General features: G+C 36.6%; 3 protein-coding genes and 2 pseudogenes across 3 annotated transcripts in view; all 5 read left to right on the forward strand.

The window, feature by feature from the left end:
- The window catches only part of LOC114684283 (olfactory receptor 5B12-like), a 945-nt gene extending 44 nt beyond the window's left edge, over window positions 1-901 (forward strand). Inside the window, exon 1 of the mRNA XM_028858791.1 lies at window positions 1-901. This exon is cut by the window's left edge and continues 44 nt beyond it. Coding sequence (XP_028714624.1) covers window positions 1-901 — 901 coding nt within the window.
- Window positions 902-15,686: 14,785 nt separating this feature from the next.
- LOC114684273 lies at window positions 15,687-16,276 on the forward strand (annotated as a pseudogene).
- A 9,433-nt stretch (window positions 16,277-25,709) lies between these two features.
- LOC114684285 (olfactory receptor 5B12-like) lies at window positions 25,710-26,654 on the forward strand. The gene has a single exon (XM_028858792.1). It carries the CDS (start codon window positions 25,713-25,715, stop codon window positions 26,652-26,654), a length of 942 nt encoding a protein of 313 aa, XP_028714625.1. The 5' UTR covers window positions 25,710-25,712.
- Window positions 26,655-47,927: 21,273 nt separating this feature from the next.
- Window positions 47,928-48,872, forward strand: LOC114684282 (olfactory receptor 5B12-like). The gene has a single exon (XM_028858789.1). The coding sequence runs from the start codon at window positions 47,931-47,933 to the stop codon at window positions 48,870-48,872; it is 942 nt and encodes a 313-aa protein (XP_028714622.1). The 5' UTR covers window positions 47,928-47,930.
- A 5,186-nt stretch (window positions 48,873-54,058) lies between these two features.
- Window positions 54,059-62,806, forward strand: LOC114684275 (annotated as a pseudogene).
- Window positions 62,807-72,089: the final 9,283 nt, after the last annotated feature.

The following is a 72,089-nucleotide window of genomic DNA, read 5'->3' on the forward strand; positions in this document are numbered from 1 at the left end:
GTTGACAGATGCCCCAGAGTTGCAAGTCCCTTTATTTATCATCTTCACTGTTATTTATTTGACCACACTGCTCTGGAACCTTGGGATGATTATGTTGATTCTCCTGGACTCCCGACTTCACACTCCCATGTACATTTTTCTCAGTAACCTCTCACTGGTAGACTGTGTTTATGCCTCAGCTGTCACTCCCAAGGTAATAGAAGGATTTCTATCAGAACACAAGATTATGTACAATGAATGTGCTGCCCAAATGTTCTTCTTCATAGCCTTTGCAATTATTGAAGGTTTCCTGCTTGCCTCAATGGCTTTTGACCGTTATGTAGCAGTATGTAAACCTATGCATTACTCTACCATCATGACAACTACAAAATGTACCCTGCTTGTTGCTGGTTGTTACATCAGTGGACTCTTACAATCTTCCATACATGTTGTCTTCACTTTCCACCTCTCCTTCTGTCATTCCAGTGTGATTAACCACTTTTTCTGTGATATTCCCCCATTGCTGGCTATTTCTTGTTCTGATATATATAATAATGAAATTATTCTTTTTATGCTGGCAGGGTTCAATACTGCTTTAACTCTATTGGTTATCTTAAGCTCCTACCTACTTATCTTTGTTGCAATACTGAGGATGCATTCTGCTGAGGGCCGGAAGAAGGCCATTTCCACCTGTGCATCTCACCTCACCACTGTATCCATCTTCTATGGTACAATAATCTTCATGTACTTACAACCCAGTACTAGTCACTCCATGGACACTGACAAGGTAGCCTCTGTGTTCTACACAATGATCATTCCCATGCTAAACCCTCTTGTCTACAGCCTGAGAAACAAAGAGGTCAAGAATGCCTTTAAGAAGGTTTTGGTAAAAGCACTGTCTTTGCTACAGTTAGTCAATTAAGTATAAGTCCTTGAAAATTATATAAAAATTCAAACAGATATTTACATATATATATTTGTTAAAATTATTTTTTACTTTAATTTCTCTTAATAGATATTTAATATATTAAAATTTTCTATTCATTCTTTTTTTATTCTGACTAGGCACAGATAATTTTGGATATCTTTTTACTGAAATAAAGCACTTTAATTTTAAAAATCAAAGATTCTAAACCTATATATTACAGTACCCCACATAACACCACACTGTATATGTGAATTGCTTTTCCTATAACTATTTCCCCTGAATTGAAACCCTGGTCCTTGAAAGAGGAGAGAGGATATAAGACAAAGAAATAAAAAAAAATTAAAAGCTCATATGTCTCAAAAAAAAAACCTTAAAAGACCTACCATGACAATGAATCTTGCAGATCTTTTTTTTTAATTTTATTTTATAATTTAATTTAATTTTACATATCAGCCACAGATTCCCTTGTTCTTCCTCTCACCCCCTCTGCTTTCACCCTAGCAAATCCCCCATTATCATCTCCTTCAGGGCAAAGAATCCGCTGAGGATTGAGTTCAACTTCGTAGACTCAGTCCAGGCAGGTTCAGTCCCCTTCTCCCAGGCTGAGCCAAGTGTCCCTGTATAAGCCCCAGGTTGCAAACAGCCAGCATATGTACTGAGGGCAGGTCCTGGTCCCACTGCCTGGATGCCTCCCAGACAGATGAAGCTAATCAACTATCTCACTTATCCAGAGGGCCTGATCCAGTTGGGGGCTCCTCAGCTATTGGTTTATATATAGTTCATGTGTTTCCATTCATTTGGCTATTTGTCCCTGTGCTTTTTCCAACCTTGGTCTCAACAGTTCCCACTCCTACAAACCCTCCTTTTTCTAGCCAATTGGACTCCTGGAGCTCCACCTGGGGTGTGGCCATGGATTTCTGCATAAGGTTCCCTCAGTCATTTGATGATGTTTCTAGCCATCCTATCACCAGAGAAGGTCAGTTCGGGCTGTCTCTTGACCATTGCCAGTAGTCTATTGTGGAGGTATCTTTGTGTATTTCTGTGGACCTCTCTAGCACTTTGCTTCTTCCTATTCTCATGTGGTCTTCATTCATCATGGTCTCTTATTCTTTGTTCTCCCTCTCTGTTCTTGATCCAGCTAGGATCTCCCACTCCCCTAAGCTCTCTTTCCCTCAACCCTTGACCTTTATTACACCCCACCCATGTCCAGGTTGTTCATGTAGATCTCATCCATTTCTCTGTCATTGGGCAATCCCCGTGTCTTTCTTGGGGTCCTGTTTTCTAGGTAGACTACCTGGATTTGTGAGTAGAAGTCTAGTCATCTTTGTTTTACATCTAGTATCCTCCTATGAGTGAGTACATACCTTATAAAGATACAATACTAACAAAACAGGTCCTTAGAATTCTAACAGTTACAAAATGCTAGCAAGAAGAGACTCTCAATCCAAGCTTTTTGTAAGTTGTTTATTGAGTTCTAGAAATTCAGATTTCCTTCTGAGTTATTGCCCATGTTGGGTGGGCTTTCTAAAAGTGAATCTATTCTAGCAACACCCATGTTACTTTAGACAAATCCTCACACATGTGTGTGTAATCACAGTTACCACTAAACTCATGGGTTCAGCAAGCTCTACTTGGAATTGCATCTTCAGTCTTTCACTAGGGCTCTGTCTGGTTGAATAAACATTTTTTACCTCTCAGAATAGCCATCAAATAGAGCTGTGTTGATGGTAAACCATAGATAGATAAGTAGATAGACAAGACAGATGATGATGATGATGAAGATAGATAGATAGATAGATAGATAGATAGATGATAGATGATAAATAGATAAATGGATAGATATCACAGTTAAATTCTGAAATATTCTATAAAAATTTTATTAATTCCTTGACTGTTTCATACAATGTATTGAGATAATATTCACCACTGCTTTTTCAACATTTCTTCTTCCCTACCCATCCAATTATGTGTCATTTGTTTTTTCTTCACTTCAATACCAAATTTGTGTATTCCATATAATCTTGAATAAATGGCTTAAACTGGGATGTGGTAAAGATAAAGGTGTGGTAAACTTATCTGTGGTTACATTTTAGAGAGAACTGTCTCTCTCTCTCTCCCAGTAGGTAGGTATTCCCAAAAATTTCATGATGACTATGTACTCAACTCCGAGGTTTCCATTGAGTTTTTTTTTTTACTCCATCTTCATTTCAGCTATACTTTTCTTCAATAGTTCTATATGTTTAATGAAAATCAGATTTCAAACCCCCATGTTGTCTTTGTTATCTTACTCAAGCATATGTTAGGGGTTTTTGGGAGATCAATGAAGTATTTATTGCTTTTTGTTGATAAGTTCATTAAACTGTTTGTTGACGTCTTATTTAAATGCTTTGAACCATTTCACAAGTTTTATGATTTTTCTTTAAATTTCATTGTCCTGGTGTTCATCTAGACAAATTTCATAGAATACAATTCTACAGGACAAAAAATTTTAGGGGACATAGATGGTTTTGGTCTTACACATTGTCTGTGTTTTTATGATGAGTTCTGAGCATGTGGACTTCTTTTGTTGGTTGTGTGTCTAATCTGAGAGATTCTAGGATGCCTCAGACTATGTTGCCTGGATAAAGCAAGAGGACTGGGGATGGCATGTGCAAATACGGTTCCAGGGAATCATCAAGTTGTATCTGCATACAGATGTGAAGACAGGGGTTGGCCTGGAATTTGGATATAGTACAACTGATCTAGAGTCAAGAAGACTCATCAAACTGTGTAGAGGATGTAGGATTTTTCTAAATATTGAAGGTTGTATGTGGCTTGAGTAGCTGGAATGAAAATGGGGAGATAGTGCAAAAGCACTTATGTTGGCTAAAGTATCCCTGGAAGCAAGTAGGCCTGGGAAATGGTGAGTTTCAAAGGAATTTTAAAAGGCTGAAGGAAGAGTGTTCTCTCTGACAAACAGCTGTCAGATTAGGGGAACTGGAGTGGAAGAGAGTGGGAGGGAGGACAAGGTAGCCTACCTGTGTGTGACACATGTCCTTTTTTTAACCTCTGGTTCTTTTTGTCAAATATGAGTAAATTTTATTTATGTTTCTTTGAGAATTTCATAAATGACTTCTGTCTTTATATTATTTTTATTCCCTTTTTTCCAGGTTAGCTTCTTCCTTGCTCCCAACTTCCTCTCAAATTCATGACGTCTTCCTCTTTTATGCATGTACTACTGAGCCATATATATAATCAAGTGGGATTGGATAGTCTATTTGGTGGTTTGTCCCAGGTATAAACTGATTGTTCTCTCAGTATCCATTTCCATTTTTTCTTTATATATATATTCTTAATATATATATATTTTTTTCTTATATATATATAAATAAATTGTTACTATAAACTTTAGGAATAAGTAATACTTCTGATTATTTAAATAAAATACAAAATAAAAACCCCAGATTATTCCTCACTCAGGAAACATTTCTCTGAAGTTTTTCTTGATATCTTCTTGTTCTATCAAGGTTCCTGTTATAACTGACTTCCAATTGTATATATACATACATGTATTCTAGGTTTCCTGTTTTCTAAATTTACTTTAATCATGCTTCATGATGTATATTTTGTAGGCACTTTCTTCTTATTCAGTTTATTCAAAGTATTTTATTATTTTATTGTTATTATAATTGAGATTAATTTCTTAATTTCATATGTGAATTGTACATTGTTAATAAAAAGAAACCCAACTGAGCTTGTGTTCATCATTGTATCATACACATCTTCTGCATTTATTAGCTGTAACAAATTTCATTAGTGGAATTTCTAGTATTTACTGCTTATATGCAACGCATAAGAATCTTCATTTTCCCTTTTGTTTTGGGTAATAGGCAAGGAACAAATGTATCAAAATATCACATTGTAACCAATGAATTTGTACAACTATTATAACCATATCTTTTTTTAAGAAAATAAGAGGAGTTTGTGAGCTGGCCAGGAATTATAAGTAGTTGTTACTTTATAGAAGACCAGGGTTTTGTTCTCAACACATGGCAGCTCACAACTGCTTGGAACTCCAGTTCAAGAGAATTCAGCAATTTTTATGTCCTATGATTGAACCAGATACAAACATCATGCATTGAAATATGTGTGGGCAAGCCTGAAAATGATCGAAAAAAGATAAATATTTTAAAATACAATATTAAAAAAAGAAAAGAAAGGGTTATTACATCAAGGTTACATTGGTAAGGTAAGTAGAATTTTTTCATAGAAGGAAAAATATTTTCAGATAATTTATATCATTTACACAAAGTAAAAATGTGCGAGGAAGATGTAAAGTTGCTTTATCCAGAGAACTTAGTAGGACTTTTTTTTCTTTTTTTGCTGCATGACTTAGATGTGCCACTGAGGGCCTAATAATCCGAGGTTCTCCCACCAAAGTTTTATTTCTCCATGTCTCATAAGCTACCTCAGGAAAAATACTAACCACCCTTGCCATCTCCACCAAAGTGAGGTGGAAGAACCAATATACAATCATAAGCACACAGAGACATCTGACCTTGTGGCACTGCTATTCTAGAGATAAGGAGAAAGCTTGCTGTCCCTGCCTTGATATTTGATAGAGCTAAGCCACATTCTGTCCCACAAGATAGCTCTACTACATGTAGCAAAGGAAATGATTTCCTGATTCTGTACATTGAACTGATGTTCTTCACATGAACTGACTCATGTCACTCATTTGTGTCACTACTTGCATATCCCTAGAACACTAAGTATCACAACATTGTGCCACCATGATCAGTCAGAACTGTAAAAGTGTATGGAACACCTGATAATTTTATTTTACAGATGAAACAAAAATGCAAAAAGAAAGCCAAGAAATGGAAAATAGTTGTAATACAGACAATGCTTCTATCCATCTTATCATCTTTATTCTTCTATTTTATCTGCTCTACAGCACCACTCAACAGCTTCCACATTGTATTCACATAAACAACAGATTATGGAGTAAATGTTGTTATAAAGATGTGGAATTCCAAATTATATTGTGTTTAAAATTTTTTATAAGATTCAAAATACAAAAATTATTGTTCCCTTTTTGGAATTAAGAGGACATGGCTCTTTCTACATCCATTTGACATGTGAACAGTTTGGGTATTATATTTAGGATTACTTTACACTAAAACATAATTTCAATGTTAGTCAGTATCCATGAAGTGATCAGATGGTATATGGACAGTAATGACTCTAATGGGTTTAATTTTAATACTAAAACATTTTCTATTGTTTTGAAAAAGAATTCAAAATTACGGCCATAATGTAACAAGAATAATCTAACCTTAGCTATTGGTCAAGATAAGGTATGAACCATCTCTCACAATGAATATGAAGAGAGAAAAATTCAGAGAAATGAGTAATCTTCGAAATTCTCAATTCAAGATTCTATATGCAGAAGTGTGCTCAGGGAGAAAAGTTCTGTCCTTAATGTAACCAGAGCAAAAGAGTGGGAGAACACCATAGCCCCCATATAGGCAAGTACAAGTAGATGTACTTCGTAAGACAACCTGTGGGGATTACAAGATCTGGAGAGTATGAAGTGCAATCTATTATCTCTTACCCTATTCTCACATACTCCCATATGTAGAATAGTTGTCTTTGTGAAAAATGAAGTTATTAACATGAAGTGAAAACATCTGAATTTTACAGTAACTAAAAATTCCTTGTATATTTTTTTGAGTTACTGAAAAGCATCAAGGCACCAGTAAAAGTATGTTCAAAGGATTGTACATTTTAACTCATCTACGTTTAAATGAAAGAGTCTAGTTAAAATCTCTCATTAAAAAAAAGCATGTCACTAGGGAAGAGATCAAATCATTACCTATCTACTGATATTTAAAAAATGTAAGCTGGGATGTAGCTCAGTGGTACAGCATTGCTAACTATGAGCAAATTACTAGTTTGACATCTGACAATAGCAATAGAATAAGGGAAATAAAAGACAAAAATTAGTTGACAATGGTTTTTACACATGAGATGCACTGATAACTTTTGTTGCATTGTATCCTGATATATGACTACATGTTCCTATACTGCACCTCCACTGATTAAGACTCCAGTGGTTATTTTAAGCAAGAGTACCTACAATTTATTTCAGGTAGTACAAAATAGTCTTTGCTGGATAACTGTAATAAAGAATATGGTATAGCATGCAAGCTGGAATGAGCCCCCGAGTCATAACTTACACAGTCTTTTACAGTTGTTGTTACCAAAGAAATTCTAATGTCCACTTGTATCATCATCAGCCTTCTTCTACTCTGAATTCACTTGATGTTACTTTACATTAGACAAAACATTGACACATGATAAAGAATGTTACATGTTTCAAGAGGCATAGTAATGTTCATCTACCACAACATTTAATTTCCTCATCTTCTCTTAGGTCTTAATTTTCAAATGACAATAGAAAATATTTCAGAGGCAAGTGAATGTATTTTTGTGGGGCTCCCATGTACTTTTTCCTCAGTAAGCTCTCCATGTTATAGTATGTTTATGTCTCAGCAGTCACTCCCAAAATAATGGAATGGATTCTCACAGAAATAAGATCGTGTGCTTCAATTTATGTACTGCCCTTATGTTCTTCTTTGCAGTCTTTGCTGTCTTCAAATGTTTCGTCTTAACCTCAATGGTCTATGACCATCTTGCAGCAGTGTGTAAACCTTAGCATTATACTATCACTATGGCATGTACCACAACATTTATCCTAATGGCATCTGTCACCTGCATTTGTGGACTCCTTCAATCCTCCATATATGCTGCCTTCACTTTTCATCTCTCCTTTTAATCACTTTTTCTGCAACATTTCCCCTTTGTTGGCACTTTCCTTTTCATATCTCCAAACCGGATATCATTCACTTTACATTAGCGTCATTAGATGTTCCTTCTTGTTATTCTTTTGTTTGCCTTAAACTCTTTCCTACTTAGTTTTGTTGCAGTCCTGTGAATTTATTCAGATCAGGGTCAGAAGAATGCCTTCTACACCTCTGCATCCCACCTCACCACTGTTTCCATCTCCTTTGAGACTGTCATTTTCATGTACATACAGTGCACCACTGTATGTGCACTGTGTGAACACTGTTAATATGGCTTCTGTGTTCTACACCATGGTCAGACACATGCTTAACCATCTTGTACATAGCCTGAGAAATAAAGGGGTCAAGGGTGGTTTGAGCCCTACTTAGTGTCAATATTTTCTACAACCATTAAAAATAATTCATTTCTTTTAGGTTTTCCAGTTTTGTGGAGTAGAGGTTTTTGAAATATGACCTTATAATTCTCTGGAATTATGTTATGTCCCCTTTTCATTTCTGATTTTGTTGATTTGTATTCTCAATCTATAAATTACCGTTATATGGAAAATCTCTTACTACCTGATGCAGAATCATAGAAAAATATTTGATGAAGTAAGGAAAATTTTGCTTGTTAGGGATTGCAAATTGCAAAAACAAAACAAAACAAAAAACAAAGAGGAGATTTTATTTCAGATATTAGATAGATTCACAGAAAGTTCAACCAGAAAAAGTACAAATTAAAAGAAATCAATTATGCCTTGTTCTCCCTCTATGTTCTTGATCCAGCTGGGATCTCCTGCTCTCTTTCCCTCTACCGTCACCCTGCATTGTTCCCACTCATGTCCAGGTTGCTCATGTAGATCTCAGCCATTTCTCTGTCATTGGGCGATCATTTTGTCTTTCTTGGGGTCCTGTTTTCCAGGTAGCCTCACTGGTGATGTGAGTAGCAGTCCATTCATCCTTGTTCCACACCTAGTGTCCTCCTATGAGTGAGTACATACCATATTTGTCTTTCTCAGTCTGGGTTACCTCACTCAGGATGATTTTTTCTAGATCAATCCATTTGCCTGCAAAACTCATGATGTCATTGCTTTTCTCTGATGAGTAGTATTTCATTGTGAATATGTGCCACAATTTATTTAACCATTCTTCAGTTGAAGGGCATCTAGGTTGTTTCCAGGTTTTGGTTATTACAAACACTGCTGATATGAACATAGCTGAGCAAGTGCTCTTGTGATATGATTGAGCTTTTCTTGGGTATATGACCAAGAATGGTATAGCTGGATCTTGGGGGAGATTGATTCCCAATTTTCTAAGAAAGCGCCATATTGATTTCCTAAGTGGTTGCACAAGCTTACATTCCCACCAGCAGTGGAGGAGAGTTTCCCTAGTTCCAAATCCTCTCCAGCATAAAGTGTCTTCAGTGTTTTTGATCTTAGCCATTCTGACAGGCATAAGGTGGTATCTCAGACTTGTTTTGATTTGCATTTCCCTGATATTTAGGGAGATCCCAGCTGGATCAAGAACAGAGAGGGAGAACAAGGAATAGGAGACCATGGTAAATGACCACATGAGAAAATGAAGAAACAAAATGCTAAAGAGGCCCACAGAATTCCACAAAGATACCCCCAGAAAAGACTGCTGGCAATTTTTGAGAGACAGCCAGGACTGACCTACTCTGGTGATGGAATGGCCAACTACCCTAATAGTTGTGCCAGAAACCCCATCCAAGGACTGAGGAATCTGGTTGCAGACATCCATGGATAGCACCTGGGTGGAGTGTTGGAAGTCTAATTAGCAAGATAGAGGAGGGTTTATATGAGCAAGAATTATTGAAACCAAGTTTGGATAAAGCACAGGGACAAATAGCCAAACGAATGGAAATACATGAACTATGAACCAAAGGCTGAGGGACCCCCAACTGGATCAGGCCCTCTGAATAGTTGAGACAGTTGATTGGCTTGTTCTGTTTGGAAGGCATCTAGGCAGTGGTACCAGGTCCTGGGCTAATTGCATGAGTTAGCTGTTTGAAACCTGGGACTTATGCAGGGACGCTTGGCTCAATCTGGGAGGAGGGGACTGAATGTGCCTGGACTGAGTCTATCAGGTCAATCTCAGTCCTCTGGGGAGGCTGTGGCTGGAGGAGGTGGGAATGAGGGGTAGGCTGGGAGGAAGGGGAGGGGGCAGGAAGGGGGAGAACAAGGCAATCTGTGGCTGTTATGTACAACTGAATGGTATTGTAAAATAAAATAAAATAAAATAAAGGAAAAAAATAAATCAATTATGAATTGGTAATTATTTTCAAAAATTTGTGGAGATATTAACTAGCTTTGGCCTGCAATTGGATTAACAATTCAAAAACTGAGTAATTTATTTCAAACCTTACAAGATAATAAGGGCTTAAATAGTCCAAGAAAATTATCAGTTGGGACTGAAAGAGAATTGGCTTCAGTAGAAAAGAAATTTCAGGATGAACATGTGGATCACTTGGACCCAGGATTCGATTGTATCCCAACCATACTATATGCTACTCATTCTTCTCAGGAATTCTTACTCAGAGAAAAGATAATATCTTGGAATGAATTTTTTTTTTACTACAAGAACAGAATAAAAAATTAAATACCTATGAAAAAAAGGTTTCTCAATTGATACCTTTGAGTCATCACTGATTATCAAAAAAAGATCCATCAAAAATTGTGGTAACTTTATTAATGTTAAATCTCACTATTGGCAAAAATTGAACATTGACAAGAAGTTTGTACTCATATCTTGGGAGAGTATTACAATAACTGTGCCGAAAGCAAGAAATTTAAGTATATATATAAACTTATTGGAGTCTCTCTCACATACTACAAAGAACACTAATTTCTGGATCCCTACATTCTTTACTGATATAAATGAATCAAGAAAGACTAGTTATGTCATGAAAAATAAGTAAAGTGTCTCTAAATCCTTATGATTGTTTAAAAAGTCAGAATTATATGTACTTTCCTTGGTATTATTAGATTTTCCAAAATATCTTACTATAGTTACTAACACTCAACATGAATGAAGAGTTAGTTTATACATTGAAAATGCTAAACTTATTACAAATGATTCAAAATTAGCTTTGTTATTTATTCAATGACAACATGTAATCAGAAATAGAAACTATCCATGGTATATTACACATTTCAGAACCCTTAGAGGCCTACCATGCACTTTAGAAGAAGGTAATGATGAAATTGATCAGCTATATGGAGAAAAGCGCTAGAAGCCTCAAATTTTCATTAAAAACATGTTAATAACAAAGGTTTGAAGAAAGATTTTTTGATTACTTGGCAATAAGCCAAGGAAATTTCCCATGTGCTCTCTGTATAACCATTGCAAATTAGTAGTCATTTATAATACTTGAATTTATAGTCATGTTAGTCAGGTTTCCCAGATATGCAGAGATTAATTTTAGATTGGTAGGTAATCTTCAAAAACTTCAAAGACCTACAGAATATGGCATTTAAAGTGTTTTAAGAACTTAGGTTTTTCTGGACAGTGAGACAAGCTGGCTCCTGGCAGCATCAACTACTTCAAAGAGGGTGATGGGGATCTAAGAAACTCATTATGGAATGTGATTTCAATGTGGCAAAGGCTGACCATTTGTCAAGACACTGCCCGGACTGCTTGACAGTATGTTAAGCAAACTCGACATACATACCCATAGGAAAGTGACAAGTGAACTTTGCCAAAACAAGGCAGGATGGTCCTTCAGGTTCCTGCTTCACAGAAGAAACTGCCAGACATTCTGCAGAACAGAGAAGAAAGTGGCTGACGACCTTTGCCAAATAGGTGGGACAATTCTTCAAATTCCCTGCTTCACTGAAAATTGTTCCAGATACTCTAGGCATATAAGCTGAAGATGGATGCACCAAAGTTAGAAAAGAACTTTGGGTGACTATCCAGGCAACCAGATGTCTTTTGTCATTTCTAAAGTTTTGAAGTGCTTATAATGCACTTCCTGTTTACTCAGATAATATTATATCCTTCTGGGGTCTTCGGTGGAGTTGAAGACTAGATGGTTATGATTATAATTTTCTTTAATTTTGATAAAAGATAAATTAGATATGATACTTTACACTCACAGAGATAGTATAGATGACAGAATACTTTCTTTATTCTTGTCAAATACACATAGACTAAATATTGTAACTGTAATTCTTATTGATAACTGTTTTGTTATATGTAATATTCCTAAGTTAAAATAAAAAATTTCCTTTTTCATTAGACAGAAAAGGGGAAATACTGTGGGACAGTCTTTCTGCATGCTGTGTATATGGTGCTATCACTGGTTAATAAATAAAGCACTTTGGCCTACAGTATGGCAAAATAAGAGCCAGGAGGGAAATCCAAGCACAGATACAGAGAAAAGAAGGGTGGCTACATGTCAGACACTATTCAGGCACCCAAGGAAAAAGTTGCCAAAAGACCAGTAATGCTGTGGCCACATGGCACAATACAGATTAATAAAAGTAGGTTAATTTAAAATGTAAGAGCTAGCTAGCAATAAGCCTGAGCCACAGGACACACAGTATATAATTAATATGAAGCCTCTGAGTAATTACTTTATAAATGGCTATGGGACTGCAGGACTAGGCAGGACAGAGAATGGCTTCAGGCTACACGAGTAAACTTCTTTGCTTTTTCTAGTTTAGTTATTAGACTTACATTTCCATCTTCATTTTAGCTTTAGTCTTCAGTGTTTCTATCTCCACCTCCACATTGAATTCTATTGTCAATTCTTTGACTGTCTTTTTTCATTTCTATCAACCTTCTGTTTGTGTTTTCATTACTCAGATGATTATTCTCCTTAAGTTATTTATTCTTAATTTAACTGAAATGCTTCTTGGTGTCTTCTTTAAACTCCTTGAATTCATTGATACAGTTTGTGATTATTCTTTTAAGTTCTGTGTCATGATGTTATTGTAGGAAATTCCCATTGGTTAACATTTCTATAGATCTGATATGTTTTGAAGAATAGATACTGGCATGATCTTTCCCATTCTGATATTTTGCAATGATATATGAAAAAGTGGATTTCTTTAACTATTTCTAAGTTTTATATGGAGCAGGTTTAGGAATAATGGACAATGTGTGGGCAGGTTTAGGAAAATGATTTGGGTGGAATGAAATCAGATGTACAGAGAGAATTGAGCTGATATTCAGGATTTTCTTTATTGTCCAAGTTTGGGTATGGAGGTAGATCTACCTGAGTATAGGTTAGAAATGATGTAGGAAGTTCTTTTAGTTTGGGGGATATCTAGGTAGAGAGTATCCTGTGCAAAGTCTACAGGTGTTTTGTGTTGTAAGCAGAGGAGTCCAAATGAAGCTTGGACACCAGCTTGGTAGGAATCGGGCATGATGTAGAGCTTTGTGGAAAAGGAATGAAGAGGAAGGACAGGGAGACTCACCTGGCTAAACAATGAGATGTCTAGTGTGTGGAGTGGTTGGATGAAATGCAGAAAGTGAACTGTGGGAGTTTCAAATATGGTGGGTCCTATAGGAAGCCTAGATGCCAGCTACATTTCTGGTTTGATTAGTCAGAGTAGATAAGGGCATTGATTGTGGTACAGAGGATATATCAGGAGAGTTTCAGATAAAGTCTCAGTGGGGATTTGAGGGAGATTTGCAAGAGTAGAGCCTGGAGGAGAATGAAGGAGATCTTAAATTTTTAAATACATAAGAAGAAAAATACATACTCAAAATACATATGGCATGAGAGGAAGAATGCATCTCTCCTTTACAATGCTTAAAATGAGAGAATAAACTGTCTTAGGGCCATCTCTTAAGTTTGTGAAAATCTAATATCAGAACACTTGTACAAGTTACTAAAGTTGCTTAAGTAAAAATTTAGTGAGGCTTTCAATTTTTTGTGTGTGTACAATCTGGTTGTGTAGCATCTGTGATTAATGAATGGATGCTCTTCCTTCTAAACATCTATTACCCAATATCTTCATAAGTGCTGTTAGACAGAATATGAACACTGTATTCTGCTGTCTCCATCAAGGTCAGGCTGAAGAATCAATGTAAGTTCATATGTCTCCAGAGACACACAAAGTGTACTCTTCCCCATGAGATACATATACTGCTTATGCTCTCTGCCTTCTTTTTGGCAATAGTACAAGACCAGTTACCACTTCACAGCAGAGCTGAACCTGTAGAGAAGGAGAACAGCAAAGTGCTTTTCTGGATAAGGATGTTAGGTCTATGCTATACATATGAGGTATTTCACATGCTACCTTTGTACTTCTAGGGGTCTGTTTCAAGCTCAACAGTAGGTAGTAACAAATATGTATGTATAAGTAGTTAGATCTGTAAATGGTGTTAAAATATCCGGTCATTTTTATCTCATAATTGTCACCAAAAATCAATATAATATGTAGAAAGGGGCAGCAGCTGAGTCATAGAAAAAATAATCCTAATAATTTGTTACTGTTGGACCACTGCCCTTGGCACTACTATGCTGCTGTAGGGTAGCCAGTCTTCCTTGTTCTCTAAGGACTTTTAGGTTCTGGGGTGAAAGTTTCACTCCAGAGGGAGACCAAGTTCTAATTTTCTGATATTTATAATGTTCTATGGCATTAGTAGTCCTCATATTATAGCTCATTTTTAATTTCAGAAAGCTGTAAGACTTTCAAAGTGCATTTGACATGTCAATTGCTGGGTCCCTTTTTTGGGAGCATCAACTGTTAGACATTAGTACTGTGTGCTGAACATTATGAAGAAACCAGGAAAAGATGAGAAAGAGCAAGGAAGGTACTTGGTATGATTTACATGCTTTAAAAATGTTAGAATCTTTTATAACTTGTAAGAACTTATACATTCCTTCTAATGTAGGTGCAGATATAGCCTGTGAAGAAGGATGAATTTCACCATGGACATCTAATAGAATAACATTACTTACATTGTCTGTTGACTTGAATATAAATGATTATTAATGTAGATGAATTGGTATCCCCCAAATTCCAAAGTTGAAAGTAGCTCTCAGGTTAAGAGACAGGCTCATGTGTAACTGTAGCTGCATAGTCAGGTGTTACTTGATCCACAATGGAAATGGTACAGTGTACACCATGAAATACATGTTGTTTGAGGACATAGATTCTGCAGAGAGAAAAAATGCTGCTCCTCATTCCTTTGTAAACTACTGTTCCTCAAACACAAATAAAAAGATTTGTGTGATAGCAATAGAAAATATTAGCCTCTGTGAAAAATAAAACCCATTATATTTAAAGAGAGTAATTAAAATTGCTTTTATTTTTTGAAAAGCTACACTCAGTTTTCTAGGTTTTCTGTATATCTAAACCTCACAAAGAATATGATTCATATAGCAAGCTGTTATCATCTGGTTCATAGTTCAAAGAGAAGAATCCAAGGGAGGAAGACTTTGGCAAACTAGAGATAAAACAAAGTATCCATGGAGCAGCCCCTAAAATCACTGCATAGCTACAGCTAGTGAGTTAAACGGTGCAATTTTCAGAGATGGGAAATACATTAGATAAGTTTTGCTACTAAAATATAGGAAAGTTATTTGTATGTTCCTAAATTGCTCTTGCTGCCAAGTAACTTTTAGTATATTTTAGACATGTATATGTTTGTAAGATGTAACAAATACCAAATCAGTCATTTGAGGGTTAGTAATATAAATATTATCTTATACCAGGAAACTGTAAGAAACCCTAACTTTATAAATTTAAAAAATCTATTAATAATGAAGAAGTGACAGTCTATATTTGTACTAATCCCAGATATGTGACTTAATTCAGCTGAGTTCTATCCAGTGTAGGCTCCTTCATGCTAGATGATGCTCACATTTTAGTTAGAGAACTTGGTCATATATAAAATGTCATGGTAAGGTCTATGTAGAATAATTTTTATTTCCCTCTTTCATTCTAGGAGCCTATCATAATTCCTATATAACACTGATGCATAATACTTCAGAAATTACTCAGTTTATTCTTTTGGGGTTAACAGATGCTCCAGAGTTACAAGTCCCTTTATTTATCATCTTCACTGTTATTTATTTGACCACACTGCTCTGGAACCTTGGGATGATTATGTTGATTCTCCTGGACTCCCAACTTCACACTCCCACCTACATTTTTCTCAGTAACCTCTCACTGGTAGACTGTGTTTATGCCTCAGCTGTCACTCCCAAGGTCATAGAAGGATTTCTCACAGAACACAAGATCATGTACAATGAATGTGCTGCCCAAATGTTCTTCTTCATAGCCTTTGCAATTATTGAAGCTTTCCTGCTTGCCTCAATGGCTTTTGACCATTATGTAGCAGACCCTTGCATTACTCTACCACGATGACAACTACAAAATGTGCCCTGCTTGTTGCTGGTTGTTACATCAGTAAACTCTTACAATCTTCCATATATGTTGTCTTCACTTTCCACCTCTCCTTCTGTCATTCCAGTGTGATTAACCACTTTTTCTGTGATATTCCCCCATTGCTGGCTATTTCTTGTTCTGATATATATAATAATGAAATTATACAGTTCATGTAATTGTCTCTGAAATCAAGATCAAAAGTGAGGAAAGATTCTGTCAAGAACCTTCAGATGACTGAAACAATATTGTAGATGGCTAAAATTAATAAAGCTCAACCAAAACCATATACAAGGTGGAATTTTCAAAGTTAAGAAGCTCTCTGTTATTGAAATATTTACTTATGAATTCTGGCTCCATCTGCTATATTAGCACTATCGTACTAGGCTTTTTTGTTGTTGTTGTTGTTCAAACTATTTTTTATTGTGAATGTAGAGTAAAGATAAGAATCTCATTTTTTTTGTTTGTAGTGTAGGTCTTTTATTCAATGATATTTGTTTTATATTATTTCTAGTTGCTGTATTTAGTTTTTAAATTTTTTTATTATTATTTTATTTTATTTTACTATACTATTCAGTTCTACATAACAGCCACAGATTCCCTTGTTCTCCCCCTTCCTTCCCCCCTCCTCTTCCCCCCAGCCCACGCCCCATTCCCACCTTCTCCCGAGCAAGGCCTTCCCCTAGGACTGAGATCGACCTGATAGACTCAGTCCAGGCAGGTCCAGTCCCCTCCTCCCAGATTGAGCCAAGTGTCCCTGCATAATTCCCAGGTTTCAAACAGGTAACTCATGCAATGAGTCCAGGACCTGGTACCACTGCCTAGATGCCTCCCCAACAGATCAAGCCAATCAACTCTCTCACCTATTCAGAGGGCCTGATCCAGTTGGGGGCCCCTCAGCCTTTGGTTCATAGTTCATATGTTTCCATTTGTTTGACTATTTGTCCCTGTGCTTTATCCAACCTTGGTTTCAGCAATTCTCCCTCATATAAACCCTCCTCTTTGTCGCTAATTAGACTCCCGGCGCTTGACCTGGGGCCTATCCGTGGTTCTCTGCATCCAGATTCCTCAGTCCTTGGATGGGGTTTCTGGCCCAACTATTAGGGTGTTTGGCCATCCCATCACCAGAGTAGGTCAGTCCCTGCTGTCTCTTGACCATTGCCAGCAGTCTTTTGTGGGGGTATCTTTGTGGATTTCTGTGGGCCTCTTTAGCCCTTTGTTTCTTCCTTTTTTCGTGTGGTCTTCATTTACCATGGTCTACTATTCCTTGTTCTCCCTCTCTTTTCAAACTAAAATCAATCAAAAGAGATCAAGAAGGGCATTACATACTCATCACAGGAAAGATCCACCAAGATGAAGTTTCAATTCTGAACATTTATGCCCCAAACACAAGGGAACCCACATATGTAAAAGAAACATTACTAAAGCTTAAAGCACATATAAAACTCCACACATTAATAGTGGGAGATCTCAACACCCCACTTTCACCACTGGACAGATCTTCCAAATCGAAACATAACAGAGAAATAAAGGACTTAACTGTTGTCATGACCCAATTGGACCTAATAGATGTCTAGGCTTTTTTTTTAAATCAAAATTGCCAAATGTTTATCCAATAAAATAAATTAAAATTATTAAATACTTAAGTGACTAAATAAGAATTATATGAGTGGATAACCATATGAAAAGATAAATAAGTGAGTAAATGTGTTTGAGGGAGTAGGAACATATTTGAATGATTAATCACCAAATTGTATCTTTAATGAATGATCAGAGGAATCAAAGGCTGTTTGTTTTATGGGCCTGAAGAAGCAATTTCTCAAAGTTTACTCAATGGTATATTCTCTCATCTTATTACATTAAAATACAAAAAGTGTTCTCATTCACTAACCACATCCATAGTTCATTTTCAAATCCATAGACTACCTGATACTCATCTTTACTGTCATGTAGTTTAAGGAATGCTCAATCATATCACAAGGGCACATGCTCAGCTATATTCTTAGCAGCATTGTTTGTAATAGCCAAAACCTGGAAAGAACCTAGATGCTCTTCAACTAAAGAATGGATAAATAAAATGTGGTACATGTACACAATGGAGCACCACTCAGCAGAGAAAAACAATGACATCATGAGGTTTGCAGGCAAATGGATGGATTTAGAAAAAAAATATCCTGAGTGAGGTAACCCAGACTCAGAAAGAAAACATGGTATGTACTCACTCATAGATGGATACTAGATGTAAAACAAAGGATGACTAGACTGCTACTCACAACTCCACAGAGGCTACCTAGTAAAGAGGAGCCTAAGAAAGACACAGGGGTCATGCAATGACAGAAAAATGGATGAGATCTACATGAGGAAACTGGATGTGAGGGGCAGGGGTAATACAGGGCAAGGGTTGGGGGAAAGAGGTATTAGGGGAGTAGGAGATCCCAGCTGGATCAAGAACAGAGAGGAAGAACAAGGAAAGAGATATCATGATAAATGAAGACCCCATGGGAATAGGAAGAAGCAAAGTGCTAGAGAGGTCCACAGAAATCCACAAAGATACCTCCACAATAGACTACTGGCAATGGTCTAGAGAAAGCCCAAACTGACCTACTCTGGTGATAGGATGGCTGAATACCCTAAATGTCATGATAGAACTCTCATCCAATGACTGATGGAAGCAGATGCAGAGATCCATGGCCAGGGCCCAGGTGGACGTCTGGGAGTCCAATTGGAGCGAGAGAGAGGAGGGATTGTTTGAGCAAGAGATGTTGAGACCATGATTGGAAAAAGCACTGGGACAAATAACCAAACTAGTGGAAACACATGAACTATGAACCAATAGCTGAGGAGCCCCCATGGAACTGGATCAGGCCCTCTGAATAAGTGAGACAGTTGATTAGCTTGAACTGTTTGGGAAGTCCCCAGGCAGTGGGACCAGAACCTGTCCTTAGTACATGAGCTGGCTTTTTGGAGCCTGGAGCCTATGCTGGGACACTTCTGAGCCTACGTGAATGGACGAGGGGACTGGACCTGTCTCAACTGAATCTACCAGGCTAAGCTGAATCCCCAGGGGAGTCCTTGCCCTGGAGGAGTTGGGAATGTGGGGATGGGGGTGGATTGAGGGAGGACAGGGGAATCCATGGCTGATACGTAAAATTAAATTAATTATAAAATTTAAAAAAAAACCAAGATTGTAAAGATCAGGATTCCTTGTCCTATGGAAAATTATCTACCAAAAAATGGAGAAGAAAATGTCCAGTGGTCACTCTCTCATCCTGATGAGCTCTAAGATAACTAGTAAGAAAATGAATTGGTGTCCTTCTCTTACACTCATCTGAGTTAGGCAAAGTCTGAAAACTGACAATAAGAACATTTATTCAACAAAAGACTTCACATATAAGAAAATTTATACTTAACAAATAAGGACTCCCCCACCATCACTTGGAATGTGCATTAGAAAAATAAATATCTAGAAAGAAATCATTTGTGGACTTAAAACACAAGAAAAACTATTCTGTTAATTTTAGGTTCTGAAGACAAGTTTCTCTGAATTGTGCAAATGCTAATGTTATACATTTGAGATCCCTTAGAGGTCTACCAGGCACTTTAGCAGAAGGTAATGAAATTGATGAGCTATTAGGAGGAAATGTGCTAGAAGCCTCAAAGTTTCATTAAAAACATGTTAATAACAAAGGTTTGAAGAAAGATTTTTTGATTACTTGGCAATAAGCCAAGGAAATTTCCCATGTGCTATCTGTATAACCATTGCAAATTAGTAGTCATTTATAATACTTGAATTTACAGTCATGTTAATCATGTTTTCAAGATATGCAGAGATATATTTTAGATTGGTAGGTAATCTTCAAAAACTTCAAAGACCTACAGAATATGGTATTTAAAATGTTTTAAGAATTTAGACTTTTCTGGACAGTGAGACAAGTTGGCTTCTGGCAGCACCAATTACTTTAAAGAGGGTGATGGGGATCTAAGAAACTCATTATGGAATTTGCTTTCAATGTGGCAAAAGGCTAGCCTTTGGCCAAGAAACTGCTCTTGCCTGGACTGCTGGACAGTATGTTATACAAACTCGACATACAGGACCCATAGGAAAATTGACCACTGAACTTTACCAAAACAAGGCAGGATGGTCCTTCAGGTTCCTGCTTCACAGAAGAAAGTGCAAGACATTCTGCAGAACAGAGAAGAAAGTGACTGATGAACTTTGCCAAATAGGTGGGACAATTCTTCAGACTTCCTGCTTCACTAAAATTCTTCCAGATACTCTATGTAGCTCGAGTTTTCCTGCCTTGCCCACAGTCAGGACAAATCTCCATCACCCACCAGTCCCACAACCGCTCAGACCCAAACAAGTAAACACAGAGATTTATATTGCTTATAAACTATATGGCCGTGGCAGGCTTCTGCTAACTGTTCTTATAGCTTAAATTAATCCATTTCCATAGATCTATACCTTGCCACATGTCTCATGGCTTAACAGAGTCTTCACATGCTTCTTGTCATGGCAGCAGCTGGCAGTGTCTCCTTTTGTCTTCCTGTACCCTCCTTTCTCCTCTCTGGTAGTCCCGTCTATACTTCCTGCCTGGTCACTGGCCAATGAGTGTTTTATTTATTTACCAATCAGAGCATTTGACATACAGACAATCCCACAGGAACTCTAGGCCTATAAGGTGAAGATGGATGCACCAATGTTAGAAAAGAACTTTGGGTGACTGTCCAGGCACCAGATGTCTTTTGTCATTTCTAAAGTTTTGGAAGTGCTTACAATGCACTTCCTGTTTACTCAGGTAATATTATATCCTTCTGGGGTCTTTGATGGAGTTGAAGAATAGATGGTTATAATTATAATTTTCTTTAATTATGATAAAAAATAAATTAGATATGAAACTTTACACTCACAGAGATAGGATAGATGACAGAATGTTTTACATAATCTTGTCAAATACACATAGACTAAATATTCTAACTGTAATTCTTACTTGATAACTGTTTTGTTATATGTAATCTTACTATGTTAAAATGAAAACTTTCCTTTTTGATTAAAAATAAAAGGGGAAATACCGTGGGACGGTCTTTCTGCATGCTGTGTATATGCTGCTATCATTGGCTAATAAATAAAGCTACTTTAGTCTATGGTATGGCAGGATAAGAGCCAGGAGAGAAATCCAAACATAGATACAGAGAGAAGGGTGGAGTCAGGGCAGACAGCATCCAGCCACCCAAGGAACAAGATGCCAACAGACCGGTGATGCTGCGGTCACATGGCAAAATACAGATCAATAAAAATGGGTTAATTTAAGATGTAAGAGCTAGCTAGCAATAAGCCTGAGCCAAAGGACACACAGTTTATAATTAATATGAAGCCTCTGAGTAATTACTTTATAAATGGCTATGGGACTGCAGGAATAGGCAGGACAGAGAATGGCTTCAGGCTATACTAGTAAACTTCTTTGCTTTGTCTAGTTTAGTTATTAGACTTACATTTCCATCTTTATTTTAGCTTTAGTCTTCTTCAATGTTTCTATCTCCACATCCACATTGAATTCCATTCTCAATTCTTTGATTGTCTTTTTCATTTCTATCAGCTTCTGTTTGTGTTTTCAATACTCAGATGATTATTCTCCTTAAGTTATATATTCTTAATTTAATTGAACTGCTTCTCTGTGTCTTCTTTAAGCTCCTTGAATTCATTGATGTAGCTTGTGATTATTCTTTTAAATTCTGTGTCATGATGTTCATATAGGAAATTCCCATTGGTAAACATTTTTACAGATCTGATATGTTTTGAAGAAAAGAAACTGCCATGATCTTTCACATTTTGATACTTTTGCAATGATATAGGAAAATGTGAATTTCTTTAGTTATTTCTAAGTTTTATATGGAACAGTTTGAGGAATAATGGAGGATATGTGGGAAGGTTTAGGGAAATTATTTGGGTGGAATGAAGTCAGGTGAACAGAGGGATTTGACCTGGTGTTCAGACTTTGCTTCATTGTCCAAGCTTGGGGTATGAACGTAGATATACATGGGTATAGGTCAGAAATGATGTAGGAAGTTCTTTTGGTTTGGGGGATAGCTAGTTAGAGAGTGTTCTGTGCAAACTCTACAGATGTTTTGTGTTGCAGGCAGAGGACACCAAACTAAGCTTGGACACCAGATAGGTAGGACTCAGGCATGATGTTGAGGTTTGTGGAGAAGGAGTGAAGAGGAAGGACATGGAGACTCACCAGGCTATACAAAGAGATGTCTAGTGTGTGGAGTGGTTAGATGAAATGCAGAAAGTGAGCTGTGGGAGTTGCACATAATGTGGGTCTTATAGGAAGCCTAGAGGCCAGATGCTGTTCTGGTTTGATCAGTCAGACTAGACAGGGTCATTGGTTGTGGGACAGAGAATATATCAGGATATATCAGATAAAGTCTCAGTGGGGATTTGAGGGAAATTTGCAAGGGTTGGTCCTGGAGGAGAATGAAGGAAATCTTAATTTTTATTATTATTATTATTAGTAGTAGTAGTAGTAGTAGTATTTATTTTATAATACTATTTGGTTCTACATAATAGCCACAGATTCCCCTGTTCTCCCCCTTCCTGCCCCCCTCCCCTTCCCCCCAGCACACCTCCCATTCCCACCTCCTCCAAATCAAGGTCTCCCTCGAGGACTGGGATCGACCTGATAGACTCAGTCCAGGCAGGTCCAGTCCCCTCCTCCCAGATTAGATCAAGCATCCCTGTATAAGTCCCAGGTTTCAAATAGCTAACTCATACAATGAGCCCAGGACCTGGTACTACTGCCTAGATGCCTCCCCAACAGATCAAGCCAATCAACTGTCTCACCTATTCAGAGGGCCTGATCCAGTTGGGGGCCCCTCAGACTTTGGTTCATAGTTCATGTGTTTCCATTTGTTTGGCTATTTGTCCCTGTGCTTTATCCAACCTTGGTTTCAACAATTCTCGCTCATATAAACCCTCCTCTTTATCGCTAATTAGGTTCCCAGCGCTCCACCCGACCTGGGGCCTAGCCATGGATGTCTGCAACCAGATTCCTCAGTCCTTGGATGGGGTTTATGGCACAGCTATTTAAATACCTAAGAAGAAAAGTACATACTCAATTACATATGTTGTGATAAGAAGAATGCATCTCTCCTTTACAATGCTTAAAATGAGAGAATAAACTGTCATAGGGCCATCTCTTAATGTTTGAGAAAATCTAATATCAGAACAATTGTACAAGTTACTAAAGTTGCTTAAGTAAAAAATTAGTGAAGCTTTTAATTTTTGTGTGTACAGTCTTGTTGTGCAGCACCTGTGATTAATAAATAGAGGCTCTTCCCTCTAAACATCTATTGCCCAGTGTCTTCATAAGTGCTATTAGATAGAATACAAACACGGTCTTCTGCTATCTCCATCAAGGTCAGGCTGAAGAATCAATGTAAGTTCATACGTCTCCAGAGACACTCAAAGTGTACTCTTCCCCATGAGATACATATACTGCTTATGCTCTCTGCCTTCTTATTGGCAATGGTAAGAGACCAGTTTCCACTTCCCAGCAGGCTGTACCTGTGGAGAAGGAGAACAGCAAAGCGCTTTCCTGGATAAGGATGTTAGGTCTATGTTATACATACGAGATATTTCACATTCCACCTCTGTACTTCTAGGGGTCTGTTCCCAGCACAACAGTAAGTAGTAACAAATATGTATATATAAGTAGTTAGATCTGTAAATGGTATAAAATACTCAGTCACTTTTATCTCATAAGTTTCACAAAAAGGCAACTTGATGTGTAGAAAGGGGCACCAGCTGAGTCATAGCCAAAATAATACAAATAATTTTTCACTCTTGGACACTGCCCTTGGCACTACTATGCTGCTGTAGGGTAGCCAGACTTCCTTGTTCTCTAAGGACTTTTAGGTTCTGGGGTAAAAGTTTCACTCCAGAGGGAGATCATGTTCTAATTTTCTGAAATTTATGATGTTCTATGGCATTAGAAGTCCATATATTATAGCTCCTTTTTAATTTCAGAAAGCTGTAGGATTTTCAACGTGCATTTGACATGTCAATTGCTAGGTCCCTTTTCTTGGGAGCCACAACTGTTAGACATTAGTACTGTGTGCTGAACATTCTGAAGAAAGCAGGAAAAGATGAGAAAGAGCAAGGAAGGTACTGGGTATGATTTACATGCCTTGTTTGGGAGGCATCTAGGCAGTGGAACCAGGTCCTGGGCTCATTGCGTGACTTAGCTGTTTGAAACATGGGACTTATGCAGAGATGTTTGGCTCAATCTGGGAGGAGGGGACTGGACCTGCCTGGACTGAGTCTATCAGGTCGATCCCAGTCCTTGGGAGAGACCTTGATCTGGAGGAGGTGGGCATGGGGGGTGTGCTGGGGGGAAGGGGAGGGGGACAGAAAGGGAGAGAGCAAGGGAATCTGTGGCTATTATGTAGAACTGAATAGTATTGTAAAATAAATAAAAATATGAAAAAAAGAAAACAGGCAAAGGAAAAAATGTTAGTATCTTTTATAACTTGTAGGAATTTATACATTCCTTCTAATGTAAGTGCAGATATAACCCGTGAAGAAGGATAAATTTCACCATGGCCATCTAATAGAATAACATTACATACATTGTCTGTTGCCTTGAATATAAGTGATTATTAATGTAGAGGAATCTGTATCCCCAAGATTCTGAAGTTGAAAGTAACTCTCAGGTTAAGATGAGGCTGCATACTCAGGTGTAACTTGATCCACCATGAAAATGGTGCAGTATACACCATGAAATACATGTTGTTTGAGGACATAGATTCTACAAAGAGAAAAAAATGTAACTCTTCATTCCTTTGTAATCTATTGCTCCTCAAACACACATAAAACAGATTTGTGTGATATCAATAGAAAATATTAGCCTCTGTGAAAAATAATGCCCATTATATGTAAAGAGATTAATTAAATTTGCTTTTACTATACTCTTAGATTTCTATGGGTTTCTGTATATCTAAATCTCACAGAGAATATGCCTCATCTAGCAAGCCATTATCATCTGGTCCATGGTTCAAAGACAAGAATCCAAGGGAAGAAGACCTTGGCCAACTAGACATAAAACAGAGTATCCATGGAGCAGCCCCTAAAATCACTGCATAGCTAGAGCTAGTGAGTTAAGCTTGGTGCAATTTTCAGAGATGGGAAATACATTAGATAAGTTTTGCTACTAAAATATAGCAAAGTTATTTATATGTTCCTGCATTGCTCTTGCTGCCAAGTAACTTTTAGTATATTATAGACAAGTATGTTTGTAAGATGTAGCAAATAGCAGATCAGTTATTTGATATATAAATATTATCATATACCAGGAATCTGTAAGAAACCCTAGCTTTATAAATTAAAAACTCTATTGACAGTAAGGAAGTGACAGTCTCAATTTGTACTAGTCCCAGATAAATGACTTAATTCAGCTGATTTCTATCCAGTGTAGGCCCCTTCATCCTAGATGATTCTCACAATTTAGTTAGAGACCTTGGTGATATGTAAAATTTCATGGTAGGTGTACGTAGAATAATTTTTCACTTCCTCCTCTCATTCTAGGAGCCTATCATAATTCCTATATAACAGAGATGCAGAATACTTCAGAGATGACTCAATTTATTCTTTTGGGGTTAACAAATGCCCCAGAATTGCAAGTCCCTTTATTTATCATCTTTACTGTTATTTATTTGACCACACTGCTCTGGAACCTTGGGATGATTATGCTGATTCTCCTGGACTCCCGACTTCACACTCCAATGTACATTTTTCTCAGTAACCTCTCACTGGTAGACTGTGTTTATGCCTCAGCTGTCACTCCCAAGGTCATAGAAGGATTTCTCACAGAACACAAGATCATGTACAATGAATGTGTTGCCCAAATGTTCTTCTTCATAGCCTTTGCAATTATTGAAGCTTTCCTGCTTGCCTCAATGGCTTTTGACCGTTATGTAGCAGTATGTAAACCCTTGCATTACTCTACCACCATGACAACTACAAAATGTGCCCTGCTTGTTTCTGGTTGTTACATCAGTGGACTCTTACAATCTTCTATCCATGTTTTTTTCACTTTCCACCTCTCCTTCTGTCATTCCAATGTGATCAACCACTTTTTCTGTGATATTCCGCCATTGCTTGCTATTTCTTGTTCTAATATATATTATAATGAAATTATACTGTTCATGTTGGCAGGGTTCAATGTTACTTCAACTATATTGGTTATTTTGAGCTCCTACCTACTTATTTTTGTTGTAATACTGAGGATGCGTTCTGCTGAGGGCCGGAAGAAGGCCATTTCCACCTGTGCATCCCACCTCACCACTGTTTCCATTTTCTATGGTACAACAACATTCATGTACTTACAACCCAGTACTAGTCACTCCATGGACACTGACAAGGTAGCCTCTGTGTTCTACACAATGATAATTCCCATGCTAAACCCTCTTGTATACAGCCTGAGGAACAAAGAGGTCAAGAATGCCTTCAAGAAGATTGCTGTAAAAGCACTGTCTTCACTAGAGTTAATCAACTAAATATAAATTTCAAAAAGATATTTTAAAATACACATTTAAAAAAGAAAAGGAAGTGATCACATCAAGATTTCATGGGTAAGGTAAGTAGAATTTTTAATAAAAGGAAAAATATTTTCAGATCATTTTGTGTCCTTTTAGACAAAGAAAGAATGTATGAGGGAGATGTAAAGTTACCTTATCCAGATACATTAGTAGGACATTTTTATTTATTTTTGCTGCCTAACTTAGATGTGACACTGAGGGCCTAATAATCTGAGTTTCTCTCAATAATTTTTTTATTTTCTCATGTCTCATAAGCCACCTCAGAACAAATACAAACTAACCTAGCCATCTCCACCAAAGTGAGGTGGAAGAACCAATATGTGATCATAAGCACACAGAGACGTCTGACCTTGTGACACTGCTATTCCAGAGATAAGGAGAAAGCTTGATGTCCCTGCCTTGATATTTGATAGAGTTAGGCCACATTCTGTCCCACAACCTAGCTTTACTACATGTAGTAAAGGAGATAATTTCCTGGTTCTGCACATTGAACTGATGTTCTTGACATGAACTGACCCACATCACTCATTTGTGTCACTGTTTATATATTCCTAGAACACTAAGTATCACAACATTGTACCACCATGGTCAGTCAGAACTGTAAAAGTGTATGGAACACCTGATAATTTTATTTTACAGATGAAGCAAAAATGTAAAAAGAAAGTCAAGAAAGGGAAAATAGCTGTAATACAGACGATGCTACTAGCCATCTTATCATCTTTGCTCTTCTATTTTATCTGCTCTATAGCACCGCTCAACAGCTTCCACATTACATTCACATGAACAACAGATTCTGGAGTAAATGTTGTTATAAAGATGTGGAATTCCAAATTATATGTGATTAAAAATGTTTATAAGAGTCCACGTACAAAAATTATTGATCCCATTTGGACTTCAGAGGACACAGCTCTTTCTACATCCATTTGACAAGTGAACAGTTTGGGTATTTTATTCAGGATTACTTTACACTAAAACCATAATTTCAATATTAGTCAGTATCCATGAAGAGATCAGATGTTATATGGACAGTAATGGCTCTAATGGTTTTAATTTGAATATTAGCACATTTTCTATATTTTTCAAAAGGCATTCTAAATTATAGACATATCAGAACAAGAATAATCTATCCTTAGCTATTGGTTAAGATAAGGTATGAACCATATCTCACTTTGAATGTAAAGGGAGAAAAGTTCAGAGAAATGAGTAATCCTCAAGATTCTCAATTCAAGATTCTATATGCAGAAGTTTTCTCAGGGAGAAATGTTCTGTCCTTAATGCAACCAGAGCAAAATTATGGGGGATCACCACAGCCAACATATAGGAAAGTACACATAGATATACTTTGCAATACAGCCTGTGGGGGTTACAAGATATGGAAAGTATAAAGTACTATCTATTCTCTCTTACCCTATTCTCACATACTCCCATGTGTAGAATAGTAGTCTATGTGAAAAAATGAAGATATTGACATGAAGTAAAAACATATGAATCTTACAGTAACTAAAAATTCCTTGTTCATTTTTTGAGTTACTGAAAATTATAAAGGCACCAGTAAAAGTATGTTCAAGGGATTGTACATTTCAACTCACCTATGTTTAAATGAAAGTGTCTAGTTAAAATCTCTCTAAAAAAAGCATGTCACTAGGGAAGAGATCAAATCATTACCTATCTACTGATATTTAAAAAATGTAAGCTGGGATGTAGCTCAGTGGTACAGCATTGCTAACTATGAGCAAATTATTAATTTGACCTCTGACAACAGCAATAGAAAAAGGGAAATAAAAGACAATAATTAGTGACAAGAGTTTATTACACATGAGATGCACTGATAACTTTTTCTTGCATTGTATACTGATGTATGACTACTTGTTCCCACACTGCACCTCCACTGTTTAAGACTCCAGTGGTCATTTTAAGCAAGAGTACCTACAGTTTATTTCAGGTAGTACAAAATAGTCTTTGCTGGATAACTGTAATAAACAATATGGTATAACAAGCACACTGAAATGAGCCTCCGAGTCATAACTTGTACTGTCTTTTCCAGTTGTTGTTACCAAAGAAATTCTAATGTATCATCATCAGCCTTCTTCTACTCTGAATTCACTTGATGTTACTTTACATTAGACAAAACATTGACACATGAAAAAGAATTTTACATGTTTCAAGTGGCATAGTAATATTAATCTACCACAACAATTAAATTCCTCATCTACTCCTAGGTCTTAATTTTCAAATGATTATAGAAAATATTTCAGAGGCAAGTGAATGTATTCTTGTGGGGCTAACTGATGCCACAGATCTACAGATCCCTTTAGTTATCATTTTCACTCTCATTTATTTGATCACACTGATTGGGAACCATGACATGATCACTTTGATTCTACTGGAATTCCAACTCTACACTTCCATGTACTTGTTCCTCAGCAACCTCTCCATGTTATTGTATGTTTATGTCTGAGCAGTCACTCCCAAAGTAATGGAATGACTTCTCATAGAAAATACGATCATATGCTTCAATTAATGTTGTGCCCTCATCTTCTTTGCAGTCTTTGCTGCCTCCAAATGCTTCGTCTTAACCTCAATGGTCTATGACCATCTTGCAGCAGTGTGTAAACCCTAGCATTATACTATCACTATGGTATGTACCACAACATTTATCCTAATGGCATCTGTCACCTACATTTGTGGACTCCTTCAATCCTCCACCTATGTTACCTTCACTTTTCACCTCTCCTTTTGTCATTCCAGTGGGATTAATCACTTTTTCTGTGACATATCGCTTTGTTGGCACTTTCTTGTTCTCATATTTCCAAACCAGAGATCATTCACTTTACATTAGCATCATTCGATGACTTTGTTGTTATTCTTTTGTTTGTCTTAAACTCTTCCCTACTTAGTTTTGTTGCAGTCCTGTGAATTAATTCAGATGAGAGTCAGAAGAAGGCCTTCTTCAACTAAGCATACCACTTCACCACTGTTTCCATCTCCTTTGAGACTGTCATCTTCATTTACATACAGCCCACCACTGTATGTGCACTGTATGAACACTGTTAATATCACTTCTGTGTTCTACACTATGGTCAGACCCATGCTTAAACATCTTGTTCATAGACTTAGAAATAAAGGGTTTAAGGGTGGTTTGAAAAGGGTTTTTGGAAAAGCAAAGTCTTCATGGTCTTAGACAGGTGATTAATAATTGTGTGTAAACCACATGAAACTTCTATTAAAAATTCTACTGTCCAAGAATATTTTCATTATAGTTAAATTTTGTGTTTAATTTCTCTGATTTGATATTCCCTTCCTAAGAAATCTTTTCATGTTTCTGGGAGATGAATAGGATAGAGGAAACTTTGGGTGCCTTTCCTTGAAATGAGAAGCCCTTTCAATTTTGAGATCAGGGTCCTAGTTATAAGTATTATAGGATTCCACACTGAAATTTACAGGATAATCTCACATATATGTGGTGCCATAGTTATTTTTTATTGCGTAGAATTCAAAATAATCCCACAATTCTTTCATACACTAAAATTAACCATTCTCTGGCACTGATGCTCATGACAATTACCTTGAATGATTGCCCAAACACCTAATCACATTCATGACTATCTTACTTTCTATATTCATGACAACATACAGAAATTGATATCATGGTCACTCATTATCCACACTTCCTTAATTCTTCAAATCAAAATGTTGAGACACAATCTGATAATAAAGAGTATGTAAATGAGTAATAAAACATCTATTTGTTCCTTGAATCTTAGAAATTTTAAGTATAGTTCAGGAAATAGGAATTTACCAAAAATGACATCCATTATGTTCTTTACTACTTCTTAGACTGCCTGTACAATGGATTTCCTCAGGGCAAGGCACACACAGAAACAGACTTTTACTTGGCAAGGACCAGCAGTCCACAAGACAGCATAGGAATTTACAAAATTGATGCAGCTAAGAGGCTCTTTTCTCTCTCATTGTACTGGCGATTCTTTGAGTGGTTTTTAGTTTTACTTTGTCAGTCACACATACAATATCTGTGATTTTCCCTAGAAATTTTTATTTTTCTTGAATATATTCCCTTAAGTTTCAGCTGGGAGATAATGCTTCTCAAATCTCCTATCTGGAATTATTAATTACAACTCCTCATCCTGGGAACGTTTCTGACTCAATAGGGACAGTAAGCTACATATGAGAGAGAAAGAAAAAAAAAACAATGTTTCATCGTTAATTGGAACATTAACAATACTTTACAGTTCTGGAAAGAAGAGTAAGGCATGCATACAGAGAACTGGGAACATCAGAAATACACATAGTGCCAACTGTAGAAAGTAAGTTTCCTGGACACAAAGTATATTAAATCAATGGTATGATTTGGTATACTCCATGAGGAAAAGATGCAATGTAAAATATGGGATGGGTAGATCCATATTTATCATACATGTGAGCTTATATTGGTGGATCAAGTATGATATTGTGGGATGTAAAAGATTGCCTCATCAAGGACTGTTTTTACAGAGAGATTGAGACATGGGTCCCTTTTATAAAAAAGGGATCCCCATAACATCATATCTTATAGACATGAAAGAATTGTTTGTGTGTGAATATTGTTGTCCTCAAAGCATTGTAGCCATGTCTATTACTTTTTAACATTGTAACGACAAGTAGCTGCCAGCTGACATAAATGCTGCAAGAGCAGGCTGAGTCTGGCTGGATATTTATTGAAGCCTGCAAATTGCAGATTATGGTTATGGAAGGTGTGGAAAGTGTATTTGAGGAAGCATAAGGGGAACATTGTGGACTTTTATAATGATTATGATGTATTTCTTAAAATATAATATATTTCCTAAAAGTCAAAAATAGAAGGCAATAGTAAAGCTATTCGTGTAAGTCCAGTAGAGAAAAACTCTGTTAAAGTATAAATAAACATGACTTGAGCTATTCAGAGCCACAGGAGTACAATCCACATGGTGGTCAGAATTTTTCCTTGCACTAATAACCCTTCCCTGTCTTAGGACCTGAACCCATGCTGAGGCTGGACCCCTTGCAAATATGACTAATATATTTATAAGTAAGTATATAGGCATGATTTCTGTAAATATAGAAAATAAGTTGAAAATTGATCTCCAATTCCCCCAAAACCACCAACTTTGAATTTGACTTGTAATTGTCTCTGAAATCAAGATCAAAAGTGAGGAGAGATTCTGTCAAGAACCTTCAGATGACTGAAATAGTATTGTGGATGGCTAAAATTAACTGAATAAAGCTCAACCAAAGCCATATACAAGGTGGAATTTTCAAAGTTAAGATGCTCTCTGTTATTGAAATATTTCCTTTTGAATTCTGGCTCCATTTGCTATATTAGCACTCATACCCTCTACCAGGGTTGTTTTGTTAATCAAAATTACCAAATGTTTATTTAATAAAATAAATTAAAATTATTAAGTAATTAAGTAAATAAAGAAAAACTATATGAGTGGATCACCATATGAAAAGATAAATAATTGAGTGAATTTGTTTGAGGAAGTATGTTTGAATGATTAACCACCAAACTGTATCTTTAATGAATGATCAGAGGAAGCCAAGGCTGCATGTTTTATGGGCCTGTAGAAGGAATTTCTCAAAGTTTACTCAATGGTATGCACTCTCTCCTCTTTCTACATTAAAATATAAAAAGTATTCTCATTCACTAGTCACATCCATAGTTCATTTTCAAATGCATAGACTGCCTGATACTCTGCAGCCATCTTTTCTGTCATGAAGTTTAAGATCCTACCAAGATTCTGAAGAGCAAGATGCCTCAACCTATGGAAAATCACTTACCAAAAAACAGAGAAGAAAATGTCCACTGGTCACTCTTCACTTCCTGATGAACTCTAAGGTAACTAGGGAGAAAATGAACTGGTGTTCATCTCTTTCACTCATCTCAGTTAGGCACAGTCTGGAAAATAACAAGAAGAACATTTATTCAGCAAAAGACTTCACATACAAAATAATTCATACTTAACACATAAGGACTCCCCCACTATCACTTGGAATGTGCATTAGAAAAATAAATATCTGGAAAGAAATCACTTGTGGACTTAAAACACAAGAAAAATGTTCTGTTAATTTTAGGTTCTGAAGACAAATTTCTCTGATATGCGCAAATGCAAATGCTAAGAACAGAGTTTTAAATTTGACTGAGTACAGGTTCAAATTACACAAATTGCTCTGAGAGTTTCTACTGTGTATCCACAATATACTTATAGCTATCCATTACATAAACTTGAAATACCATTTAATGAGATGTATTTTAGGCATGTATTAGTCAGTATTCTCTAGAGTAACAACATCTATAGGACCCAAACCCCTATACATAAAGAAAGGAGACTTATTATTTTGACTTACAGGCTGAAGTCTAGGTAATCCAAACAATGGCTGACTGGGAATGGAAAGTGTAAGTATTACAGTAACTCAGTCCATGAGTCTTCATTTATCAACTGGGCTCCAGTATATGCTAAAAATACAAATGAAAGTAAAAATACAAACTAATAGCATTGAAATTGATGGTTGAGTTGACATAGCAGCAGATTAAACAATAATTTCAGAAAAATCTTGGCATACAGATTGGCCACTTCAGGAGCTGAGTATTCAGTTTGAAGGAATTAGACTTTTATCTCAGGTAAAACAAATGCAAGATGGCGAAAGTACATAGGCCCAGAAAAACTAATAGGAAAATTAAAGCCATATGCAGATAATATACCCATGACTTTATGGAGATGTGATTTGTTGTACAATGGAAAACACAGGTTAACATTCCTCCAATCTCAGAAACAAACCATGAAATAAATACTGCATTTGAGAAAAGCATTAAAAGACACTTTGCTCAGGCTTAGTGCAGGGAAGAGGGGATTGGACAGGCCCCAACTGAATGTACAAGGCTCTCCTGACACCCCAGGGCAGACATTGCTTTGGAGAAGGTGGGAATGAAGGGTGGGTTGAGGGGGGAGACTGGGAGTGGGAGGAGAGAGGACATGGGAAACCATGGTTGATATGTAAAATGAATAGAAAATCTCTTAATTAAAAAACGGTATTTTCAAGAACTGTAACAGAAAATTCAGGTTGTTCATAAGCAGGACACAACAGTGGTTAGTTGCTCAAAGGTACCAACTTCCTTTCCTTTAAAATGGTTAACTGACAAACCTGAGTAGGGTGAAAATGACTTTTGACATGAGAAAAATTACAGGCACTAGGATAGCCATTATAGGAACAGCTAAATCCTGAACATACTGAATTGTTGACCACTCCTTGGGATTCTCTTATATTTGTCATTAAAATGAAATCCAGAGTGTAGAGAATGTTAACAGATTTAAGAGCACCAAATAAGGTACATCAGTCAATCGTCTCTTTACAGCCTGGAATTCCCTAGCCTTTTGTATTACGTAAGGGATGATCTATTATAGTGATTGAATTAGAAGACTGCTTTTTTGATTATACCTTTACAGGAATAGAATAAAGAAAAATCTTCCTTCACATTGCCCATTTATAATAATACTCATCCTGTTTAAAGGATTGAGTGGAAAATTCTTCCACAAGGATTATTAAACTGTCCCACCTTGTGTCAATATTTTATGCAACAGCCATTATAAATTATTTTAAACAGTTTCTTCAATCTAAAATTTATTATTACATAGATGATAACTTACTGGCTGATTCAGAACCAGACACCTTAGAAAAAATATTTGAAGAGGTAAAGACAATTTTGCCTTGCTAGGGATTATAAATTGCTCCTGAAAAAATACAAAGAGGGGATTCTATCAATTTTCTAGTATATATGTACCACATTTTATTTATCTATTCTTCAGTTGAATGGCATCTAGGTTGTTTCCAGGTTCTTGGTATTACAAAGAATGCTGATATGAGCATAGCTGAGCAAGTGCCCTTGTGGTATGATTTAGCATTCCTTGGGTATGTGCCCAAGAGTGGTATAGCTGAGTCTTGGTGGAGAATGATTCCCAATTTTCTAAGAAATTTGCCATATTGATTTCCAAAGTGGTTGTACAAGCTTGCATTCCCACAAGCAGTGGAGGAGAGTTTCCCTAGTTCCACATCCTCTCCAGCATAAGCTGTCTTCAGTGTTTTATATCTTAGCCATTCTGACAGGTGTAAGGTGGTATCTCAGAGTCATTTTGATTTGGATTTCCCTGATGATTAGAGATGTTGAGTAATTCCTTAAATGTCTTTCAGCCATTTGGGTTTCCTCTGTTGAGAATTCTCTGTTTAGTTCTATAGCCCATTTCTTAATTGGACTTTTGGGCATTTTGATGTCTAATTTCTTGAGTTCTTTGTATATTCTGGATATCAGTCCTCTGTCAGATGTGGGTTTGGTGAAGACCTTTTTCCATTCTGTAGGCTGTTTCTTTGCCTTGTTTACCATATCCTTTGGTCTACAAAAGGTTCTCAGTTTCTAGAAGTCCCAATGGTTGAAAATGTCGTGACCAGTTTGTAGTCCAAAGTTGATTTTTTCATGGTGTTAATCAGCTTAATGTCTTTATCATAGTCCATGTGGAATCATCTTTGTGGGGTCCTGTCATCCTTTTGAAGAATTCAAAGTTGCTGTTAGGTGTGGTCATGGTTCCCTGCACACTTTTTTTTTGTGCCTCCTCTGTGGTTTGGAGCAATCACAGTCTAATAAATGTTCGTCTCTCAGAACCATGAACATTCTTCCCTAGAACAGCAAATCTTCACCTCAATTTCTCCCCACCATTTGTCTTTCCAAACTTTTCCAAACTGACCTTTGCCAATGCTTTCTTGTAACACGATGATCCTGGCAATTCTTCTCTGAACCAGCAGCAGTAAATCCTTCGTCCCAGGTAGCAGCATCACTGCAGTCACCAACATGATGAGAAGGAGCTGGAAATGTGGAGCAGTAGCCACTGCTTCCATGGTGCCACCACTGTTTGTGGCTCAGTCCGGGCCGAAGCTTCTCCCAAACTTCCTAGGATGGCCTCAAACTCGGGATCCTCCTACCAGCTGTTAGATGCCTGATATAGCATGAATCTTAGCAGGTCTTATTAATAAAATCAAACCTGGACCAGGTATTGGGGTGAACTGGAAGATCAGAGAACCAGAACAAGCCACAGCTAACCTCATCTCGCCAGATCCTCAGCTGGTCTTCTTTCCTCAGACTGGAAGCTTCTGTGTCCTTATCCCAATGGCTCTCAGCTGAACTGCTGCTACAAGCCTAAAAGCTTAACAAGCCAATTGCTTAACCAGGCCAAATGCTTCTAGTTTCTGGTCCTCACACCTTATATACCTTTCTGTTTTCTACCACCAATCCCTGGGATTAAAGGCTTGCTTTTAGGGATTAAAGGCTTGATGAGTCACCATGCCCCTCTGTATCCTTAAACACATGGATTTCTGCCTCTGGAATGCTAGAATTAAGGGTGTGGGCTACCACTGCCTAACCTTTATGTTTAATATTGTGGCTGATCTGTCTCTGACCCAAGATAAGTTTATTAGCATGCCAATATTTGGGGGAACACAATACTACAATTTTAAATGATATGGATTTCAAATATTGATATAAATTTAAGATTATTTTTGTTTTATGGTAGTGTATTTTTTACCTACTATTCTTTATGGTTATTTTTTATATTGATGCAGATTTAAGTTTATTTTTGCTATAAAATACTTATATATGCTTCTACTCTTGTTTGAGGTGTTATAACTATGCAGCTCATTAAAATGATGATGTAAAATTTCTACTCCTTGAAAAATGTTATTACAAACTGTTTAGGATAATTAACAAATTCAGGTTAGTACTAAGCCATCTATAACAATCAAACTTGTAGCCATGATATGTTTTAAAGGTTAAACAGAGATATTTTTGATAGATAGGTGGTCTTCAGACACTACAAAGATCAACATAATATGGTATTTAAGATGTTTTAATAAAATAAACCATTTCATGACAGTGAGATAAGTCTGTTCTTGGAAACATGATCTACTTAAAACAAAAATGAATAATAGGTACCATATGGAGAGTGCTTTTAATGTGGCAAATTTAGCCACTAAGAAATATACGGCCATTGCCTTATCTGCTGACTATATGGTGTCCAAATTGGACAAGCAGGATACAAAAGAAGGTGATTGATGAGCTTTGCCAAAACAGATTAGGAAACTCCTTTAAAATTCCTGCTTCATAGAAAAGTTTGGCAGAGAGTCTATGCCTATAGGCTGAAGATAGTTACCCCAATGATGTAGAGGAAACTTGGGTGGCTGCCCAGAAAGCCAGTTGTCTCTGTCATTTCTATAGTTTTAGAAGTTGTTTGCTCTGCACTTCCAGTTTAATCAGGTAATATTTTATCCTTCTTGGGTTTCTGATGGGGGTTGAAGACTAGATAGTTATACCATTTTCTTTGCTACCAAATTCAGAAAAGAAACTTGCAAAATAGATGTAAAGTTTATAAAGTTTGAGAGATATAAAAGCAAAAGTTGATTAAGAAAATTATTTAAGGTCTAAAACTATATTTTTATGTTGTTAATACTAGTTATTATAGTAAGTGGTTCCAATATAAAACCTTGAACTCACTAAGATAGCATAAATAACAGAATATTTTCTCCAAATTTGCCAAATAGAAATGGACTACACATTAAAAAAATTTCTGACCTGATAATTGTTTCTATTGTATATAAGCACTGTGTTGGAGTTAAAACCTTTCTTTTTTATTTAGGCCATACCGGATGATTGTTCATAATATATATATTTTACTAAGCTAGAGTTAAAAATCTTTCCTTTCACTTAGATTAAAAGGGGGAAATGTTGAGAGTATTCAATTGCACTGTGTCGCTCCTTGACTGTGTTAATAAAGTTAATTTTGAATTAGTGGTGGAGTCAGCAACTAGCATATTGGAATTGCCAAAGAGAAGCCAGGAAATTCTAGGGAAGACAGGAGAAGGGAGGTACTTGGAATTCTCATGCTCTCTTCAGTCTGGGATGTATAGAAAGAAGAAGTGCTGGCTGGGTCTTCAGTAAAAAAGGGAAGATCAGCTAGTTACTCCTCCTCTGCTTCTTTGATATAAAAGATTTTCATCATGGTATCTGACTTTCAAGTTTTTTATTGGTAATAGAATGATTTATCAAAATACAATATATATTAGTTCTCTATTGGATGTATAGTTAGTAAAAATTATTTCCTATTCTCTTGCCTATCACTCTATCTAATTAAGGTGTCCTTTGCCATGCAGACACTTTTTAGTTTCAAGAGGTCCCATTTATCAATTGTTAACCTTATTGCTTATACTGATGGTGCACTGTTCAGAAAACCTTCTCATGTGCCATTGAATTCATTGTTATTTCTCACTTTCTTATCTATCAGATTTAGAGTATCTGGTCTCATGTTGAAGTCTCTGATTTTTTGGAGTTGATTTTTGTGCAGGTTGGTAGCTGTGGATCCATTTGAATTTTTTACATACAACTATCCAGTTTGACCAGCATGATTTGTTGAAGATGCTGTGTTTTTTTGCAGTGTGTATTTCTGTCTTCTTTATTAAAAGTCCGTTTCTTGACATGCCTTGGAGTTTAGAATAGGCAAATTGAGGTGAAAAGATTGATTGTACATTTGGGTAACATTACTCTACATTTCTGTGGTTCTGGGCTGAATATAAAGGAAAAAGAAAACTGAACCATAATATTCATCTCTACCTGCTGCCTAACTCTGGCTGTAGAGTTACTAGTAGCTTCTCCCAAGCAACTATCACCAAGATAGTATATATTTCCTCAAAATATGGCCTGAAATAAAACTTCCTTCCTTAAGTTGTCCTTAAAACATTTTTGAGATAATAATTATATAATCATCCCTTCCCTTTCCTTTTCCAAACTGTGGCATATAGCCCTCCTTATTCTCTTTCAAATATATGGCCTCTCCACTAGTTGTTATTATATATTTATATATATGTCCTCACACTCACATACAAATATATATATGATATCTATCTATCTGTCTATATATCTATATCTATATCTATATATCTATATATAAACATATTATTTTATTTCAGTATCAAGACAAGTAACTAATATCCAATACATAAAATTTTTGTATGTCTATTACAAAACTTTATCTTTTTTCCAATTGTATCTTTTTCTCAAATTTTCGTAGCCATTTCTCACTAGGTAGGAGAGTACTCCCAGGGACAAAGCTGTGATGATCTTATATTTTCTGATTTTCATAGTGGTTAAGATTAAAAAAAAACATATTTCATTTCCAGATGTTCTCTGGTTATCATGTCTCAAGGCTTGGAAAGTAATACAATTGTTTTTATGTTCAAACTAAAGAAGCCACAATTGCAAAAAAACTCTGTAGTGGATTAAAAAGTCAGAAGATCTGGTGAGACACATGGAAAATCTTAAGGAGAGAATTAGGTTATATTTAATAAAAACCTTTCTCACATTAAGGACAGAGAGTATTACAAAGCATGAAATTAGGTATAATCTCTGTATAATGCAAATATGAATGGCTTAAAAAAGAAAAATGAATGGATAACTGACTTTGCTGAGATTGACATAATGTGAATTATAGTTACTATCAGCTTGTTAAATTTTATTTTATCCCTAAAAAGTTAATTTGATAACTGTGGCAAATATAAGAAATTAACTGATAAAATACAAGCTTCATAAGACTTACTATTAATAAGATACAAGTCCTAGAATGAACCACCAATGAAAACAAGAAATACACTCAGACACAGACCGAGGAACTTAGACAAGAACCTACTGCATCACTGCAAGGTGAAACTGAAGACTAGTGGCCCAAGTTTATTATCAAACCAATCACAGGTTATACAAGAATGAAAAGCAGATGATAATTAGCCCTGAAGTTATGCAAAGTGAAATGAAATCCTGTAGAATTTTTAGACTTGAGGAGCTTTAAGGAAGTGGTCATTTCATGTGATATGCATTTACCCTATGTGAAGCAGAAATTAAATTTCATGAACAACTAAGAACAGAATTATCCTCCAAGACTGAAAAATTTTTAGCAGCAGCAATATTGGAATCTGACCCTCAGTTACAATGGCAAGTTGGTGGAAATAGGAAACTAAGGCCATAGAACCACAAAATAGGGCTGGAGGTATTGATATTTCCCAAGACCAGTTTCTGAGTCTCAATTCAGCCCATATGCTGAATTTTGAAAACAGGGTAAACTTGGTGTTTACAACATGGTTTTAGTCATTTATCAGCTTTGAATGCTTGAGACAAGTTTACAGAATCAGGAAAGAGATTTGAGACTTTTACTAAAATTATACAAGGCTACCAAGAAGCATTTACTAATTTTTTTTATGAAGATTGACTTCAGCTGTAGATAGAATAGTATCAGGTCCAGAAATCAGATGAATGTTTTTTTCATTTTTTGGGTTATTGAGATGGGATTTCTCGGTGTAGTTTTGCACCTTTCCTGGAATTCACTTTGTAGACCAGGCTGTCCTTGAACTCACAGAGATCCACCTAACTCTGCCTCCCGAGTGCTGGCATTAATGGCATGTGCCACCACTGCCCAGGTAGAGCAATATTAATTCAATGTTTGCCTTTTGAAAATGCTAATTGATAATACAAAAGGGAAATTAGGCTTTGATGAAAAGACCAGCATCAATAAATGTATTGACTAGAAATAGAGCTGATATTGGATCTTACTCTTAATGATGCTACTTTGATAAGAGGTTATTTCTAAAAATATTTTAAGAAAAATAAAAATGTCAAATGTTTTAATTGTGATAAACAATACAATTTAAAAGAGATTGTAGGCAAGGGGTGTCTGGAAACAATGTTTTTTCTGGAGATACTCCAAACAGAAGTCTCCAGTCTTCTGGAGTATGCAGAAGTATGGCAAAGGCCAGGATTGGACTAGTGAATGCATATCAACACGGGACAGGCAAGACAACTATTTGCTATCAGGAAATGACTTAAGGGGGCTCTCCCAATATCAATATAATATTTGGTGCAATCATTTGCTGTCAGCATAGGAGAAACTCATCCACAGAGCAAGTAAAAGACTAAATGCCTGTTTTTGCAAACCAGACTGCTCTGGTTGTGACCAAGGACAAAAGTGCTTCAGTAGATAAAACAAAAAAAAATTCAGGAGAAACCAAAAAATGAGTAATTTGATGAACTTCCATGAATGATCAAAGACCAAAGCCAAAAATACAAATAAATGACATTGTAATTGAAGGTACATAGGAGCAGATGTAACAGCAATGTCGCCAAAATTTTGGCATGCAGTTGACCCCTTCAAGTGGTAAATATTCAACTTACAAGGGACTGGAATGTTATCTCAGGTAAAACAAAGTACAAGGTGGGTCAAGGGTACAGGGTCAGAAAGACATATACAAAAATTAAAGCTATATGTAGCTACCATCAATGAATTTATGGAGACATGATTTGTTACAACAATAAAAACATAGATTAACATTACTCCAATTGCAGAAGCAAACCATAAAATAATGAATGCTCCTCAGAAAACTATTGAAATGTATTATCAAAAACAGTCACCAATCATTCAGTTTTCACATAAACAGGGCACAGAAGCGCTTGGTGTTTCAAAGGTGCCAACACACCTGTCTTTAAACTGGTTATCTGGTAAACCTGTATGGGTAGAACAATGGCCTTTGACATTAGAAAAATTACAGGCACTAGAAGAGCTGATGCAGGAGCAGCAGCTAATTCTCAATATATTAAAGAATCAACAAGTCCTTGAAACTCTCTTACATTTGTCAATAAAAAGAACTCTGAAAAATGAAAAATAGTAACAGATCTAAGAGCTATATGTAAGCTGATCCAACCAATGTGCTCTTTACAGCCTGAAATTTCCTTGCCTTCCTCATCTGCTATGGTAATGGATTTAAAGGACTCCTTTTTTTATTATACCTTTACAAGAAAAGGATAGTGTAGCTTTAAGTATTCCTGTGTCCTGGGTGGCTGGCAGTTGGAACTAATCTCTTCCACTCACATCACCCAAGCAAACACACAGAAGCTTATACTAATTATAACTTCTCAGCTATTAGCTCAGGCTTACTACTGGCTAGTTCTTACACTTAAACTCAGCCCATTTCTGTTCATCTATATGTCACAAATTTTTCCGTGGCTATACCTGTGTGCCATTCCATGCTGCTCTCTTTACGGTGGGCTCGTGTCTCCTGACTCAGCCTTCTTCTTCTCAGAATTCTCCTTGTCTGTTTATTCTGCCTATATGTCCTGCATGGCTACTGGGCAGAGCATTTTATTAAACCAGTGTACAAAAGCATTATTCCACAGCAGTATAGAGAATTTTTTTCTTCAGTGTCTATTGAAGTAGGGGGGTCTTGTTACAAGGAATGTTAAACAGCCCTACTTTGTGTCAATATCTTCTACAACCATTAAAAATAATTCACTTATAGTTTCCTCAATGTACAAATTACCATTATATGGAAAATTTCTTACTACCTGATGCAGATACATAGAAAAAATATTTGATGAAGTAAAGAAAATTTTGCCTTGTTAGGGATTGCAAATTGCAAAAACAAAACAAAACAAAAAACAAAGAGGAGATTCTATCTCAGTTTTAGATATATTCAAAGAAAGTTCAACCATAGAAAGTACAAATTAAAAGAAATCAATTATGAGTTGGTAATTATTTTCAAAAATTTGTGGGAGATATTAAATGGCCATGGCCTGCAATTGTATTAACAACTCAAAAGTGAGTAATTTATTTCAAACCTGACAAGATAATAAGAACTTAGTCTAAGAAAATTATCAGTTGGTACTGAGAGAGAATTGTCTTCAGTAGAGAAGATATTACAGGATGCACATGTGTATTACTTGGATTCAGGATTTCATTGTATCCCAGCCATACTATATTCTACTCATTCTTCTCAGGAATTCTTATTCAGAGAAAAGATAATATCTTGGAATGAATATTTTTTACTACAAAAACAGAACAAAAATTTAAAGACCTAAGCAGAAAATGTTTCTGAATTGATTCTGAAAGAAAAATTGAGTCTTCACTGATTAACAGAAATAGATACATCAAAAATTGAGGTACTTTTATTAATGCTAAATCTCACCATTGGCAAAAAATGAACATTGACTAGAGTTTTAACTAATTTCTTGGGAGAGTATTACAATAACTATGCCCAAAGCAAGAAATTTCTGTATATATATAAACTTATTGGAGCCTCTCTCACATAGTACAAAGAACACTAATTTCTGGAGTCCCTACATTCTTTATTGATATAAATGAATCAGGAAAGACTAGTTATGTCATGAAAAATAAGTAAAGTGTCTCTAAAACCTTATGATTAGTTAAAAAGTCAGAATTATATGTGATTTCCATGGTATTATTAGATTTTTCCAAAATGTGTTACTATAGTTACTTACACTCAACATGAACGAGTTGCTTTATACATTGAAACTGCTAAACTTATTACACATGATTCAAAATTAGCTTTGTTATTTATTCAATGACAACATGTAATCAGAAATAGAAACTATCCATTGTATATTACAATTTTCAGAACCCTTAGAGGCCTACCATGCACTTTAGCACATGGTAATGATGAAATTGATCAGCTACTAGGAGAAATGTGCTAGAAGCCTCAAATTTTCATTAAAAACATGTTAATAACAAAGATTTGAAGAAAGATTTTTCTATTACTTGGCAATAAGCCAAGGAAATTTCCCATGTGCTATCTGTATAACCATTGCAAATTAGTAGTCATCTATAATACTTGAATTTATAGTCATGTTAGTCAGGTTTTCTAGATATGCAGAGATTTATTTTAGATTGGTAGGTAATCTTCAAAAACTTCAAAGAAGATGGCATTTAAAATGTTTTAAGAACTTAGGCTTTTCTGGGCAGTGAGATAAATCGGCTCCTGGGAGCACCAATTACTTCAACGACGGTGATGGAGATCAAAGAAACTCATTATGGAATGTGATTTCAATGTGGCAAAGGCTACCCATTTGGCCAAGACACTGCCTGGACTGCTTGACAGTGTGTTATACAAACTTGACACACAAGACTCATAGGAAAGTGACCACTGAACTTTGCCAAAACAAGGCAGGATGGTCCTTCAGGTTCCTGCTTCACAGAAGAAACTGCCAGACATTCTGCAGAACAGAGAAGAAAGTGACTGACGACCTTTGCCAAATAGGTAGGAAAATTCTTCAAATTCCCTGCTTCACTGAAAATTCTTCCAGATACTCTAGGCATATAAGCTGAAGATGGATGCACCAATGTTAGAAAATTACTTTGGGTGACTATCCAGGCAACCAGATGTCTTTTGTCATTTCTAAAGTTTTGGAAGTGCTCACAATGCACTTCCTATTTACTCAGGTAATATTATATCCTTCTGGGGTCTTGGATGGATTTGAAGACTAGATGGTTATAATTATAATTTTCTTTAATTATGATAAAAGATAAATTAGATATGAAACTTTATACTCACAGAGATAGGATAGATAATAGAATACTTTATTCTTTTCAAATACATATAGACTAAATATTGTAACTGTAATTCTTACTTGATAACTGTTTTGTCATATGTAATCTTACTATGTTAAAATGAAAACTTTCCTTTTTCATTAGAAAGAAAGGGGGAAATACTGTGGAACACTCTTTCTGCATGCTGTGTATATGCTGCTATCATTGGTTAATAAATTAAGCTACTTTGGTCGATGGTATGGCAACATAAGTGCTGGGAGGGAAATCCAAGCAGAGATACAGAGAAAAGGAGGGTGGAGACATGTCAGACACCATTCAGGCACCCAAGGACCAAGATGCCAAAAGACCAGTAATGCTGTGGCCACATGGAAAAATACAGATCAATAAAAATGGGTTAATTTAAGATGTAAGAGCTAGCTAGCAATAAGCCTGAGCCATAGGACACACAGTTTGTAATTAATATGAGGCCTCTGAGTAATTACTTTATAAATGGCTATGGGACTGCAGGAATAGGCAGGACAGAGAATGACTTCAGACTACACTAGTAAACTTCTTTGCTTTTTCTAGTTTAGTTATTAGACTTACATTTCCATCTTCATTTTAGCTTTAGTCTTCTTCAATGTTTCTATCTCCACCTCCACATTGAATTCCATTCTCAAATCATTGTCTTTTTTCATTTCTATCAGCTTCTGTTTGTGTTTTCAATACTCAGATGGATTATTCTCCTTATTTACTCTTAATTTAATTGAACTGCTTCTTGGTGTCTTGTTTAAACTCCTTGAATTCACTGATTATTCTTTTAAATTCTCTGTCATGATGTTCATATAGGATATTCCCATTGGTAAAAAATCTCTACATATCTGATATGTTTTGAAGAAATATAGTGGCATGATTTTTCACATTCTGATTTTTTGCAATGGTATTTGAAAATGTTGATTTGTTTAGTTATTTCTAAGTTTTATATGGAGCAGTTTGAGGAATAATGGAGGATGTGAGGGCAGGTTTAAGGAAATGGTTTGGGTGGAATGAAGTCAGATGAACAGAGGGAATTGAGCTGATATTCAGGATTTTCTTGATTGTCCAACCTTGTGGTATGAACTTAGATCTACCTGGGTATAGGTCAGAAATGATGTAGGAAATTCTTTTAGTTTGTGGGATAGCTAGCTAGAGAGTGTCCTGTGCAAAGTCTACAGATGTTTTGTGTTGCAGGCAGAGGAGTCCAAACTAAGTTTGGATACCAGCTTGGTAAGACTCCGGCATGAAGTTGAGCTTTGTGGAGAAGGAGTGAAGAGGAAGGACAGGGAGACTCACCTGGCTAAACAATGAGATGTCTCGTGTGTGGAGTGGTTGGATGAAATGCAGAAAGTGAACTGTGGGAGTTGCAAATATGGTGGGTCCTATAGGAAGCCTGGAGGCCAGCTGCAGTTCTGGTTTGATTGGTCAGTCTAAACAGGGCCATTGGTTGTAGGACAGAGGATATATCAGAAGAGTTTCAGATAAAGTCTCAGTGGTGATTTGAGGGGTATTTGCAAGTGTAGGCCCTGTAGGAGAATGAAGGTAATCTTAAATTTTTAAATACATAAGAAGAAAAATACACACCAAAATTACATATGTCATGATAAGAAGAATGCATCTCTCTTTTACAATGCTTAAAATGAGAGAATAAACTGTCATGGGACCATCTCAATGTTTGAGAAAATCTAATATCAGGAAACTTGTACAATTTCCTAGCATTGCTTAAGTAAAAATTTAGTGACGCTTTCAATTTTTTGTGTTTGCAAACTGGTTGTGGAGCACCTATAATTAATAAAGGAAGGATCTTTCCTCTAAACATCTATTACTCAATGTCTTCATAAGTGCTGTTAGACAGAATACGAACACTGTATCCCACTGTCTCCATCAAGGTCAGGCTGAAGAATCAATGTAAGTTCAAATGTCTCCAGAGACACTCAAAGTGTACAGTTCCCCATGAGATGCATATACTGCTTATGCCCTCTGCCTTCTTATTGGCAAAGGTACGAGACCAGTTTCCACTTTACAGTAGAGCTGAACCCGTAGAGAAGGAGACCAGCAAAGTGCTTTCCTGGATAAGGAAGTTAGGTCTATGTTATACATAGAAGATATTTCACATGCCACCTTCTACTTCTAGGGGTCTGTTCCTAGCACAATAGTAAGTAATAACAAATATATATGTATAGGTAGTTAGATCTGTAAATGGTGTTAAAATACCCAGTCACTTTTCTTATAAATTTCACAAAAAGGCAACTTGATGTGTAGAAAGGGGCAGCAGCTGAGTCATAGACAAAATAATACAAATAATTTTTCACTCTTGGACACTGCCCTTGGCACTATTATGCTGCTGTAGGGTAGCCAGACTTCCTTGTTCTCTAAGGACTTTTAGGTCCTGGGGTAAAAGTTTCACTCCAGAGGGAGACTACCTTGTAATTTTCTGATATTTATAATGTTCTATGGCATTAGAAGTCCACATATTATAGCTCATTTTTTAATTTCAGAAAGGTGTAGGAATTTCAAAGTGCATTTGCTAGGTCCCTTTTTTTTGGGGAGCATCAACTGTTAGACATTAGTACTGTGAGCTGAACATTATGAAGAAACCAGGAAAAGATGAGAAAGAGCAAGGAAGGTACTGGGTATGATTTACATGGTTTAAAAATGTTAGAATCTTTTATAACTTGTAAGAACTTATACATTCCTTCTAATGTAAGTACAGATATAGTCTTTGAAGAAGGATGAATTTCACCATGGCCATCTAATAGAATAACATTACTTACATTGTCTGTTGCCTTGAATATAAGTGCTTATTAATGTAGAGGAATCTGTATCCCCAAGATTCTAAAGCTGAAAATAGCTCTCAGGTTAAGATGCAGCTGCACAGTCAGGTGTTACTTGATCCACCATGGAAATGGTACAGTATACACCAAAAATACCTGTTGTTTGAGGACATAGATTCTGTTGAGAGAAAAAAAAATGTAACTCTTCATTTCTTCGTAATCTTTTGTTCCTAAAACAAAAATAAAACAGATTTGTGTGGTAGCAATAGAAAATATTAGCCTCTGTGAAAAATGAAGTCCATCATATGTAAAGAGAGTAATTAAATTTGCTTTTACTATACTCTTAGATTTTTATGTGTTTCTGTATATCTAAACCTCACAAAGACTATGCCTCATATACCAAGCCGTTATCATCTGATCCATGGTTCAAAGAGAAGACTCCAAGGGAAGAAGACCTTGGCAAACTAGAGATAAAACAGAGTATCCATGGAACAGCCCCCAAAATCACTGCATAGCTAGAGCTAGTGAGTTAAACTTGGTGCAATTTTCAGAGATGGGAAATACATTAGATAAGTTTTGCTACTAAAATATAGCAAAGTTAATTGTATGTTCCTACATGCCCTTGCTGCCAAGTAACTTTTAGTATATTATAGACATGTATCTTTGTAAGATGTAGCAAATAGCAAATCAGTCATTTCAGGGTTACTAATATAAATATTATCTTATACCAGGAAACTATAAGAAACCCTAGTTTTGTAATTAAAAACTCTATTAATAGTGAAGAAGTAACAGTCTCCATTTGTACTAATCCCAGATATGTGACTTCATTCAGCTGATTTCTATGTAATGTAGGCTCCTTCATGCTATATAATGCTCACATTTTAGTTAGAGAACTTGGTGATATGTAAAATTTCATGGTAAGATCTATGTAGAATAATTTTTAATTTCCTCCTTTCATTCTAGGAGCCTATCATAATTCCCATGTAACACAGATGCAGAATACTTCAGAGATGACTCAGTTTATTCTTTTGGGTTTAACAGATGCTCCAGAGTTGCAAGTCCCTTTATTTATCATCTTCACTCTTATTTATTTGACCACACTGCTTGGGAACCTTGGGATGATTATGTTGATTCTCCTGGACTCCCGACTTCACACTCCAATGTACATTTTTCTCAGTAACCTCTCACTAGTAGACAGTGTTTATGCCTCAGCTGTCACTCCCAAGGTCATAGAAGGATTTCTCACAGATCACAAGATCATGTACAATGAATGTGCTGCCCAAATGTACTTCTTCATAGCCTTTGCAATTATTGAAGTTTTCCTGCTTGCCTCAATGGCTTTTGACCGTTATGTAGCAGTATGTAAACCCTTACATTACTCTACCACCATGACAACTCCAAAATGTGCCCTGCTTGTTTCTGGTTCTTACATCAGTGGACTCTTACAATCTTCCATACATGTTTTCTTCACTTTCCATCTCTCCTTCTGTCATTCCAATGTGATGAACCACTTTTTCTGTGATATTCCCCCATTGCTGGCTATTTCTTGTTCTGATATATATAATAATGAAATTATAATATTCATGTTGGCAGGGTTCAATGCTACTTTAACGCTATTGGTTATCTTAAGCTCCTACCTACTTATCTTTGTTGCAATACTGAGGATGCGTTCTGCTGAGGGCCGGAAGAAGGCCATTTCCACCTGTGCATCCCACCTCACCACTGTTTCCATCTTCTATGGTACATTAATCTTCATGTACTTACGACCCAGTAATAGTCACTCCATGGACACTGACAAGGTAGCCTCTGTGTTCTACACAATGATCATTCCCATGCTAAACCCTCTTGTCTACAGCCTGAGGAACAAAGAGGTCAAGAATGCCTTCAAGAAGGTTTTGGTAAAAGCACTGTCTTTGCTACAGTTAGTCAATTAAGTATAAGTCCTTGAAAATTATATAAAACTTCAAATAGATGTTTACCTATATATGTATATGTTAAAATTATTTTTTACTTTAATTTCTCTTAATAGATATTTAATATATGAAGTTTTTCTATTCATTCTTTTTTTATTCTGACTAGGCACAGATAATTTTGGATATCTTATTACTGAAATAAAGCACTTTAATTTTAAAAATCAAAGATTCTAATCCTATATATTACAGTATTCCACATAATACCACACTGTATATGTGAATTGCTTTTCTATAACTATTTCCTCTGAATTGAAACCCTGGTCCTTGAAAGAGGAGAGAGGATATAAGACAAAGAAATTTAAAAAAAATTAAAAGCTCATATGTCTCAAAAAAAACCCTTAAAAGACCTACCATGTCAATGAATCTTGCACTGCTCCAGATCGTTTTTTTAAATTTTATTTTATAATTTAATTTACTTTTACATATCAGCCACAGATTCCCTTGTTCTCCCCCCCGTCTCTGCTTTCCCCCAGCGCATCCCCGATTATCATCTCCTACAGGGCAAAGCCTCCCCTGAGGTTTGAGTTCAACTTGGTAGACTCAGTCCAGGGAGGTCTACTCCCCTTCTCCCAGGCTGAGCAAAGTGTCCCTGTATAAGCCCCAGGTTCCAAACAGCCATCATATGTACTGAGGGCAGGTCCTGATCCCACTGCCTGGATGCCTCGCAGACAGATGAAGCTAATCAACTATCTCACTTATCCAGAGGGCCTGATCCTGTTGTGGGCTCTTCAGCTCTTTGTTCATAGTTGAAGTGTTTCCATTCGTTTGACTATTTGTCCCTGTGCATTTTTCAACCTTGGTCTCAACGGTTCCCACTCATACAAACCCTCCTCTTTCTAGCCAATTGGACTCCTGGAGCTCCACCTGCGGTCTGGCCATGGATCTCTGCATCCGGTTCCCTTAGTCATTGGATGAGGTTTCTAGCATGACAATTAGGGTGTTTGGCCATCCTATCATCAGAGTAGGTCAGTTCGGGCTGTCTCTCGACCATTGCCAGTAGTCTATTGTGGAGGTGTCTTTTTGTATTTCTGTGGACCTCTCTAGCACTTTGCTTCTTCCTATTCTCATGTGGTCTTCATTTATCATGGTCTCTTATTCTTTGTTCTCCCTCTCTGTTCTTGATCCAGCTAGGATCTCCCACTCCCCTAAGCTCTCTTTCCCTCAACCCTTGCCCTTTATTACGCCCCACTCATGTCCAGGTTGTTCATGTAGATCTCATCCATTTCTCTGTTATTTGGCAATCCCTGTGTCTTTCTTGGGGTCCTGTTTTCTAGGTAGACTATCTGGATTTGTGAGTAGAAGTCTAGTCATCTTTGTTTTACTTCTAGTATCCTCCTATGAGTGAGTACATACCACATAAAGATACAATACTCACAAAACAGGTCCTTATAACTCTAACAGTTACAAAATGCTAGCAAGAAGAAACTCTCAATCCAAGCTTCTTGTAAGTTGTTTATTGAGTTCTAGAAATTCAGATTTCTTTCTGAGTGATTACCCATGTTGGGTGGGCTTTCTAAAAGTGAATCTATTCTAGCAACACCCATGTTACTTTAGACAAATCCTCACACATGTGTGTGTAAACACAGATTCCACTAAACTCATGGGTTCAGCAAGCTCTACTTGGAATTGCATCTTCAGTCTTTCACTAGGCCTCTGTCTGGTTGAATAAACATTTTTCACCTCTCAGAAGAGCCATAAAATAGAGCTGTGTTGATGGCAAACCATAGATAGATAAGTAGATAGACAATACAGATGATGATGATGATAGAAAGATAGATAGATAGACAGATAGATAGATAGATGGATAGATAGATGATATATAGATAGACAGATAGATATCACAGTTAAATTCTGAAATATTCTATAAAAATTTTATTAGTTCCTTGAGTGTTTCATACAATGTATTGAGATAATACTCACCACTGCTTTTTCAACATTTCTTCCTCCCTACCCATCCAATTATGTGTCATTTGTTTTTTTTTTTTTCACTTCAATACCAAATTTGTGTATTCCATATAATCTTGAATATATGGCTTCCACTGGGGTGTGGTAAACTTATCTGTGGCTACATTTTAGTCTCTCACTCTCAAGAGGTACGAATTGCCAAAAATTTCATGATGACTGTATACTCAACTCTGAGGTTTCCATTGAGTTTTTTTTTTACTCCATCTTCATTTCAGCTATACTTCTCTTCAATAATTCTATCTGTTTAATGAAATCAGATTTCAAACCCCCATGTTGTCTTTGTTATCTTACTCAAGCATATGTTAGGGTTTTTTGGGAGATCAATGCGGTATTTATTGCTATTCTTGATAAGTTCATTAAGCTGTTTGTTGATGTCTTATTTAAATGCTTTAAACCATTTCACAAGTTTTATGATTTTCCTTTATATTTCTTTGTTCTGGTGTTCATCTAGGTAATTTTTCATAGAATACAAGTCTATAGGACAAGGAATTTTAGGGGACATAGATGGTTTTGGTCTTACACATTGTCTGTGTTTTAATGATGAGTTCTGATCATGTGGACTTCTTTTGTTGGTTGTGTGTCTAATCTGAGAGATTCTAGTATGCCTCAGACTATGTTGCCTGGATAAAGCAAGAGGGCTGGGGATGGCATGGGCAAATAAGGTTCCAGGGAATCATCAAGTTGTATCTGCATACAGGTGTGAAGACAGTAGTTGGCCTGGAATTTGGATATAGTACAATTGATCTAGAGTCAAGAAGACTCATCAGACTGTATACAGGATGTAGGATATTTCTAAATCTTGGAGGTTGTTTGTGGCTTGAGTAGCTAGAATGAAAATGGAAAGCGAGAGCAAAAGCACATATGGCTAAAGTTTCCCTAGAAGCAAGTAGGCCCTGGATCCTGTGAGTTTCAAAGAAATTTTAAAAGGCTGAAGTAAATGTGTTCTCTCTGACAAACAGCTGTCAGATTAGGGGAACTGGAGTGGAAGAGAGTGGGAGGGAGGACAAGGTAGCCTACCTGTGTGTGACACATGTCCTTTTTTTAACCTCTGGTTCTTTTTGTGAAATATGAGTAAATTTTATTTATGTTTCTTTGCGAATTTCATAAATGACTACTGTCTTTATATTATTTTCACCCCTTCTTTTGCCTAGTTAACTTCTTCCTCGCTCCCAAATTCCTCTCAAATTCATGACTTCCTCCTCTTTTATGCATGTAACTCTGAGCCATATATAGATATATACTATTGGATAGTCTATTTGGTGGTTTGTCCCAGGTATAAACTGATTATTCTCTCAGTATCCATTTCCATTTTTTCTTAATATATGTAAAAAGTGTTACAATAAATTTTAGGAATAAATAATACTTCTGATTATTTAAATAAAATACAAAATAAAAACCCCAGATTATTCCCCTCTCAGGAAGCATTTCTATGAAGTTTTTCTTAATATCGTCTTGTTCTATCAAGTTTCCTGTTATATCTGACTTCCAATTGTATATATGTATATATGTATTCTAGGTTTCCTGTTTTCTAAATTTACTTTAATCATGCTTCATGATGTATATTTTGTAGGTACTTTCTTCTTATTCAGTTTATTCAAAGTATTTTGTTATTTTATTTTTATTATAATTGAGATTAATTTCTTAATTTCCTATGTGAATTGTACATTGTTAATAAAAAGAAACACAATTGAGCTTGTGTTCATCATTGTATCATACACATCTTCTACATTTATTAGCTGTAACATATTTCATTAGTGGAGTTTCTAGTATTTACTGCTTATAAGCAACACATAAAAATCTTCATTTTCCCTTTTGATTTGGGTAATAGGGAAGGAACATATGTATCAAAATACCACATTGTAACCTATAAATTGGTACAACTATTATGAGCTGATATTTTTAAGATAATAAGAGGAATTTGTGAGCTGGCCAGGAATTATAAGTAGTTGCTACCTTATAGAAGAAGACCAGGGTTTTGTTCCCAACACTGACATGGCAGCTCACAACTGCTTGGAACTCCAATTCAAGAGAATTCAGCAATTCTTATGTCCTATGAGTGAACCAGATACAAACATCATGCATTGAAATATGTGTGGGCAAGCCTGAAAATGATTAAAAAAAATAAATATTTTAAAATACAATTTTAAAAAAAGAAAAGAAAGGGTTATTATATCACGGTTGCATTGGTAAGGTAAGTAGAATTTTTTAATAGAAGGAAAAATATTTTCAGATAATTTTATATCCTTTTACACAAAGTAAAAATGTGCGAGGAAGATGTAAAGTTGCCTTATCCAAAGACCTTAGTAGGACTTTTTTTTCTATATTTGCTGCCTGACTTAGATGTGCCACTGAGGGCCTAATAATTTGAGGTTCTCTCAATAAAGTTTTATTTCCCCATGTATCATAAGCTACCTCAGAAAAATACTAACCATCCTTGCTGTCTCCACCAAACGAGGTGGAAGAACCAATATACGATGATAAGCACACAGAGACATCTGACCTTGTGGCACTGCTATTCCAGAGATAAGGAGAAAGCTTGCTGTCCCTGCCTTGATATTTGATATAGAGCTAAGCCACATTCTGTCCCACAACATAGCTCTACTACATGTAGTGAAGGAGATGATTTCCTGGTTCTGCACATTGGACTGATGTTCTTGACATGAACTAACCCATGTCACTCATTTGTGTCACTACTTGTATATCCCTAGAACACTAAGTATCACAACACTGTGCCACCATGATCAGTCAGAACTGTAAAAGTGTATGGAACACCTGATAATTTTATTTTACAGATGAAACAAAAATGCGAAAAGATAACCAAGAAATAGAAAATAGTTGTAATACAGACAATGCTTCTAGTCATCTTATCATCTTTGCTCTTGTATTTTATCTGCTCTACAGCACCGCTCAACAGCTTCCACATTACATTCACATGAACAATGGATTCTGGAGTAAATGTTGTTATAAAGATGTGGAATTCCAAATTATATTGTGTTTAAAAATTTTTATAAGTTTCAAATTACAAAAATTATTGTTCCCTTTTTGGAAGTAAGAGGACACAGCTCTTTCTACATCTATTTGACATGTCAACTGTTTGGGTATTTTCTTTAGGATTACTTTACATTAAAACCATAATTTCAGTGTTAGTATCCATGAAGTGATCACATAGTATATGGACAGTAATGACTCTAATGGGTTTAATTTGAATACTAGCACATTTTCTATTGTTTTGAAAAGGCATTCAAAATTATGGCCATAATGTAACAAGAATAATCTAACCTTAGCTATTGGTTAAGATAAGGTATGAACCATCTCTCACATTGAATGTGAAGGGAGCAAAGTTCAGAGAAATGAGTAATCCTCAAAATTCTCAATTCAAGATTCTATATGCAGAAGTGTGCTCAGGGAGAAAAGTTCTGTCCTTAATGCAAACAGAGCAAAAGTGTGGGAGATCACCATAGCCCCCATATAGGCAAGTACAAGTAGATATACTTTGTAAGACAACCTGTGGGGGTTACAAGATCTGGAGAGTATGAAGTGCAATCTATTATCTCTTACCCTATTCTCACATACTCTCATATGTAGAATAGTTGTATATGTGAAAAATGAAGTTATTAACATGAAGTGAAAACATCTGAATTTTAAAGTAAAAATTCCTTGTATATTTTTTTGAGTTACTGAAAAGCATCAAGGCACCAGTAAAAGTATGTTCAAGGGATTGTACATTTTAACTCACTTATGTTTTAATATAAGCGTCTAGTTAAAATCTCTCATTAAAAAATAAGCATGTTGCCGGGCGGTGGTGGTGCATGCCTTTAATCCCAGCACTCGGGAGGCAGAGCCAGGCAGATCTCTGTGAGTTCAAGACCAGCCTGGGCTACCAAGTGAGTTCCAGGAAAGGCGCAAAGCTACACAGAGAAACCCTGTCTCGAAAAACCAAAAAAAAAAAAGAAAGAAAGAAAGAAAGAAAAAAGAAAAAAAGCATGTCACTGGGGAAGAGATCAAATCATTACCTATCTACTGATATTTAAAAAATGTAAGCTGGTATGTAGCTCAATGGTACATCATTTGCTAACTATGAGCAAATTACTTGTTTGACCTCTGACAACAGCAATGGAAAAATGGATATAAACAACCACAATTAGGTGACAAGGGTTTATTACACATGAGATGCACTGATAACTTTTTTTTGCATTGTATCCTGATATATGACTACAAGTTCCTGCACTGCACCTCTATTGATTAACACTCCAGTGGACATCTTAAGCAAGAGTACCTACAATTTATTCCAGGTAGTACAAAATAGTCTTTGCTGGATAACTGTGATAAACAATATGGTATAACAAGCAAGCTGGAATGAGCCCCCGAGTCATAACTTGCACAGTCTTTTCCAGTTGTTGTTACCAAAAGAAATTCTAATGTCCACTTGTATCATCATCAGCCTTCTTCTACTCTGAATTCACTTGATGTTACTTTACATTAGACAAAATATTGAAACATGATAAAGAATGTTACATGTATCAAGTTGCATAGTAATGTTCATCTACAACAACATTTAATTTCCTTATCTCCTCCTATGTATTAATTTTCAAATGACAATAGAAAATATTTCAGAGGCAAGTGAATGTATTCTTGTGGGGCTAACTGATGCCCCAGAACTGCAGATCCCTTTATTTGTCATTTTCACTCTCATTTATTTGATCATGCTGATTGGGATCCATGACATGATCACATTGATTCTACCAGACTTCTGACTCCACACTCCCATGTACTTTTTTCTCAGTAAGCTCTCCATGTTATGGTGTGTTTATGTCTCAGCAGTCTCTCACAAAATAAAGGAATGGTTTCTCACAGAAAATAAGATCGTGTGCTTCAATTAATGTTGTGCCCTGATGTTTTTTGCAGTCTTTGCTGCCTCCAAATGTTTCGTCTTAACCTCAATGGTCTATGACCATTTTGCAGCAGTGTGTAAACCCTAGCATTATACTATCACTATGGTATGTACCACAACATTTATCCTAATGGCATCTGTCACCTACATTTGTGGACTCCTTCAATCCTCCATCTATGTTGCTTTCACTTTTTACCTCTCCTTTTAATCACTTTTTCTGCAACATTCCCCCTTTGTTGGCACTTTCCTTTGCTCATATTTCCACACCGGAAATCATTCACTTTACATTAGCGTCATTAGATGTTCTTTATTGTTATTCTTTTGTTTGTCTTAAACTCTTTCCTACTTAATTTTGTTGAAGTCCTGTGAATTAATTCAGATCAAGGTCAGAAGAAGACCTTCTACACCTCTGCATCCCACCTCACCACTGTTTCCATCTCCTTTGAGACTGTCATCTTCATTTACATACAGCCCACCACTGTATGTGCACTGGATGAACACTGTTAATATTGATTCTGTGTTCTACACTATGGTCATACACATGCTTAACCATCTTGTTCATAGCCTGAGAAATAAAGGGGTAAAGAGTGGTTTAAAAAAGGTTTTTCGTCTATGATGATTGAAAGTTTTGCTGGGTATATTAGTCTGGGCTGACATCCATGGTCTCTTAGTGTCTGCATTACATCTGTCTAGGTCCTTCTGGCTTTCAAAGTCTCCATTGAGAAGTCGGGTGTTATTCTGATGGGTTTACCTTTATAGGTCACTTGGCCTTTTTCCTTGGCTGCTCTTAATATTCTTTCTTTATTCTGTACATTTAGTTGTTTAATTATTATGTGTCGAGGGGACTTTTTTTGGGGGTCTAGTCTGTTTGGTGTTCTATAGGCTTCTTGTTTCTTCATAGGCATTTCCTTCTTTAAGTTGGGAAAGTTTTCTTCTATAATTTTGTTGAATATATTTTCTGTGCCTTTGAGTTGGTATTCTTCACCTTCTTCTATCCCTTTAATTCATAGGTTTGGTCTTTTCATGGTGTCCCAAATTTCTTGGACATTTTGGTTCATGACTTTGTTGGCTTTAGTGTTTCCTTCGACTGATGAAACTATTTCTTCTACTGTGTCTTCAATGCCAGAATTCCTCTCTTCCATCTCTTGCATTCTGTTGGTTATACTTGCATCTGAAGTTCCCGATCTTTTACTCAGGTTTTCTATTTCCAGCATTCCCTCTGTTTGTGTCTTCTTTATTTTTTCAATTTCCCTTTTCAGTTCTTGGACTGTTTCCTTTGTTTGTTTCATTACTTTTTCATGATTTTCTTTCAGTGCTTTATTGTTTTCTTGCAGGACTTTATTGTTTTCTTCCAGGAATTTATTGTTTTCTTGGAGGGCTTTATTGTTTTTCTTGGAGGGCTTTATTGTTTTCTTCTAATTTGTTTGCCCTTTCCTCTAGTTGTTTACAGCATTCTTCCAATTTTCTTGTCTTTTCCTCTACACAAGCCTCTACCTTCTTCATGAAGTTACTCATAAGGCTACTTTCCTCTGCTTCTTCCAATTTTTGGTGTTCAGGTCTAGATGTTGGAGGCGGGCTAGGTTCTGGTGATGCTGTATTGCTCTTCATTTTGTTGTATGTACTTCTGCCTTGACGTCTGCCCATCTCCTTGTGGTTCCTTCTTGGTCTTATCAGTGTACTTGTTTCAGAAAGAGCTGACAGATTCAGGAAGACTCTCTTGTCCAAAAGGGAGTTATCTTGTCCAACTCTCTGGTCCAGAAGGGAAGTCGGGGGCAGGCTCTGGTCCAGAATGGCAATCGGGGGCAGGCTGGGAGCTGGGGGCCGGTCTCTAAGTCTCAGGAAGTGGCTGGGGTCTCGGGCAGATGGGCGTGGGGGCAGGGCGCGGAGATTGCAGGGGCTGCCGGGGGGCTTGGAAAAGGGGATCCCTCCTGGTGGGACTAGAAGGGGAGCTGCCCGGTGGCCAGAACCTGGTGCCAAGTTGGGCAGGTCTTCCCGGAGTGGCTGGTACCCAGGGATGGGGTCCGGGTTGGACCCAGGTACTCACCTCTGGACCAGAAGGGAAGTCAGGGGCAGGCTGGGAGAAACAGTCATTAAAGGTCTCCCAACCAAAAAAAGCCCAGGACCAGATGGTTTCAGCCAGAATTCTACCAGATCTTCAAAGAAGAGTTAATACCAGTACTCTCTAATTTGTTCCACATAATAGAAACAGAAGGAACATTACCAAACTCCTTCTATGAGGCTACAATTACCCTGATTCCTAAACCAAAAAAGGATGCAACAAAGAAAGAGAACTACAGACCGATCTCCCTCATGAACATTGATGCAAAAATACTCAATAAAATACTGGCAAACAGACTCCAAGAACACATCAGAACAATTATCCACCATGATCAAGTAGGCTTCATCCCAGGGATGCAAGGGTGGTTCAACATACGAAACTCCATCAATGTAATACACCATATAAACAAACTCAAAGAAAAAAACCACATGATCATCTCACTAGATGCAGAAAAGGCATTTGACAAAATCCAACACCCCTTCATGATAAAAGTCTTGGAGCGATCAGGAATACAGGGAACATACCTAAACATAATAAAGGCAATATATAGCCAACCAACAGCCAACATCAAATTAAATGGAGAGAAACTCAAAGCAATTCCACTAAAATCAGGAACGAGACAAGGCTGTCCACTCTCCCCATACTTATTCAATATAGTACTTGAAGTTCTAGCCAGAGCAATAAGACAACATAAGGAGATTAAGGGGATTGAAATTAGAAAGGAAGAAGTCAAGCTTTCCCTATTTGCAGATGACATGATAGTATACTTGAGTGACCCCAAAGATTCCACCCAGGAATGGATAAAGCTTATAAACACCTTCAGCAACATAGCAGGATACAAGATCAACTCAAAAAAATCAGTAGCCCTCCTATATGCAATGGACAAAGAAGCTGAGAAGGCAATTAGAGATACATCACCCTTTACAATAGCCACAAATGACATAAAATACCTTGGGGTAACACTAACCAAGCAAGTGAAGGACCTATATGACAAGAACTTTAAGTCCCTGAAAAAAGAAATTGAAGAAGATCTCAAAAAATGGAAAGATCTCCCATGCTCATGGATAGGCAGGGTTTAACATAGTGAAAATGGCAATCTTACCAAAAGCAATTTACAGATTCAATGCAATCCCCTGGATATCAGTGTGTAGAAGGCTGCATATAGATCCATATCTGTCACCGTGCACAAAACTTAAGTCCAAGTGGATCAAAGACCTCAACATAAATCCAGCTACTCTAAACCTGCTAGAAGAGAAAGTAGGAAATAGTCTTGAACGCCTTGGCATAGGAGATCACTTCCTAAATATAACACCAGTAGTGCAGACACTGAGAGAAACAATCAATCAATGGGACCTCTTGAAACTGAGAAGCTTTTGTAGAGCAAAGGATACGGTCAACAAGGCAAAGCGACAGCCTACAGAATGGGAAAAGATCTTCACCAACCCCACATCTGACAGAGGACTGATATCCAGAATATATAAAGAACTCAAGAAATTAGACATCAAAAGGACCAACAGTCTAATTGAGAAATGGGCTTTAGAACTAAACAGAGAATTCTCAACAGAGGAATCCCAAATGGCTGAAAGACATTTAAGGAATTGCTCAACTTCCCTAATCATCAGGGAAATGCAAATCAAGACAACTCTGAGATACCACCTTATGCCTGTCAGAGTGGCTAAGATCAAAAACACTGAAGACACTTTATGCTGGAAGGATGTGGAACTAGGGGGAACTCTCCTCCACTGCTGGTGGGAATGCAAGCTTGTACAACCACTTTGGAAATCAATATGGCGCTTTCTTAGAAAATTGGAATCATCTCTCCAAGATCCAGCTATACCACTCCGGGCATACACCCAAGAAATGCGATATCATACCCCAAGAGCACTTGCTCAGCTATGTTCATATCAGCATTGTTTGTAATAGCCAAAACCTGGAAACAACCTAGATGCCCTTCAACTGAAGAATGGATAAATAAATTGTGGCACATATACACAATGGAATACTACTCAGCAGAGAAAAACAATGACATCACACGGTTTGCAGGCAAATGGATGGATCTAGAAAAAATCATCCTGAGTGAGGTAACCCAGACTCAGAAAGACAAATATGGTATGTACTCACTCATAGGAAGATGCTAGATGTGGAACAAGGATGACTGGACCACTACTCACATCACCAGTGAGGCTACCTGGAAAACGGGACCCCAAAAAAAGACACGGAGAAATGGACGAGATCTACATGAACAGCCTGGTCATGAGTGGGAACAATGAAGGGTGACAGTCGAGGGAAACAGAGTGGGAGATCCTATCTGGATCAAGAAAAGAGAGGGAGAACAAGGAATAGGAGACCATGGTAAATGAAGACCAGATGAGAAGGTGAGAAGAGGAGGAAACAGAGAGCTAGGGAGGCCCACGGAGACCCACAAAGATACCCCCGCAAAAGACTGCCTGCAATGGTCGCGAGACAGCAGGAACTGACCTACTCTGGTGATGGGATGGCCAGACACCCAGATAGTGGTGCCATAAACACCATCCAAGGACTGAGGAATCTGAAGGCAGACATCCACGGCTGGGCCCCTGGTGGAGCACTGGGAGTCTAATTAGTGAGAAAGAAGAGGGTTTATATGAGCGAGAATTGTTGAAGCCAAGGTTGGATAAAGCACCGGGACAAATAACCAAATGAATGGAAGCACAGGATCTATGAACCAAAGGCTGAGGGGCCCCCAACTGGATCAGGCCCCCTGAACGGGTAAGACAGTCATTTGGCTTGATCTTTTTGGAGGCAGCTGTGCATTGGTGCCAGGTCCTGGGCTCGTTGCATGAGTTGGCTGTTTGAATCCTGGGACTTATGCAGGGACACTTGTCTCGGTCTGGGAGGGGGGAATGGACCTGCCTGGACTGAGTCTACCAGGTCAACCCCGGTCCTCGGGGAGACCTTGATCTGGAGGAGGTGGGAATGGGGGGTAGGCTGGTGGGAGGGGTGGGCGAGAGGGGGAGAACAGGGGAATCTGTGGCTATTATGTTGAACTGAATGGTGTTGTAAAATAATAATAATAAAAAAAAGGCACCAAAGCTGGGAATTAAAAAAAAAAAAAAAAAAAAAAAAGGTTTTTCGAAAAGCAAAGTCTTCATGGTCTTAGACAGGTGATTAATAATTTTGTGTAAACCATATGAAACTTCTGTTAAAAACTTTACTGTCCAGAAATATTTTCATTTTTGTACATTTTGTGTTTAATTTCCCTGATTGGATATTCACTTCATAAGAAATCTCTTCATGCTTCTGGGAAATGAATAGGATAGAGGAAACTTTGCGTGCCTTTCCTTGAAAATAGAGGCCATTTCGATTTTGAGATTCAGGTCCTAGTTATAAGTATTATAGGATTCCACACTGAAATTTACAGGATAATCTCATACATATGTGGTGCCATAGTTATTTTTTCAATGCCTAGAATTTGAAATAATTCCACAATTCTTTCATACACTAAATTAACCATTCTCTGGCACTGATGCTCCTGAGAATTACCTTGAATGATTGCCCAAACACCAAATCTCATTCAGGACAATCTCACTTTCCATATTCATGACAAGATACAGAAATTGATATCATGGTCACTCATTATCCACACTTCCTTAACTCTTGAAATCAAAATGTTCAGACACATTCTGATAATAAACAGTATGTAAAATGAGTAACAAAGAGACTATTTGGTCCTTGAATCTTAGAGATTTTAGATATAGTTCAGGAAATAGGAATTTACCAAAGATGGCATCCATTTTGTTCTTAACAGCTTCTTGGACTGCCTGTCCAATGGATTTCCTCAGGGCAAGGCATCGATAGAAAGAGACTTTCACTTGGCAAGGACCAGTAGTCAACAGGACAGCATAAGAATTTACAAAATTGATGCAGCTTGCAGCCTCTTTTCTCTCTCATTGTACTGGTGATTCTTTGAGTGGTTTTTAGTTTTACTTTGTCAGTCACACATGCAATAGCTGTGATTTTTCCCTGGACATTCTGATTTATCTTGAATATTTTCCCTTAAGTTTCAGCTGGGAGCTAATGCTTCTCCAATCTTCTATCTGGAATTATTAATTACAACTCTTCATCCTGGGAACGTTTCTGACTCAATAGAGACAGATACATATGAAAGAATGAAAAAAAACAATGATCCATTGTTAATTGGAACATTAACAATGTCTCACAGTCCTGGAAAGGAGAGTAAGACATGCATACAGAGAACTGGGAACATCAGAAATACACATAGTGCCAACTGAGAGAGTAAGGTTCCTGGACACAAAGTATATTGAATCAATGGTACAATCTGTTATGCTCCAAGAGGAAAAGATGCAATGTAAAATATGGGATGGGTAGATTTATATTTATCATATATGTGAGCTTATATTGGTGGAAGAAGTATGATATTGTGGGATGTAAAAGATTGCCTCATCAAGGACTGTTTTTACAGAGAGATTGAGACATGGGTCCCTTTTATAAAAAAGGGAACCCCATAACATCATATCTTATAGACATGAAAGAATTGTTTGTGTTTGAATATTGTTGTCCTTAAAGCATTGTAGCCATGTCTATTACTTTTTAACATTGTAACCACAAGTAGCTGCCAGCTGACATAAATGCTGCAAGAGCAGGATGAGTCTGGTTGGATATTTAGTTAAGCCTGCAAAAATACAGAATAGAGTTATGTAAGGTGTAGGAAAGTGTATTTGGGGAAGCATAAAGAGGAACAATGGGGACTTTTATAATGATTATTATGTATTTCTAAAAATATAATATATTTCCTAAAAGTCAAAAATAGAAGGCAATAGTAAAGCTGTTCATGTAAGTCTAGTAGAAAAAGACTCTCTTAAGGTATAAATAAACATGACTTGAGCTATCCAGAGCCACTGGAGTACAATTCACATGGTGGTCAGAATTTTTCTTTGCACTAATACCCCTTCCCTGTCTTAGGACGCGAACCCATGCTGAGGCTGGACCCCTTGCAAATATAACTAGTATATTTATAAGTATATAGGCATTATTTCTGAGAGGGGATTGGACATGCCCCAACTGAATATACAAGGTTCTCCTGACACCCCAGGGCAGACATTGCATTGGAGGAGGTGGGAATGGAGGATGGGTTGAGGGGGAAGGCTGGGAGTGGGAGGAGAGAGGACATGGGAAACCATGGTTGATATGTAAAATGAATAGAAAATCTCTTAATTAAAAAATGGTATTATCAAGATATGTAACAGATAATTCAGGTTGTTCATAAGCAGGACACAACAGTAGATAGTTGCTCAAAGGTACCAACTTCCTTTCCTTTAAAATGGTTAACTGACAAACCTGAGTAGGGTGAAAATGACTTTGACATGATAAAAATTACAGGCACTAGGATAGCCATTATAGGAACAGCTAAATGCTGAACATACTGAATCGTTGACCACTCCTTGGGATTCTCTTATATTTGTCATTAAAATGAAATCTGGAGTATAGAGAATGTTAACAGATTTAAGAGCCCTAAATAAGGAACATTAGTCAATTGGCTCTTTACAGCATGGAATTCCCTAACCTCTTTTTTTACCTAAGGGGTGATCTATTATAGTGATTGAATTAGAAGCCTGCTTTTTTTAATTATACCTTTACAGGAATAGGATGGAGAAAAATTTTCCTTTACAGTGCTTATCCTGTTTAAAGGATTGAGTGGAAAATTCCTCCACAAGGATTATTAAACAGTCCCACCTTGTGTCAATATTTTATGCAACAGCCATTATAAATTATTTTAAACAGTTTCTTCAATCTAAAATTTATCATTACATAGATGAAATCTTACTGGCTGATTCAGATGCAGACACCTTAGAAAAAATATTTGAAGATGTAAAGACAATTTTGCCTTGCTAGGGACTATAAATTGCTCCTGAAAAAATACAAAGAGGGGATTCTATCATTTTTCTAGTATATATGTACCACATTTTATTTATCTATTCTTCAGTTGGAGGGCATCTAGGTTGTTTCCAGGTTCTGGCTATTACAAACAATGCTGATATGAGCAAAGATGAGCAAGTGCCCTTGTGGTATGATTTAGCATTCCTTGGGTATGTGCCCAAGAGTGGTATAGCTGGGTTTTGAAGTAGATTGATTGCCAAATTTCTAAGAAATTTGCCATATTGATTTCCAATGTTGTTGTACAAGTTTGCATTCTCACAAGCAGTGGAGGAGAGTTTCCCTAGTTCTATATCCTCTCCAGCATAAGCTGTCTTCAGTGTTTTTGATCTTAGCCATTCTGACAGGTGTAAGGTGGTATCTCAGAGTAACTTTGATTTGGATTTCCCTGATGATTAGGGATGTTGAGTAATTCCTTAAATGTCTTTCAGCCATTTGAGTTTCCTCTGTTGAGAATTCTCTGTTTAGTTCCATAGCCCATTTCTTAATTGGACCGTTGGGCATTTTGATGTCTAATTTCTTGAGTTCTTTATATATTCTGGATATCAGTTCTCTGTCAGATGTGGTTTGGTGAAGAAATGTTTCCATTATGTAGGCTGTTGCTTTGCCTTGTTGACCATATCCTTTGCTCTACAAAAGCTTCTCAGTTTCAAGAGGTCCCATTGGTCGTAATTGTCCTGACCAGTTTGTAGTCCAAAGTCGATTTTTCCATGGTGTTCATCAGCTTAATGTCTTTATCATTGTCCATGTGGAATCATCTTTGTGGCGTCCTGTCATCCTTTTGAAGAATTCAAAGTTGCTGTTAGGTGTAGTCATGGTTCCCTGCACACTTTTTTTTGTGCCGCCTCTGTGGTTTGGAGCAATCACAGTCTAATAAATGTTCGTCTCTCAGAACCATGAACATTCTTCCCTAGAACAGCAAATCTTCACCGCAATTTCTCCCCACCATTTGTCTTTCCAAACTTTTCCAAACTGACCTTTGCCAATGCTTTCTTGTAACACGATGATCCTGGCAATTCTTCTCTGAACCAGCAGCAGTAAATCCTTCGTCCCAGGTATCAGCATCACTGCAGTCACCAACACAATGAGAAGGAGCTGGCAATGTGGAGCAGTAGCCACTGCTTCCATGGTGCCACCACTGTTTGTGGCTCAGTCCGGGCCGAAGCTTCTCCCAAACTTCCTAGGATGGCCTCAAACTCGGGATCCTCCTACCGGCTGTTAGGTGCCTGATATAGCATGAATCTTAGCAGGTCTTATTAATAAAATCAAACCTGGACCAGGTATTGGGGTGAACTGGAAGATCAGAGAACCAGAACAATCCACAGCTAACCTCATCTCGCCAGATCCTCAGCTGGTCTTGTTTCCTCAGACTGGAAGATTCTGTGTCCTCATCCCAATGGCTCACAGCTGAGCTGCTGCTACAAACCTAAAAGCTTATCCAGCCAAATGCTTAACCAGGCCAAATGCTTCTAGTTTCTGGTCCTCACACCCTATATACCTTTCTGCTTTCTTCCACCACTCCCTGGGTTTAAAGGCTTGCTTTCAGGGATTAAAGGTTTGATGAGTCACCATGCCTGTCTATATCCTTGAACACATGGATTTCTGCCTCTGGAATGCTAGAGTTAAGGGTGTGTGCTACAACTACCTAACCTTTATGTTTAATATTGTGGATGATCTGTCTCTGACCCCAGATAAGTTTATTAGCATGCCAATATTTGGGGGAACACAATACCACAATTTTAAATGATATGGATTTCAAATATTGGTATAAATTTAAGATTATTTTTGTTTTATGGTACTGTATATTTTTTTTACCTACTATTCTTTATGGATATTTTTTATATTGATGCAGATTTAAGTTTATTTTTTGCTATAAAATACATATATATGCTTCTACTCTTGTTTGAGGTGTTGTAACTATGCAGCTCATTAAAATGATGATGTAAAAAGTTTTAGTCCTTGAAAAATGTTATCACAAACTGTTTAGGATAATTAACAAATTCAGGTTAAGTACTAAGCCTTCTATAACAATCAAACTTGTAGTCATGATATGTTTTTATGGTTAAACAGAGATATTTTAGATAGATAGGTGGTCTTCAGACACTTCAAAGATCTACAAAATGTGGAATTTAAGATGTTTTAATAAAATAAACCATTTCATGACAGTGAGATATTTCTGTTCTTGGAAACATGAATCTACTTAAAACAAAAAAGAATAATGGGTACCATATGGAGTTTGCTTTCAATGTGGCAAAGTTAGCCACTGGGCAATATACGGCCATTGCCTTATCTGCTGACTATATGCTGTCCAAATTGGACAAGCAGGATACAAAAGAAGGTGATTGATGAGCTTTGCCAAAACAGATTAGGACACTCCTTCAAAATTCCTGCTTCATAGAAAAGTTGGGCAATTGTCTATGCCTATAGGCTGAAGATAGTTACCCCAATGTTGTAGAGGAAACTTGGGTGGCTGCCCAGAAAGCCAGTTGTCTCTGTCACTTCTATAGTTTTAGCAGTTGTTTGCTCTGCACTTCTGGTTTAATCAGGTAATATTTTGTCCTTCTTGGGTTTCTGATGGGGGTTGAAGACTAGATAGTTATACCATTTTCTTTGCTACCAAATTCAGAAAAGAAACTTGCAAAATAGATGTAAAGTTTATAAAGTTTGAGAGACATAAAAGCTTAAGTTGTTTAAGAAAATTATTTAAGGTCTAAAACTATATTTTTATGTTGTTAATACTAGTTATTATAATAAGTGGTTCTAATATAAAACTTTGAACTCTCCAAGATAGGATAAATAACAGAGTATTTTCTCCAAATTTGCCAAATAGAAATGGACTTCATATTGTGAACACGTTTCTGACCTGATAATTGTTTCTATTGTATATAGGCACTGTGTTAGAGTTAAAACCTTTCTTTTTTATTTAGGCCATACCTGATGATTGTTCATTCTATATATATTTTACTATGCTAGAGTTAAAAATCTTTCCTTTTACTTAGTTTAAAAGGGGGAAATGTTGAGAGTATTCAACTGTGTCGCTCCTTGACTGCGTTAATAAAGTTAATTTTGAATTAGTGGTGGAGTCAGCAACTAGCATATTGGAATTAGCCAAAGAGAAGCCAGGAAATTCATAGGGAAGACGGGAGAAGGGAGGTACTTGGAATTCTCATGCTCTCTTCAGTCTGGGATGTATAAAAAGAAAAGGTGCTGACTGGGTCTCCAGTAAGAAAGGGAAGATCAGCTAGTTACTCCTCCTCTGCTTCTTTGACATAAAAGATTTTCATCCTAGTATCTAACTTTCAAGTTTTTATTGGTAATAGAATGATTTATCAAAACACAATATAGATTAGCTCTCTATTGGATGTATAGTTAGTAAAAATTATTTCCTATTCTCTAGCCTATCACTCTATCTAATTAAGGTGTCCTTTGCCACGCTGACACTATTTAGTTTCAAGAGGTCCCATTTATCAATTGTTAATCTTAGTGCTTATACTAATGGTGTACTGTTCAGAAAACCTTCTCATGTGCCATTGAATTCATTGTTATTTCTCACTTTCTTATCTATCAGATTTAGACTATCTGGTCTCATGTTGAAGTCTCTGATTTTTTGGAGTTGATTTTTGTGCAGGTTGGTAGCTGTGGATCCATTTGAATTTTTTACATGCAACTATCCAGTTTGACCAGCATGATTTGTTGAAGATGCTGTGTTTTTTTGCAGTGTGTATTTCTGTCTTCTTTATTAAAAAGTCAGTTTCTTGACATGCCTGTCTTGGAGTTTAGAATAGGCAAATTGAGGTGAAAAGATTGATTGTACATTTGGGTAACATTACTCCACATTTCTGTGGTTCTGGGCTGAATATAAAGGAAAAAGAAAACTGAACCATAATATTCATCTCTACCTGCTGCCTAACTCTGGCTGTAGAGTTACTAGTAGCTTCTTCCAAGCTACTATCACCAAGATAGTATATATTTCCTCGAAATATGGCCTGAAATAAAACTTCCTTCCTTAAGTTGTCCTTAAAACGTTTTTGAGATATTAATTATACAATCATCCCTTCCCTTTCCTTTTCCAAACTGTGGCATATAGCCCTCCTTATTCTCTTTCAAATATATGGCCTCTCCACTAGTTGTTATTATAAACTTATATATATGTCCTCACACTCACATACATATATATATGCTATCTATCCATATCTATATCTTTATATATATAACATATTATTTTATCCCAGCATCAAGACAAATAACTAATATCCAATACGTAAAATTTTTGTATGTCTATTTCAAAACTTTATCTTTTTTCCAATTGTATCTTTATCTCAAATTTTCGTAGCCATTTCTCACTAGGTAGAGTTTTCCCAGGGACCAAGCTATGATGATCTTATATTTTCTGATTTTCATAGTGGTTAAGTCTAAAAAACACGTATTTCATTTCCAGATGTTCTCTGGTTATCATGTATCAAGGCATGGAAAGTAATACAATTGTTTTTTTGTTCAGACTAAAGAAACCACAATTGCATCAAAACCCTGCAGTGGATTAAAAAGTCATAAGATCTGGTGAGACACATGGGAAATCTTAAGGAGAGAATTAGGGTATTTTTTAAAAAAACCTTTCTCACGTTAAGGATTGAGAATATTACAAAGCATGAAATTAGGACTCTGTATAATGCAAATATGAATGGCTTAAAAAAGAAAAATGAATGGATAACTGATTTAACTGAGACTGACATAATGTCAATTATAGTTACTATCAGCTTGTAAATTTTATTTTATCCCTAAAAAGTTGATTTGATAACTGTGGAAAATATAAGAAACTAACTGATAAAATATAAGCTTCATAAGACTTACCATTAATAAGATACAAGCCCTAGAATGAACCACCAATGTAAACAGGAAATACACTCAGACACAGATCGAGGAATTTAGACAAGAACCTACTGCATCATTGCAAGGTGAAATTGAAGACTAGTGGCCAAAGTTTATTACCAAACCAATCACAGATTATACAGAATGAAAAGCAGATGGTAAATAGCCCTGAAGTTATGCAAAGTGAAATGAAATCCTGTAGAATTTTTACACTTGAGGAGCTTTAAGGAAGTGGTCATTTCATGTGATATGCATTCACCCTATGTGAAACAGAAATTAAATTCATGAAGAACTAAGAATAGAATTATCCCCCAAGACTGGAAAATTTTTAGCAGCAGCAATATTGGAATCTGACCCTCAGTTACAATGGCAAGCATGGTGAAAATAGGAAACTAAGGCCATAGAACAACAAAATAGGGCTGGAGGTATTGATATTTCCCAAGACCAGTTTCTGAGACTCAATTCAGCCCATATGCTGAATTTTGAAGACAGGGTAAACTTGGTGATTACAACATGGCTTTATGCCATTTATCAGCTTTGAATGCTTGAGACAAGGTTACAGAATCAGGAAAGAGATTTGAGACATTTACTAAATTATACAAGGCTCACAAGAAACATTTACTAATTTTTTTTACAAAGATTGACTTCAGCTAGATAGAATAGTTTCAGGTCCAGAAATCAGATGAATGTTTTTTTCATTTTTTTGGGGTTTTGAGATGGGATTTCTCTGTGTAGTTTTGCACCTTTCCTGGAATTCACTTTGTAGACCAGGCTGTCCTTGAACTCAGAGAGTTCCACCTGTGCTCCCGAGTGCTGGCATTAATGGCATGTGTCACCACTGCACAGCTAGAGGAATATTAATTAAATGTTTGCTTTTTGAAAATGCTAATAGATAATACAAAGGGGGAATTAGGCTTTGATGAAAAGACCAACATCAATAAATGAATTGACTAGAAATAGAGCTGATATTGGATCATACTCTTAATGATGCAACTTTGATAAGAGGTGATTTCTAAAAATATTTTAAGAAAAATAAAAATGTCAAATGTTTTAATTGTGATAAACAATACCATTTAAAAAAGATTGTAGGCAAGTGGTGCCTGTAAACAATGTTTTTTCTAGAGATAATCCAAACAGAAGTCTCCAGTCTTCTGGAGTATGCAGAAGTATGGCAAAGGCCAGGATTGGACTAGTGAATGATGATCAACAAGGGATGGGCAAGACAACTATTTGCCATCAGGAAATGACTTAAGGGGTCTCTCCCTATATCAATATAAAATTTGGTGCAATCATTCCCTGTCAGCATAGGAGAAACTAATCCACAGAACAAGTAAAAGACTAAAAGCCTGTTTTTGCAAACCAGACTACTCTGGATGTGACCAAGGACAAAAGAACTTCAGTAGATAAAACAAAAAAATTCAGGAGAAACCAAAAAATAAGTAATTTGATGAACTTCTATGAATGATCAAAGACCAAAGTCAAAAATACAAATAAATGACATTGTAATTGAAGGTACATAGGAGCAGAAGTAACAGCAATATCACCAAAATTGTGGCATGCAGTTGACCACTTCAAGTGGTAAATATTCAACTTCAAGGGATTGGAATGTTGTCTCAGGTAAAACAAAGTACAAGGTGGGTCAAGGGTACAGGGTCAGAAAGACATATACAAAAATTAAAGCTATATGTAGCTACCATCAATGAATTTATGGAGACATGATTTGTTACAACAATAAAAACATAGATTAACATTATTCCAATTGCAGAAGCAAACCATAAAATAATGAATGCTCCTCAGAAAACTATTAAAATGTATTATCAAAAACAGTCACCAATCATTCAGGTTTCACATAAACAGGGCACAGAAGCGCTTGGTGTTTCAAAGGTGCCAAACTCCTGTCTTTAAAATGGTTATCTGGCAAACCTGTATGGATGGAACAATGGCCTTTGACATTAGAAAAATTGCAGGCACTAGAAGAGCTGATACAGGAGCAGCAGCTAATTCTCAATATATTAAAAAATCGACAAGTCCTTGAAAATCTCTTATATTTGTCAATAAAAAGAACTCTGAAAAATGAAAAATAGTAACAGATCTAAGAGCTGTATGTAAGCTGATACAACCAATGTGCCCTTTACAGCCTGAAATTTCCTTGCCTTCCTAATATACTATGGTAATGGATTTAAAGGACTCCTTTTTTTATTATACCTTTACAAGAAAAGGATAGTGTAGCTTTAAGTATTCCTGTGTCCTGGGTGGCTGGCAGTTGGAACTAATCTCTCCCACTCACATCACCCAAGCAAACACACAGAGGCTTATACTAATTATAACTGCTCAGCTATTAGCTCAGGCTTACTACTGGCTAGTTCTTACACTTAAACTCAGCCCATTTCTATTCATCTATATGTCACAACTTTTTCCGTGGCTATACCTGTGTGCCATTCCATGCTGCTCTCTCGACGGTGGGCTGATGTCTCCTGACTCAGTCTTCTTCTTCTCAGAATTCTCCTTGTCTGCTTATTCTGCCTATATGTCCTGCATGGCTACTGGACAGTTAGCATTTTATTAAAGCAGTGTACCAATGCATTATTCCACAGCAGGATAGAGAATTTTTTTTCTTCAGTGTCTACTTATTAGAAGACAGCGGTAGGGGTGTCTTGGTACAAGGAATGTTAAATAGCCCTACTTTGTGTCAATATCTTCTACAACCATTAAAAATAATTCATTTATAGTTTCCTCAATGTATAAATTACCATTATATGGAAAATTTCTTACTACCTGATGCAGATACATAGAAAAAATATTTGATGAAGTAAAGAAAATTTTGCCTTGTTAGGGATTGCAAATTGCAAAAACAAAACAAAACAAAAAACAAAGAGGAGATTCTATCTCAGTTTTAGATACATTCACAGAAAGTTCAACCATAGAAAGAACAAATTAAAAGAAATCAATTATGAATTATTAATTATTTTCAAAAATTTGTGGGAGATATTAAATGGCCATGGCTTACATTTGTATTAACAACTCAAAACTGAGTAATTTATCTCAAACCTGACAAGATAATAAGGACTTAAATAGTCTAAGAAAATTATCAGTTGGGACTGAGAGAGAGTTGGCTTCAGTAGAGAAGATATTACAGGATGCACAAGTGAATCACTTGGACCCAGGATTTGATTGTATCCCAGCCATACTATATTCTACTCATTATTTTCAGGAATTCTTATTCAAAGAAAAGATAATATCTTGGAATGAATACATTTTTACTACAAAAACAGAATAAAAATTTAAGGACCGATGAAGAAAAGTGTTCTGAATTGGTACTGAAAGAAAAATTGAGTCTTCACTGATTAACAGGAACAGATCCATCAAAAATTGTGGTAACTTTATCAGTGCTAAATCTCATTATTGACAAAAAATGAACACTGACAAGAGTTTGAACTAATTTCTTGGGAGAGTTTTACAATAA

Source organism: Peromyscus leucopus, chromosome 1, assembly GCF_004664715.2.
Source record: "Peromyscus leucopus breed LL Stock chromosome 1, UCI_PerLeu_2.1, whole genome shotgun sequence".
In the NCBI taxonomy this organism is placed as follows: Eukaryota; Metazoa; Chordata; class Mammalia; order Rodentia; family Cricetidae; genus Peromyscus; species Peromyscus leucopus.

What these genes read in the sequence shown, in the direction of transcription:
- LOC114684282 (XM_028858789.1), top strand. Translation starts at nt 47,931, where the DNA reads ATGCAGAATACTTCAGAGATGACTCAGTTTATTCTTTTGGGTTTAACA.
- LOC114684285 (XM_028858792.1), top strand. Translation starts at nt 25,713, where the DNA reads ATGCAGAATACTTCAGAGATGACTCAATTTATTCTTTTGGGGTTAACA.